General features: G+C 36.9%; 1 protein-coding gene and 2 non-coding genes across 17 annotated transcripts; 1 reads left to right on the top strand and 2 right to left on the bottom strand.

Annotated features, from left to right (window-relative positions):
- Window positions 1-18110: 18110 nt before the first annotated feature.
- LOC141662414 (small nucleolar RNA R71) lies at window positions 18111-18216 on the bottom strand. Its single transcript, XR_012550532.1, has one exon. It is a non-coding gene; the product is annotated as a small nucleolar RNA R71 (small nucleolar RNA).
- A 16661-nt stretch (window positions 18217-34877) lies between these two features.
- Window positions 34878-34984, top strand: LOC141662488 (small nucleolar RNA R71). Its single transcript, XR_012550603.1, has one exon. It is a non-coding gene; the product is annotated as a small nucleolar RNA R71 (small nucleolar RNA).
- A 19625-nt stretch (window positions 34985-54609) lies between these two features.
- LOC141661491 (delta-1-pyrroline-5-carboxylate synthase-like) lies at window positions 54610-56197 on the bottom strand. 15 transcript variants are annotated; one of them, XM_074468512.1, is made up of 5 exons: window positions 55732-56197; window positions 55570-55663; window positions 55363-55506; window positions 55142-55217; window positions 54610-54862 (listed from the first exon to the last, which is right to left on the bottom strand). In XM_074468512.1, exons 2-5 carry the CDS (start codon window positions 55573-55575, stop codon window positions 54738-54740), a joined length of 351 nt encoding a protein of 116 aa, XP_074324613.1. In that variant the 5' UTR covers window positions 55576-55663; window positions 55732-56197; the 3' UTR covers window positions 54610-54737. The 15 variants fall into 15 exon arrangements, 10 of the variants coding, with proteins under 10 accessions (XP_074324613.1, XP_074324609.1, XP_074324612.1 ...); XM_074468508.1 differs by having other exon boundaries at window positions 55363-55466; XM_074468511.1 differs by having other exon boundaries at window positions 55570-55649.
- Between the last annotated feature and the right edge of the window lie 12435 nt (window positions 56198-68632).

The raw sequence follows: 68632 nt of genomic DNA, 5'->3' as shown, positions 1-68632 counted from the left end.
TGCCTTATTGATCCTTACAGGATTGAAACCCTTTCATTGTTAACATTATTTTTTTAATGAATTTCGGTTATTGTTTATTATTGCATATTCTGTTTATTATGGTTAGAATTGGATTGTTTTTTATAAAATTGTGGACCAGATTCGTGGTCAGACCATAATGGTCAGTTAGGCCAATGTGTGCCTTGGATCCAGTAGAGAGCATGCTGTGTGCCTTGCTCAGGGTTAGTGCGTGACTGATCACCGCCTAACCTTGGTTTTTAATTAAAAGTATAAGTATAATATCCAGTTTCAAATCATAATCCATTGTTCACTTGATATCATAATCATTTCACCTGATTGATGATCATTATTCGTTTTGTCATTTGACGTACTGAGCTAGTTAGCTCATTTGTGCGATGTTGTTTATATTCTTTCCAGTTAAAAAGGAACCATTGGTAAAGAGGATCCCCATCCCGAGAGCTAGGGTTCAGGTTGAGAAAGCTGAGCTAGTAGGCTTCTTTTGGGATAAGTTAAATTTGTAAGTTGTATAATGTTTTATACTCAGTTTGAGTTTGAAATAGTTGGGATTTGAACGGTTTGTAATATTAGTGTGTTGGGCTTGTGCGCATACTTTAACCTGTTGCGGTCTGTGGTGGTTGGTAAGTAGGGTCACTGCATATATTATTTATTATCTTTATTATTGTTATAAGCATGTTATATTAAGGTGTGTGTGTGGACCCCAAACTTCTGACCCGGGTTTGGAGGGCGCCACAGTTTGGTATCAAGCTACAGTTTATAAGTCACTGACACAAGCCTAGGTTGACGGGAATGGGTAGGGGATAGGATTATAAGTAAGGTTAGGATGATAGAACGTCGAGAGGTTGAGTGTTATGGTATAACCGTATTATATAGTTTGCGTCGTGGTACAAGATTCTTATATTGCGATATGATTTTAGATAGTAGAGATGGCCGACTCTTTTATTCCCGTATCAGCTGATCACTCAGCCTTCAGTTGGAGCACCACATCGGATCCACGTCTGTTATTCCACCAGCATTGGCTATTCTACCTCCCCCGGTGTTGCATGCAGCCCGTACCATTGCAGGCCATTCCACCTCCAGGCATGAGGCCACCTGTCGAAGGACCCCCATCAGCTGATTCAGATTCCACTGGGCATTCATAGTGAGTGCCCCATTCCAGTCTACATTGCCCCTAGTTCCTTATTACCGGTATGAGCTCTCTATTGGAGCGTGATTCCTTGTTAGCTCAGATTAGAGAGTTACAGCATATCATCAGGACTATATTGTGATCGTGGTGTGAGGGAGCTTCGAGAGGAGATTCATGTGACACGGAGGGTTCTTGAGGCTAGGCTACATGGAGCTACACTACCTGGCAGAGGCCCTGATGCACTGCTGGCTGGGCTACGGAGGTGATGGAGGACTTTGAGAGGCGGCAGGACCAGAGTTTCTTTGGAGCTGAGTTAGAGATCTGAGATGAGGATGCTGAGTAGTGTTGTTTATGATTAGTAGTATGTACGTAGTGTGTAGTGTGTCTCAGTAGACTTTTGAGTTGTCTTTATAGACTACGATACTGACTAGTGAGTAGGTTGTTGTACCCTTTTGCTTTTACTTCCGAAGCGTCTTTACGCTTGTACTACCTAAAACTTTTGATCTATATATACAAGATAGCCTTTTTTCCTTTCCAATACTGTCATTTACTTTATCACACCTGTTTTATACTTTACCGTATTGATTGCACCAGTATACCCTGTGATACCATGTACCCTATTTTCCCTAACTGTTTATATTCTGTAAAGAAGCATGCAATTTACTTAGTTACAACTGTTTTCAAAAGAGATATTCCTATTTTATAAAACTTTTCTTTTATACAAAGATTTGATTCAAAAGCTAAATAAATTGATTGATTCTTTACAGAAAATGCCTCCCAGAAGAAATACCCGCACCAACACCCAGAATGAAGAAACCAACAACACAACAATAACAACCAAGATGATACAAACCAGAATGTGAACCCAGGACCCATGGACCCAGCAATAGCCCAGATTCTTCAAATCTTGGCTCAACAAACAGTTCACCTGGCACAACAACAGCAGAGACAGACCAATCCCCAGGTAACTTTCAAAACTTTTCAGGCAGTAAACCCACCAGAATTCAAGGGTTCCTTAGAGCCAATTGAAGCAAATGTGTGGTTAAAGTAAATAGAGAAGGCATTTGCCTTGGTAAAAGTGAAAGAGGAGCAGAAGGTTGAATTTGTAAGTTACTATCTGAAGAATGAGGCCACCTATTGGTGGGAGATGGTGAAGACATTGGAAAGCACAGATGTTATTACTTGGGAAAGGTTTAAGGAATTGTTTTTAGAAAAGTATTTTCCTCAGTTTGTTCAGGATCAAATGGAGTTGAAATTTTTAGAATTAAAGCAACGGAACATGTCGGTAACAGATTATGAGGGGAAATTTGAGTAATTGTCAAGTTATGTGTCGTCATATGTTGATACTGATAGAAAGAAAGCTAAGAGATTCCAGCAAGGCTTGAAGCCATGGATCAGAGGGAAGGTAGCTATTTTTGAATTGGATACCTATGTCGGAGTTGTGCAGAAAGCTATGATCGCAGAGACAAAGAGTGAGATGTTCCAGAAAGATAGGGAAAGTAAGAAAAGGAAAGTTGAGGGAAGTGAGGGTCAATCACAAACAGGGAAGTTTCCAAATTTTAAGAAGGGAAAGTTTCAGCCAGGGAGAAATTTTAATTTCAGGAGACAAAATGCAGGAGACAGAGGCCAGGGCAATCGTCCAGCTAATGTGAATCAGCCGAATCAGTTAAGATTAACTTTTCCAGATTGTCAAGTTTGTGGAAAGAAGCATGGAGGAGTTTGTAACAAGTTGAATGTAGTATGTTTTAAATGCAACCAAAAAGGGCACTACTCGAGGGAGTGCCGAAATCAGCCAGCAAGAGAGCCAGCAAATAAGGATCAGCCTATCTGGAATCCAGCAGTGAAGGTTCCAGCCATTGGATTTATATGCTTTAAATGTGGGAAGCCAGGACATATGGCCAGGGATTGCAAGTCACCAGCCCCAGTTAGTAATGCATTAAGGATTATGGGATCTACCCCAACAGTGAATGAGACTCCGAGGGCTAGAGTTTTGACATGTCGGTGAAGGATGCGATCCAGGATGCGGATGTCATGGCAGGTACGCTTAATGTGAATTCTTTATGTGCCAAAGTGTTAATAGATTCGGGAGCAACTCGATCGTTTGTTTCACAAGATTTTGTTAGTAAGTTAAATTGTCCAGTTGGGTATTTAAATGAAATAATGACTGTGGAATTAGCAAATCAAGAACGTGTAACTGTTAACCAAGTTTGTGGGAATTGTGAGATTGAGATTTCTGGTAGTAAGTTTTGTGTAGATTTGATACCATTTAAGTTAGGAGAATTTGACGTTATATTAGGGATGGATTGGTTATCTAAGCACGATGCCCAGATAGATTGTCGAAATAAGAAAGTAATGGTGAAAATGCCAGACGAAAGAATAGTAACGTTCAAGGGACAGAAGCAGGTAAAGAAGTTCTTAACGATGATTCAAGCCAAGAAGTTACTACGACAAGGATGTGAGCATTTCGTAGCATATGTGATCGATAGAAGTCAGGAGCCAGCAAAACTTGAAGATATTCCAGTAGTGAATGAATTTCCAGACGTATTTCCCGACGAGTTACCAGGACTTCCTCCAGATAGAGAAATTGAATTTGCAATCGACTTAGCACCTGGAACCGAACCAGTATCCAAGCCCCCGTACAGAATGGCGCCTGTTGAGATGAAAGAGCTAGCAAAGCAATTGCAGGAATTGTTAGAGAAAGGAGTAATCAAACCCAGCGTATCCCCGTGGGGAGCCCCGGTATTATTTGTCAAGAAGAAAGATGGAAGCATGAGACTGTTCATCGACTATAGGGAGCTCAACAAGTTGACAATCAAGAATAAGTATTCGTTACCTAGAATTGATGATTAGTTGACCAATTGAAGGGAGCCAAGTACTTCTCCAAAATTGATTTAAGATCGGGATATCATCAACTGAAGATCAAACCAGAAGATATACCAAAGACAGCTTTCAGAACAAGGTATGGACATTACGAGTTTTTAGTGATGTCTTTTGGATTGACCAACGCCCCAGCAGCGTTTATGGACCTGATGAACAGAATTTTTAAGGAGTATTTGGATAAGTTTGTTATTGTGTTTATAGACGATATTTTGATCTATTCAGAGACGGAGGAGGATCATGCGGAACATTTAAGGACAGCTTTGGAGATTTTAAGGAAAAAGAAGTTATATGCTAAATTGTCGAAGTGTGAGTTTTGGCTACAGGAAGTTCAGTTCTTAGGACATATAGTCAGTAATGAAGGGATCAAAGTGGACCCGGCAAAGATCGAGGCAATTACGAATTGGGAAAGACCGAGAACACCCACTGAGGTAAGAAGTTTCTTGGGATTGGCAGGATATTATCGATGATTCGTTCAGAATTTCTCAAGAATTGCAACACCATTGACAAAGCTTACATGAAAGAATGAAAAGTTTATATGGAATGACAAGTGCGAAGAAAGTTTTCAGGAATTAAAGCGGAGATTAATCACAGCACCTGTTTTGTCACTTCCAGACGATCAAGGGAATTTCGTAATTTATAGCGATGCTTCTTACAAAGGATTAGGATGTGTTCTTATGGAGCACGACAAGGTGATTGCGTATGCGTCAAGGCAATTAAAATCACACGAACAGAAGTACCCTACTCATGATTTGGAGTTAGCAGCCATAGTATTTGCTTTGAAGATTTGGAGACATTATTTGTATGGAGAAAAATGTGAGATTTTCACGGATCACAAAAGTTTGAAATATATATTTACCCATAAGGAACTTAATATGAGACAAAGGAGATGGTTAGAATTGATCAAGGATTATGATTGCTCAATTAATTATCATCCCGGTAAGGCGAACGTTGTAGCAGATGCGTTAAGTCGGAAGGAAAGGTTAAATGTGTTATCCATACCTGAAGAGATATATAAAGAATTTCAAAAAAAATAGGAATTGGAGATTAGAATTTGCAAGCCAGAGGAAGCAAAAGTGTACGGTATGATTTTCCAACCGGAGTTATTGGAGAAAATAAAGAAATGCCAGAAAGAGGTAATGGATCAAGATATAAATAGTTTGGTAGGTGAGGAATTATGCACGCAACAAGATGATCAAGGTATTCTTAAGTTTTCTTCAAGAATTTGGATTCCACCAGTGACGGAGCTGAAAAATGAAATTTTACAAGAGGCACATAGTTCAAGATATTCCATCCATCCAGGGAGTACCAAAATGTACAGAGATTTAAAGAAGAATTATTGGTGGCCAGATATGAAGAGGGAAATTGCGGAATGGGTTAGTAAATGCTATACATGTCAGAGAGTTAAAGTAGAGCATCAGAGACCAAGCGGATTGCTACAGCCATTGGAGATTCCAGTGTGGAAGTGGGAACATATTACCATGGATTTCATAGTTGGATTACCAAGGACAAAGGCTAATCATGATGCCATTTGGGTTATAGTAGATAGACTTACCAAGTCAGCTCATTTTCTGCCTATAAATGAATAATTTTCGCTCGACAAGTTAGTTCATATGTACTTGAAAGAGATCGTAGTTCGTCATGGAGTTCCAGTGTCTATTGTATCTGATCGAGATCCAAGATTTAATTCAAGATTCTGGAAGAGTTTTCAAGAATGTTTGGGAACAAGATTGAATATGAGTACGACCTATCACCCCCAAACGGATGGCCAAAGTGAAAGAACGATCCAGATAATCGAGGACATGCTACGTGTTTGTGCTATTGATTTCAAAGGAAGTTGGGACGAGCATTTACTCCTGGTAGAGTTTGCTTATAACAACAGTTATCATGCCAGCATTGGGATGCCACCTTATGAAGCCCTTTATGGACGCAAATGTAGATCTCCAGTATATTGGGACGAAGTAGGAGAACGCAAAATACTCGGACCCGAATTGGTACAGCAGACAAAGGAAGTTGTTGAAATTATCTAGAAAAGGTTAATAGCCGTACAAGATCGTCAAAGGAAATATGCAGACCAGTCAAGAAAAGACATAGAATTTGAAGAAGGAAGCTTGGTATTATTGAAAGTATCACCGTGGAAAGGACTAACAAGGTTTGGGAAGAAAGGGAAGCTAAACCCAAGATATGTCGGACCTTTTGAAATCCTAAAGCGTATTGGCAAAGTAGCTTACGAGTTGGCATTACCTCCGCACATGGAGCACATTCACAATGTTTTTCACATATCAATGCTTAAGAAATATAATCCAGACTCCAGGCATGTAATAGAATATGAGCCAATAGAACTTCAAGCAGATTTATCATATGTAGAGAGCCCGGTAGAAGTTCTAGAAGAGAGAGAAAAAGTATTGATAAATAAAGTGGTAAAGTTAGTAAGAGTATTATGGAGAAACCCAAAGGTTGAAGAGTCAACCTGGGAGTTAGAAAATGATATGAGAGAAAAGTACCCTCATTTGTTTTCTTAGAGATTCTGAGGATAGAATCCTTTTAAGGGGGGGAGGATGTAATATCTGGGATATATCGTGTAATTATTTTTGCTATTATATATTTATTATGTGTGTTCAGTATCTATTCTGTGAGCTAATTGTTAAGTGTTATATGTACTTGAATATTCAAAAATAATATTAATTGAGTATTTTAAATTTAATATGTCCAAAATAAAATATAGATAATTGTCATATCTTCCTAATTATTTTTATGTTGGTTTATGGATTTATAAGAATCATATGAAATTTCTAAAATCTTTTTCCGGGTAATTAAAATCTATTTTATAAAAACGGGAACCAACCGACGTCAACCGTTGTTACGTTTTTGGAACCCGAAACTCTTTCGAGAACTCCTTCCTAACCTAATTGTAATATTCCGAGCATTTTCCATGTTTCGACTTTTTCGATTCGGCGTACGGTTTGTCCAGTGCGGGTCCCGGCACAACATTTTCGATACAATATTCGTTTCGGTAAAGCAATAAAACCCGTATTTTCGATAAACGGGAGCTTTTTATTAAACTATCACAATTATCACTTCGTAATACGTGTAACCAGGCGCTGAGACCAAGACCGCAGTACAAATTGTACTGATTTGGATAATTATCCCGAAAACCGATACCGTTTGGATCAGTTTTTACAAATAAACGTACCGTTTTATATCCGGAATGATCCAACGGGATACTAATTTTCCGTAATTATAAATAGCCTTTTACCGTATATTTATTTCGTATCAAAATCATTTGCAGACAGATAATTATATAATTTTCAGAGAAAAACCCTAATTTCCTAAAACTGTTCTAAGAATCAAACAGCAAAACGAAGGCGTTACCGATCTCTGTTTTCAAAGCTTGAGTAACCAAAACGAAGGATTTGAAGTGTTCTATCAGATTCTGAGCTTTGTTTCACTGCAGAATCAAAGGTTTATTTTCTGAAAATTTATTTATTTTCGAATTTATTTTATTAAAAATATGAATTTTGTTTGGATGATTGTTTGTATGATTTGATGATTGCATGTTGTAGAGCTTGTTTTCCTGATGATTTTCATATGTCATACGTCTGATTTGGAGTTCAATAACATGCTCAAAAGTGGGTTTAATTTTCGAATTTCAAAATTAGGGTTTATAACCCGTATGAATGTTCTTAATTGAAATTTGGGGGATTCTTATTCTGTGATAGATTGATGTTGTGTTATAGTGGGTTGTGTTCTCTGTGAAATTTGCAATCTAGTCGTATAAGTTTCATGAACCAACGAGGTCTGTAGAGAAGGGAGTTGTGTTTTGAAGTTTTCCGATGTTCGCCGGAAACTGGAAAATTTCACGGCCAAATTCCGGCCAACTCAGGGATTGTTAGGATGAATTGATTGCATGGTTGTGTTCCTGGTGTTGTGTAGATGTGATCTGGAGGTGTTGGTGGGGTGAGGACGCCGGGAACGTATTCTCCGGCCACTTCTGTGTTTTCCGGCGACGGGATGTAAAAATTGCAGTTTGGTCCCTGGACTTTTGGGGATGATACAGTTAGGTCCCTGAAGTTTCCAGACTTTGCAAAAATTGGATTTCTGTTTTAAAAATATTTAAAAATCATATTTTCTATTTATTTTTATTATAAAAATTCATTTTTAATTTCTGAAAATTCTAAAAATTAGTATTTTAATTCCGAAAATTATTTTTAATTCCAAAATAAATCTAAATTAATTAGTTAATTAATTTCAGTTAATTTTTAATTGATTAATTGGTCAATTAATTCGAAAATTAATTGATTAATTGATTTAATTAATTATTAATTGATTTTAATTAATGATTTAATTAGATTTAATTATTTAAAAATGATTTAAAAATTCCGAAAAATAGTTTCGAGCTTTAAAATATTATTCTAAATTATTTCCAAGGCTCGATAATTATTCTAAAATTATTTCAGAGCCAGAATTGGCCAACCGAACCCTGTTTATTAACCCGAAATTGATCCAACGACCCGTTTTAATTCCGAAAAATGTTTTAAAAATCATTTTAAATACCAGAGAGCCTATTTATGACCCGAGACTTCTTTATAAACAATATATCATTGATTACGTGATGTATTATGTGCTATATGTGACTTGTTAATTGACTATCGGTCTATATATTCGGTGTTTACTTGATTATCGCATAGCTTTTAATCCGTTAATCGGATTTGGGTAAAACGAAGGGTAGATAGAAGTATGTGTTGAATAGAATTCCATGAGTAAATTATTGATAGATGCTTATGATATGTGAGCAGAAGAGGCAAGACGTAGGAAAGGGAAACAGATAGTTGAGGAGTAAGACGCTTGTGATTGGAAGCGAGTGCAGTGTAGTAAGCTAATATCAGGCAAGTGTTCTGAACTTTCTCGAGATATTGTAGTATTTGATAGTCATATTGATATTGCAAGTGCTTTGAAGCACTGAAACCTAAACTCTGATTCTAGTTATTATTCTTGAGCCGTAAACCTTATTCTTTCTAAACCATTGATTGTTGTATACCTAAACACAAATCTCAAGTATACGATACTACTCCACAAATACATGCAAACAAAATCCCAAACACTGAACTGAATTACTTGTACATTCAATCATTGTATCCTATGCATTGAAAGCCCAAATCTTTGAAACCCTGAAATATTGATTTCTTTGTTATCCAATTCTTTCATTACTCGGCATCCAAGCTTTTAAATTGCCTTATTGATCCTTACAAGGATTGAAACCCTTTCATTGTTAAACATTTATTGTTGTTAATGATTTCGGTTATTGTTTATTATTGCATATTCTGTTATTATGTTAGAATTGGATTGTTTTTATAAAATTGTGGACCAGATTCGTGGTCAGACCATATAATGGTCAAGTTAGGCCAATGTGTGCCTTGGATCCAGTAGTTAGAGCAATGATGTGTGCCTTGCTCGGGGTTAGTGCGTGACTGATCAGCAGCCTAACCTTGGTTTTTAAATTAAAAGTATAATATCCAATTCTAAATCATAATCCATTATTCACTTGATATCATAATCATATTCACCTGATGATCATTATTCTCAGTTTTGTCATTGAGACTTGTTGAGCTAGTTAGCTCATTTGTGCGATGTTGTTTATATTCTTTCCAGTTAAAAAGGAACCAGTTGGTAAAGAGGATCCCCAGTCCAGCGCGAGAGCTAGGGGTTCAGGTTAAGAAAGCTGAGCTAGTAGGCTTCTTTTGGGATAAGTTAAATTTGTAAAAGTTTGTAATAATGTTTAATACTCAGTTTGAGTTTGAAATAGTTGGGATTTGAACGGTTTGTAATATATTAGTGTGTTGGGCTTGTGCGCATACTTTAACCTGTTGCGGTCTGTGGTGGTTAGTAAGTAGGGTCACTGCATATATTATTATTATCTTTATTACTGTTATAAGCAGGTTATATTTAAGGTGTGTGTGTGGACCCCGAACTTCTGACCCGGGTTTGGAGGGCGCCACAATGTTGACTACTAGTGGATATGCAGAATAGGTTGATTAATTATAAATTTAAGGTGTCTTGTGTAATATCCCATATTTTCAAATATTATTAATTTAATTACCTGGAATTGTTTATGTGATTTTATGTGAATTTTGGTGAATTATCTGGTAATTAGAATTGATGTTTGGGTGTTTATATGTGATATTATTTGAGAATTTGAATTTTATATGTGCAGAATAAAATATAGATAATTGTGATATTTTTATGGTAATTTTTGGACTGTTAGATTATTTTATAATAATTTATGGATTTATTAATTATTTTTTGTTGAATTACAAAATTATTTTATAAAGCCGGGAATCGTCCAACTTCAACTGTTTTTGCGTTTTTACAACTCGAAACTCTTCTGAAAACTCCTTCCTAATCTAATCTAGTAATTCCGGACATTTTCTGTGTTTTGACTTTTTCGATCCGAATTACGGTTTGACCCGTGCACGGCCCGGCGCAAGATTTTCGATACTATAACCATTTTGATAAATTAACAAAACCCGTATTCTCGAGAGACGGGATATTTTTACATTATTTTCGTATATGGTGTTTTATGAAAAGCCTGGTTTTGATGATTATCCAATTCTGGTATTAATTATATCATTTTTATAGTTACTTAGCGGCTAAGTAATCTATTTTTGGATCATTTTGTAGTTACTTAGGGGCTAAGCAACTAATTTAACGATCCAAAACGATCCAGAACGAACCAATATTCCGTAAATATAAATAGCCTATTTCTTATTTCATTTATTTCGTTTATTCATTTGCAACCAGTTAAAATACCGTAAATACAGAGAAAATCCTAGAAAACCGATACGTTCCTGAGAATCAATCATACAAACGAAGGCGTTATCGAACTCCGACTCGGGCGTGCAGCATATCAAAACAAAGCTCTCGAAATCTTCTTTCTGAATCAATCAACCATTTTAGTGCAGTAATTAAGGTAATTTTCTTATTTATTTATTTATATTCGAATTATTTGATAATTAAATTATGAAAATTTGTTCTTGATGTTGTTGATGTGATTTGATGCTTCCATCGTGTAGATAATATTTTTCTGGTCAATTTGGTATATTATACTTCAAAAATAGAGTTCAGTATCATATAGAAATTAAGGTTTGATTTTCTGAAAATTATTTGAATATGTGTTCTTGGTGTTCTTGAAGAGTTCTGAGAATCAAACCCAAATTTGAGGGTGATGCAGATCTCAGTTTTTGAAGTATGAGTAACCAAAATGCTCAGGTTTTCATGCTCTTTCTGTTTATGTCATCAAATCTTTCAAACGATTAATAATTATTAAATTCATAATTTAGGGTTTATTCCCCAAATTAGGGGTTTATTATTGAGTGATTTTTGGATTATTTTGATGATATGAATACATTATACAGAATCCCAGCATCGTTTTGACATATTAACTGATCAATTTGGTATAGAAACGTGTAGGATTCTGGCAAATTGTTGCTGGTGTTCTTGATTGGGTGGATGACCCGTTTTCTGACCACAGACCCGGTTTCAACCCGATTGAAATCCGGGTTTAATCCGAAAATCCCTAAATTTTGATTTCAACAAAATGTTTCTGCATTTTCAGTTTTATTTTAATTCAAAAATCCTATTTTTAATTTCTAAAAATTCATTTTTATTTTGAAAATTATTATTTTTAATTCTGAAAATTTATTTTAATTCAAAAATAAATCCAAATTATTTAGTTAATTAATTTTAGTTGATAAGTAATTATTTAATTAGTCAATTAATTTAAATAATTATTGATTAATTAATTTAATTAGTTATTAATTAATTTTTAATAGATTATATAATTAGATTTAATTATTTATTTTTGATTTAAAAATTCTGAAAAACAGTTTCGAGCTTTAAAATATTATTTTAAATTGTTTTCCAGGGTCGATAATTCTTATAAAATTATTTTCGGGTGTTCGAGCCCTATTATTTAATTATTAAATGATTCGGAGACCCGTTTTAATTCCGAAAAATATTCAAAAATTCATAATAAATCAACCGTTCGTCCGTTTAATACGAAACGAACGCCTCCAGACTCAGAAAAATATTCTGCTTTCAATAAAAATACTTTTGAGACCCAAATCATTTTGTTTCAAAAATTTGCTTGTTTTACAAGTCATTCTGAGTCAATTATTGATGGATAAAATCATATTTTTGACCCGATTTGAATTTTTAACACACCGAGTCGACCCTTTTGACGAACCGAGGCATGTGTTATATGAATTATGTGATACGTGAATTATGTGTTTACATGCTATGTGAACTATGTGCATATGTGAGTCAAGAGTCCTGTGTTTGTCTGTTATAGTTATGTGTGGGTTATCGTATGGGTAGACGATAGGGTGTTGACGCGTAGTTCGTTGAGTAATTATCGATTAGATGATTAAAGTGTGATCTTTTAATTATAGATGCGAATCTTTCAAGACGATCAGGACCAGATGGAATGGATGTAGGCTAGAGTTGAATTGTATGGAATAATGGGTTGCAGCACTACATGAGCAGCAGATCAGAGATTTAGCGAAGTAAAAGCGGTGATGCATTGAGATGCCAGACTGAGATAATTGCGTTTATACGAGTGTGACTAACTGCTAAAAAGCCAAAGGCAAGTATTTCTATCATCACTTATTGTTCAAGTGATATTTATCTTCAATCCTATTATGCAAGTATTGATTTCCCTATTCTCAGCTCAAAATAGATAAATGTTTTACATATCGCTGAATTAAATAATTATGTTTATGCAAATACTCATCTGCTATTCTATATTCAGAATAGTCAAGTGATTTTACTTATCCAATTATCGATATTATAAATGTTTTGGATTTTGAGAAAGATGATTTGGTTGCGAATATTCCTACCCAAGTAAATGGGGGAATAAAATTATTTTGGGTGTCAATTATTATGATCCCTTTTCAATAAAAGGTTTTAAGATTGGATCATAATTACATAAGTGACCGGGATGGACGGTACAGCGGAGGGCTATTTCTAAGTGTCATATGAAATATTATGACACAATTTTTGCCACAGGCGGGTATATTGCCTTATGTTTGAGTACTCGTGTTTTTGGGGTCATGTTTCTACGAATCATGACTCATTGTTATTACACGGGCTGATCAGCATATGATAGTACATCCGTCGGAGAATGATCCCAATCAAAATTATCATATCATTTTTATATCCATAGAATCAATGATTTATCAACTATTTCTATTTTGGAATAATGGTAAAATGCAGTTTTGATTCAGATTCTGATTTATGCTGATACTTACGTTGTTGTTAAATATCAAAGGTGGTATTAGTATAGATGATTGATGTTGACTTCAATATGGGATGTTGTGAGCATCAAAGTTCGTATTGATATCTAATTTGATATGACATCAAAATAACTATTAATTTCAAGAGTTCGATTTTGAGTAAAGTTTATGATTCAATCCATAATCATTGTTTCTTGTTATTGTGGTTTACGATATTTTTGTAACCACTATTTTAAGAGTTTTATTCTCGTCAAGATTCAAAGTATTGCTAAGCATTTCGCTCAAAAATATCAAAATAGTTTTGAATACAATTAAGGAATCAATTCTGGGGTTCCTCGACTAAATTATATGATTCAGCAATTATGATTTTAAATGTTCTGCTCTATTGCAGATGTCGGTTTTATATCAAAACGACCCTATATTCGCTATAATGATCGTGCTGAGCATTTCTTCCGCTCATACTTGCATATTTTTAAATTTAACCTACAGTGAGGATTAGCTTGCGTTGTTTAACTGTGTAATTCAAGGAAGCAAAGAAGAAGCTTTTGGAAGGTGGTTGGTCCAGGGTTTGCGAACTAGTGTAAGTTCTTTTGTGTAAAGTTGTTTATATTATATTATAGTGGTGTATTTTATAATTGGGCCTAGTATACTTCTTTTCGAAGTTATACTAGTGGGTTAAGTTTTGAGATTGAGAATTGTTGAAAAGAGTTTTAAAAGAAAGTGAAAAATTTATTTGTGGAATTTGGATATCTTGTTTCTAGAATTGTAACCTTAAAAGATCTTGGATTAGTTTGGGGTCATTTATGCTAAATATCTTCCGCTGGCATTTGTTTATTGATTAAACAGGTTAATTTGGATTGAGGTTTTATAGTGACGACCAAATCCTCTGACCCCGAATTTGGGGGCGTTACATCTTGTAATTATGTATAAGTGAAATGGAGTCAAGTGACAAAGCTACCCGACAGATGATCAATAAAGCTCTTCGACGGATGACAAGCAGGTACCCGATGGATGATCAAATTCAAATATCTGTTGATAGTGACAACACAGTCACATGCGTTGGGTGTTTGCAAAAGGAATGTTGCAGTCTGTTAAGCAGGAATTTGAGAACAAAGAAGCATTACCATTTCCATGCAATTATGAAGATATTCAAAGATGCTGGAATAGAGTAGTGAAGCAGCATGGAGTTAGACTAGATATGTTTTATTTTATTATCTTGTCTTATTAACATGTAAACTTGGTAATATATAAACCAAGTGTAGCTAGTAGAACAATCAACTAAGCAAACACATTTCAAAGAGAGATAGAAAAAGTTGTACTTGTCAAGAATTTCTCTGTAGTTTGTTTGTTTAACTTGTAAGAAGCTGGATACTTTCAAATCCACCCAAAAGTTTTAAAAGCTTGTGTTTTTATTACTTAGTGTCTTGATTTATATAACTACTTCATTCTGCAATCTGCAAATCAAACACTTATATATTTTTCGAGTTAGAATTGTTTTAAAATCTTGAAAAAATAGCCAAAATTACATTCAACCCCCCCATGTAATTCTTGTTGTATTGTTAGGGAATAACAGTAGCCGAATTTGAATCGACTGTGGTCAATTTGGGGGAAATTCCATAAAACCCTAGAAACATTCAGTCAGGATTCAAAGAAGCAAAATTGGGGGTTTATTATATATATATACACGTATACATATACAGGGAAATTGAGGACAGTTCATGAAGAAAAAGAAGTATACGATTAGTCTTTTACTTATTGTGACCGATTTACTTGATGAAAAGAAGAAATGAAAGAAGATTCGTGTACCTTGGAACTTGGGGGTTCGATCGACGGTAAAAACTCAGGAAATGGCCGGTTGAATCGTCGGATTTTTGAACTTAAAACTCTTGTTTAAATGGCGGCGACGGTGGTTGTTGAGAGAAAATAAAAGGATGATGTAGGTCATTTTTGGGGTATTTATAGAAAAGAGGAGGGCTGACGTGTACACCAGCTATCACGCAACGATCAATTTTTGGAATATAAAGCTTTGACGCGTCCAGGGGTCAGGACGCATCCTGATGTTTAATAAAGGGGCAATCCAAAATTTTACTTGTGGTTTTTAAGTAAAAGTTCCAGTTTTGTTTTCAACTGTAAATGGAATTTGGGGGGTAGTTGTTATACCCAAATTTTGGTATTGGAACTATGCGAGTCAAATGCGGGTTAATTAGAGTCAAACTCGGCGTTGTATTACAAAAGAAGAAGGACGCGTCCATGTCTTTAGGACACATCCACCACGGTGAGAATGCTTACAAAGGATGGTCCTGCAGCAGAGAAGTTTGAGGCACGCGCCCAGGAGGTAGGATGCGTCCTGATTGTGTGGAATGTCATGAAAGGTGGCTGTTAGAGGAAAAATATGAATTTCATGACGGACAAGACGCGTCTAGTGATGTGGGACGTGTCCTGTGCTTGGGGAATGTATTTTCAGGAGTGAGCTTAGGACAATGCATGCAAGCATGGAATGAGGAATGAAGATTATTTTCAATAACATATTTGTTGTAGGTATTCCTTAAAGAATTCCCTCCTTGAGATGGTCAAGGAGTGTTGAGTGGCATTTATGACACTTTATTACGCTCCATAAAGCTTTAAATTGGTGTATCTGTACTCAAGTTGTTGGTATTTTACGTGTTTTTGTAGTGTTTTTGCATTATAGGCATTTTCCAGGTAATCAGATAAATTAGCATGGTTGTAGTGCTAATTTGGTGTTTGGATGGTGTTGGAATAAAGGCTCATGAAAAGACCGGATCAAATCAGCAAGGATAAAGAAGAAGTCAGAATTTTATGCAGAAGGACGGCGCGCCCATGCGGGCCAGGTGCGCCCGCGCTGGCAGGCGCGCCCGTGCTGGGCAGGCGCGCCCGCGCTGGTTAAGCGCGCGGCCGCGCCCAAAGAGCAGAAAACTCAACGCGCCCACGCTGGTCAAGCGCGCGGTCGCGCCGTGTCGGGGGTAGCAGAATTCTGTTTCTATTAGGATTTTGAGAGTTTGAAGCCCTGGTCAATTCTACAGCATATATATACATAAATAAAGATGTTTTTCATAAGGAGAGACGTAGCAAAAGCTAAGGAAAAGGAGTAAAGAAGACCGGAGAGCACAATTCAACCAAGGCAAAGAAGATCTAGTTTATTCTTGTGATTCTTTATTTTAAGTTGTAACTTTGGATAATAGTTTCCTTATTCTTTAACCTTTACTTGTGTTTCGTACTTGGTTTTATTAAGTATAAATACTACATTATTATACCATGCTTTAATCGGAACCCACATTGATGATGAGTCTGATTATGGGCTAATCATTATCGTGGGGTTCTAGCGGATTTATTTATGGATTTCTTAAGTTAATTTGTTTCGATGCCTTAGTGTGTGGTGATTGTATGGTAACCTAGTATTGGTTGTTCTTATTCGTCTTATGAGCGTCGCGAACTTACAAGATAGTATGTTATTTCTTAATGAAGCGAAAGTGAATTTAAGGATTTAGAACTTGCCATGCTAGCATAGGTTCATGTGTTATTGTTATGCATGATTCCTAGGTAATTTTAACCATCTTACTTGCCTTATGTAATCACGATAAATAACTTGTGCATTAAACCGTTATGTTGTAAAATTCTATAGACATATATGGTCTCAATATAATTGGTGTCTATTCAGCTTCTATCTCGTTTGTTGATGTCTAGTAGTATGGTACTCGTACAACGAAAGTTGGCGTTTATCAGTTTCGTGTTATTTGATTAATGTCATCACCATTACATGCTAAGGTTAAGAATGAAAAGGCTATTGAATGAAGTACTTTTTAAAGTTTTAATCCCTTGTTTATGTCATATATTATTCAACTATATTTACTCTCTTTAGTTAATGTTCTCTAGTATAATACTCAATAGTTACTCGTAGTATAAACAAAGCCAAATTTGTTATTCGTCTTAGCATTAAATAATAGCCATATCATTGTTGAATAAGTGTATAAATCTCATAGTTAATCTAAGCTTGTCCCTGTGGGAACGAACTAAAAATAATTCTGTATTACTTGTGAACGCGTGTATTTGCGTGAATTTTAGCGCGTGTTTAGCGACTAAAAGTTTTTGGTGCCGCGGCGGGGACACGGTGTTAACTTTTAGTTACGTGCTTGTCATCAGTGATCGTTAAATTTCATTGACTCGGACATTGTTACTTACCTATTATTTTACTTATCGTATTTCAGTTACCCTAGCGAGCGTGTATGCATACACGTTCGCAGGCTCGTATGAGAACTCTGGATCAAACCGAGGAAAAAGCTGTAGTGATTCGAAGGGTAGTTTTTGAGGATGAAGAGAAAGTAGAAGAAGAAGAAGAAGAAGAGGAAAGTAGAAGAAGAAGAAGAGAAAGTCGAGGAACTAGCTTTAGTAGTGATGGGAGATCAAGCAGAAAATCCTAAGGCTCTGATGGACTATTCTCAGCCTAAGATCAATGATATTTAGTCGAGCATCATCATACCAGCCATCGCGGATAACACCTTTGAAATCAAGTCAAGCACGATTCAGATGATACAAACTCAGTTCAGTTTGGGGGTTCTCCTACGGAAGACCCCAACATGCACATCAGGGATTTTATCGAGATCTGTGACACTTTCAAGTTTAATGGGGTGACTGAAGATGCTATCAAGTTGCGACTCTTCCCATTTTCTCTTAGGGATAAGGCAAAGTTCTGGTTACATTCTCTACCACCAGGGCATATCACCACATGGGAGGATCTTGCTCAAAAGTTTCTCACTAAATTCTTTCCTATGGTGAAGACTGCTGCAATCAGGAATGTTCTTACTCAGTTTGCACAGCAAACTGGAGAATCTCTGTGTGAGGCTTGAGATTGATATAAGGAGATAATAAGGAAGTTCCCACACACGGCATGCCTGACTGGATGATTATAAATTGTTTCTACAATGGATTGGGTGCCACTTTTAGACCCATGCTCGATTGCAGCATCAAAAGGAGCATTGTGGGCTAAGAGCTACAATGAAGCTTATGAATTGATCGAATTGATGGCTGCTAATGAATACCAGAATCCTTCTCAGAGGCTAACTCGGGGTAAAGTAGCTGGAATTTTGGAGTTGGATGCAGCAACTGCTATAGCTTCCCAACTTAAGGCTTTGACGATGAAGGTGGACACTTTGGCTAATTATGGAGTTAATCAAATCACTAGTATTTGTGAGCTTTGTGCGGGGACGCATGAAACTGAGCAGTGCGCTATTTCTAACGAATCAGCTCAATTTTTCAGCAACTTTCAGAGATCACAACAACAAGCTCCAGCCACTTATCATCTAACTAACTGCAATCATCCTAACTTCAGCTGGAGTAATAATCAGAATGTGGTTCAACAATCTTATCAGCCGTACACAGTAAAGCAATATAACCATCCTGGTTTTCAGCAACCGCAATATGCCCCTAAGCAGCAACTTCAACTTCAGCAGCTATCGCAAGCTAATGAAAAATCTGAATTGGAGGAGTTGAGGCTCATGTGCAAGAGCCAAACTGTGTTTATCAAGACTTTAGAGAATCATATTGGGCAAATTTCTAATGCATTACTGAATCATCAACCTGGCAAGCTTCCAAGCCATACTAAAGTGCCAGGCAAGAAGGAAGCTAAGGAGCATGTTAAGGCAATTACATTGAGGTCTGGTAAGGTTGCGAATCCTGAAAAATCAAAGACTCTAGAATCTGAAGTTGTGGCTGAAGAAGAAGAAGTGCAGAAGGAAGTATAAGTGGAACCAAGGAAGACTACTATTGAGCACACTCCTCCTGAGGATAATACAGGGGAGAAACATATCTATCCTCCACCTCATTTTTCTAAGAGGGTACAGAAGAAAAAGCTGGATAAGCAGTTTGAGAAGTTCTCAAGGTGTTCAAGAAACTTCACATCAACATACCTTCACTGAAGCTCTTGAACAAATGCCTAGTTACGCGAAGTTCATGAAAGGTATTCTCTCTAGGAAGGTAAAGCTTGATGACTTAGAGACCGTTGCTCTCACGAAGGAATGCAGTACTGTGCTGCAATAAAAGTTGCCTATAAAGCTTAAAGATCCTGGAAGCTTCACTATTCCATGCACCATTGGAAAAGTGTCATTTGACCAATGCTTATGTGACTTGGGAGCTAGCATTAATCTAATGCCCTTGTCAATCTTCAAGAAGTTGGACTTGCCTGATCCAAAGCCTACTTATATGACTTTGCAGTTGGCCACCCATTCTATTACATATCCACGAGGTATTGTGGATGATGTCTTGGTCAAGGTGGATAAACTCATATTCCCTGCTGATTTTGTAATTCTTGATTTTGAGGAGGATAAGAAGATTCCCATAGTCTTGGGAAGACCTTTCTTGGCTACTGGCCGAACTTTGATAGATGTGCAGAAGGGTGAGCTCACCATGCGAGTGATGGATCAGGATGTAACTTTTAATGTGTTCAATGCCATGAAGTTCCCTACGAAAAATGAGGAGTGCTTAAAAGTGGAGTTGGTTGATTATGTGGTTACTTCAGAACTTTATCAATTGCTAAGGTCTAATGCCTTAGAGAAGGCCTTGTTGGGAAATTTGGATAGTGAAGATGATGAAGGGGATGAACAGTTACAATTTCTGAATGCTTCTCCCTGGAAGAGGAAGATTGATATTTCTTTTGAATCTCTGGGAATAGAGGAGTTGAAAAAAGCTCATAAGCGCCTCAAGCCATCTATTGGGGAAGCTCCTACTCTTGAGCTTAAGCCTTTACCTGAACATTTGAGGTATGAATTTTTAAGTGATGCATCTACATTGCCTGTTAATATTGCATCTGACCATTCAGGTAGCGACAAGGAGAAGCTTTTGAGAATTCTTAGAGAATTCAAATCAGCAATTAGCTGGACTATAGCAGATATTAAGGGAATCAGCCCTTCATATTGCATGCACAAAATTCTGCTAGAGGAAGGAAGCAAGCCTACTGTTGAGCAATAGAGAAGGCTAAATTCGATCATGAATGAGGTTGTGAAGAAGGAAATCCTTAAGTGCCTGGATGCAAGGATCATCTATCCTATTTCTGACAGTTCATGGGTGAGCCTAGTTCAGTGTGTGCCTAAGAAAGGAGGTATCGCTGTGGTTGCTAATGAGAAGAATGAGCTTATTCCTACACGAACAGTCACGGGGTGGAGAGTTTGCATGGATTACAGGAAGCTGAACAAGGCCACAAGAAAAGATCACTTTCCTCTACCATTTTTTGATCAGATGCTTGACAGATTGGCTGGGCATGAGTACTACTGTCTTCTGGATGGTAGTTCTGGTTATAATCAAATCTGCATTACTCTAGAAGATCAGGAGAAGACTACTTTTACTTGTCCATTTGGTACTTTCGCCTTTCGGAGAGTTTCTTTTGGACTATGTGGAGGTGTTCATGGACGATTTCTCTGTGTTTAGTGATTCATTTGATGAGTGCTTGCAGAATCTGGGCGACGTTCTCAAGAGGTGTGTTGAGACTAATTTGGTTCTCAATTGGGAGAAATGTCCCTTCATAGTGCGACAGGGCATTATTCTTGGGCACAAGGTCTCTAATAAGGGTCTTGAGGTGGACAAAGCCAAAGTGGGGGTCATCGAAAATCTTCCCCCACCAATTTCTGTTAAGGGAGTTCGTAGTTTTCTTGGTCATGCGGGCTTTTACAGGCGTTTCTTCAAGGACTTCTCAAAAATTTCTAAACCTTTGTGCAATCTTCTGGAGAATGATGTCTCGTTTAAGTTTGATGATGAGTGCGTAGCTACTTTTGATTCTTAAAGAAGAGTTTAATCACGGCACCTGTCATAACTGCACCCGATTGGAGTGAACCTTTTGAGATGATATGCGATGCAAGTGACTATGTAGTTGGAGCAGTTCTTGGGCAGAGAAAGAACAACATATTTCATGTAGTCTGCTATGCTACTAAGACTCTTAATGGTGCTCAACTGAACTATACTACTTCGGAGAAGGAACTTTTGTCTATCGACTACAGTTTTGAGAAATTTCAATCTTATCTGCTTGGGACGAAGGTGACAGTTTTCACTGATCACGCTTCTGTTCGATATCTCGTCTCGAAGAAGGACTCGAAGCCTAAATTGATCATATGGGTTCTTTTGCTTCAAGAATTTGAATTAGAGATCAAGGACAGAAAAGGGACTAAAAATCAAGTCGCTGATCATCTCTCGCGTTTGGAGGATCCAAGTGCAACTTCACTAGATAAAACATTAATCAATTAGTCTTTTTCCGATGAGCAACTGTTTGGAGTGCTAGAGGAAGAACCGTGGTTTGTAGACATTGTGAACTACCTTGTGAGTAATATCATGCCTCCCGACTTATCATATGCTCAAAGGAAGAAGTTTATGCATGAAGTGAAGTGGTATATATGTGATAAGCCGTTTCTTTTTTGACAAGGAGCTGACCAAATCATCAGGAAATGTATTTCTTACAGTGAAATGGGAGGGATCTTGTGAAATTGCCACTCAACGTCTTATGGAGGATACTATGGTGGAGAAAAGACAACAGCTCGTATTCTTCAAGCAGGTTTCTTTTGGCCGACTTGTTTAAAGATGCTCATCAGTTCGTTTTGAAATGTGATCGATGTCAACGTGTGGGTAATATGTCCAAGAGGGATGAGATGCCCCTTAATGTGCTTCTCGAGGTTGAAGTCTTCGATGTTTGGGGAATTGACTTCATCGGGCCATTTGTCTCATCTTGTAACAATCAGTATATCTTGTTGGCAGTTGATTATGCGTCGAAATGGGTTGAAGTTAAGGGTTGCCAACGAACGATGCGAAAAGTAGTGCTTAATTTTCTTCACAAGCAGTTATTCACAAGATTTGGAACTCCAAGAGTCATAATCAGTGATGAGAGGTCGCATTTGTGCAATCGCAAGTTCACTGCTATTATGCAAAGGTATAATGTGAATCATCGCATTGCTACGACTTATCATCCTCAGACGAATGGTCAAGGTGAGGTATCTAACAGAGATATCAAATGCATTTTAAAGAAGGTTGTATGTCCATCAAGGAAATATGGTCTTTGAAGCTTGACCAAGTTGTTTGGGCGTATAGAACAGCATACAAGAATCCATTGGGTCGTCATTTTAGTTGGTTTATGGTAAGGGTGTCATTTACTGGTGGAGCTAGAGCATAAAGCGTATTGGGCTTTGAAGAAGTTGAATCTGGACTTGGATGTAGCTGGAAAGAAGAGGATGCTTCAATTGAATGAACTCGACGAGTCCTGACTTCAAGCTTATGAAAATAACAAAATATATTAGGATAAAGTCAAAAGGTGGCACGATAGGGGTCTAGTGCTCAAATCATTTGTGTCGGGGCAACAAGTTCTTTTGTTTAACTCTCGTCTTCGTCTTTTTCCTAAGAAGTTGAAGTCAAGGTGGTCAGGGCCGTTTGATGTCAAACTATATTTCTACATGGAGCGGTGCAGATTTTTGAGAATGATTCCGGCCAAGCATTCAAGGTAATTGGTCAGAGGTTGAAGCATTACTATGGTGACACGGCAAACCGCGAGGTGGCTAGTGCCATTTTATTGTCCATTTGATCTCACATTTCTACGTCGAGCTAACAACGTAAAACAAGCACTTCTTGGGAGGCAAACCAAGTTTGTTGTACATTAGTAGGTAGAGGAAGCAAGAAGAAAAGAGAAAAATACAAACAAAATCAGAAAAACAGAAAATTTCAGGGATAACTTTAGAAGTTGAGCGCGCCCTCGCTGATCAAGCGCGCGGCTGCGCTGGAATTCCAGAAACCAAGCGTGCCCGCGCTGGTCTAGCGCATGGCCGTGCTGGGGTCCCAATTCAGAAAAAAAAATAAACAGCAATTTGTGAAGAGAAAATCGGGGTTTTTAATAGAAAATCAATTTCCACATCCCTAATTTCCCTCTCCAAATCAAACCCATTATTCCCACTATTCCCATAATCAATTCTCACTTCTATTCCATATCTAATTCTCTTCTCACCTCCTATATATACATACACTTATACACAAACTTCTCCACCACTTCTCAAATTCTCAAACACAATTCTCTCTCAAACACTTATCTTTTATTCTCTCTTATTCAATCACAATGGCACCCAAAAGAAAAAGAACTCAAGTCAGCAGCAGCACCGATTCTTCGAGTGCATGTGGTATGAGACCAAGGTTTTCAACTCCCAAGGCTGAAGCGGAGTATACGAGGCTTCTCTCGAAGCCTATAGCAAAGGAGCGAGGTTTTCTACCATCAGGGAAAGATGGTAAGTTGTTGGAGATGATCTTGGAGATGGGCTGGGTTCCTTTTGCGAGGCACCCGTTGCTGTGCCCATGAGTGTCATTCGTGAGTTCTATGTTAATGCAAGGACGGAGAAGAATGGTTTCACTGTGGTTCGGCGGATGACGGTGAAGTACAGTGCGGATGCGATAAGAAGGGTGATTGAGCAGCCCGCGAGGAAGCCCAGTCAGGACACCTGGAACGATAAGACTCTAGAGGACTTTGATTTGGATTTGATAGTTTCTACTCTTTGTGTGCCTAAGACTCATTGTTAGTTCAAGAGGGGCACGAGTGATTATTCCACATTTCCTGCTTCGTGCATGAACAGGTTTACACGTTCTTGGAATTCATTTATTTGTGCTAACATCATGTCATCTTCTCATGTGAATGAGATTACTGAGGACCGTGCTCGTCTGTTATGGGATATTCTTCAGGGGGACTATGTGGATTTGGGGATGGTTATTTACCAGGGTATTTTGAGGTTCTTGAGAGGAGGTATTACGGGTTCTATACCTTATACGTCCGTTGTGACAAAGTTGTGTGGCAGTTGGTGTTCATTGGCCCGTACATAAATAGCTGCATCTTCCCAGTGCTCCTATCAACAGTTTGACGTTGTTGAACATGACATAATGGTATGGTGGGAAGCCCGATCCTAAGGGGCTTGGCTATTTTTATGACCATCTTCCAGGTGGAAGACCAGGGGGATCAGACGTTTGCTAGTGGGACTTCGAAGGCTCGTCGAGCAGCATGGAGAGCTCAGTTGGGAGAGGAGGATGATCCTTCGGGATCGCTAGCAGCAGCAGCAGGAGGCAGGAGCAGATGTTGGAGCTGGTTTGAGCACGACGCAGTATAGGCGTCTAGCGAGGAGGATGGATGTGATGCATGACATCCATAGTCGGTTTGCACGTGATCTCACCCAGGCACTAGGGACTGCATTCAGAGCCACAGGTGTTGACATCCAGTGGCCAGTATTTGGTGAGGACTCCGTGTATCCACCTCTAAACACGCCTGACACTCCACCCACTGAGGGTGATGATCCCGATTCTGAGTAGGTTTGCCTGATTCCTTACTATTACCTTCACCGAGGACAGTGAAAATTTTAAGTTTGGGGGTAGTAGTTGAAGGAATATGTTTTGTGTGCGTCGCATATAATTTGCATATTCATGATAGTTTAGTGCATATAGTTGTATATTTTTCCATGTAGTTTTTTTTTAAATTTTATTTTGGTAGTTTTATGATAGTTTATTCATATAGTTTCATGCATTTGCATTATAATATGATCCCTTAGATGATTTTTCCAATTGACTTGTGATATTGATGCTAGTGTAGTGATGTCGTATTTAGTGATGTTAAGTCTTGTCAAATTGATTTGCATGCTAGAGACAATTGTATTTCACTAAGTCTTATAGGTTGCTTGAGTGCTAGATCATAATCATGGTTTGTTTGTTTGTCAAGGTTTAATAGCTTGTTTATATTTAAAATTTAGGATATTCTCTTAATAATAAAATAACATGGATTTTTAAAAATTGGAGAAAATTGGATTTCATTACTAGTTGTTGTGGCTAGGTGTCAATTGGCTAGTAGCCAGCTCAATTTATATGAGTAGTCTAGGGTTGAACGAGATAGAGCGAAACGCACTCGTTCAGAAATTTGTGAAAAAAAAGAAAAAAAAAAGAAAAAATAATAAAAATAAAAATAAGTGTTATGTATAATTGATCACGAGTGGGCTCTTTAGTACTCGAGTTATTAAGTTCTTAGGGGACTTTGTGCCTAGTGACCTATGGCTTTTATAGTCTGGGATCCGCTAACCTAACGCTCGTTACATGGGTACTATTGTATAAGTCTTTTGTGGACCTCACTCATTGCACGGTCAAATAAGCATACTTGTTGTTTTGTTGTGAATAAAAGCATGAATCCATATAAAACTCCAAAATAAGAATTGAAGTGTTATAAGTTATTTTGAGTCTAGCTTTTATTATATTTATAACCTTGCAATTGCTTTGATAAGTAGTGAGTCATGATTATTGATCTAGTTGCGACAGTATATTTGTAAGCAGTTGCACACACGCACGTCTCTGGTTTATAGGTTGATTTGTGGGGTTTGATTGATTTTTATGTGAATAACTGTATTTGTTGAGATGTTGCTTGTTGATTGGTTTAGTTATTCTACTGGGGATCGTTGCATTCATTTAGTTGCATTCATGTATTTTTATTTCTTGTTCTTTAAGTTTGTTTATGCTTGAGGACAAGCATTGATTCAAGTTTGGGGGTATGTTGAGTGGCATTTATGAAACTTTATTACACTCCGCAAAGCTTTGAATTGGTATATTTGTACTCAAGTTGTTGGTGTTTGTTAGGGCGAAAACGCGCGCTAATATTCACGCAAGTATACGCGTTCGCAAGTAATATAGAATATTTTCTAGTTCGTTCCCTCAGAGACTCAGACTAAATTATTGTCTAATTAAACTCACTCACCAATGTATGATTACTTCTCAATGTTAAGATAATTACACTTAAAATTGTTGATTAAATATTAACTATAATTAACTACTTAATTAATCACTTAACTAACACTTCAATTTATCAATAATAAAACACTCATGAGATCACAACTTCATTATTACTTCCTTCTATAGCCATTGTTATTACCTTTAGCATGTGACAGTGATGATATTAATCGAATAACATGAAACTGATAAAAGCCAACTTTCATTGTACTAATACCATTCTACCAAGCATCCACAATTAAGATAGAAGTTGAATAGTCATCAATTATGTTGAGTTCCTATATGTCTACAGAAATTGACAACACAACGATTTAAGCTCAAGTTATTCCTTTTGATTACATAGGGCAAATAAAACTATTAGAGTTACCCACTAATCATGCACAACGTACATGAACCTATGCTAGCATGGCAAGTTCTAAATCTCAAGATCCACCGTCGCTTCACAAGAGATTAACACCCTATCTTATATGTTCACGACGCACATAAGACGAATACGCACAACCAATACTAGATATCATGCAATCATCACACACTAAAGTATTAAACAATTAACTAAAGAATTCCATAATAAATCCGTTGCAACCCCATGATCACGATTAGCCCATAATAGAACTTATCGCCATCATGGGTTCATATGAAATCATGTCAAACAAACACAAGAAAATAATAACTAAACTAATTATATTAAAACAGAGTACGTCACAAGAGTAAATAAGTCAAAGCAAGAAAACTAGCATCCAACGTTACAACGAAACAAGAATCACAAGAAAATATGCTCCCTCTTCGTTGCGGTGTGCTAAATCGGTCTTCTTCCTTATCTCCTTCGCTTCTTGCGTAAAACACAATCTAAAACATAATCCCCTTAATACTCTCTGTGAAAACGTCTCAAATCTACCTATATAATAGTCCCATAAAACTCAGATTACATAGAAGTTGGAAGCCAAACAGAAGTAGAAGTCTAAAATAATTTATCTTTTTCCCCGACCCTGCGCGGCCGCTCAGCATAGCTGCGCGGGCGCGCAGGTTGCTGCGCGGCCGCTCAGCATTGCTGCGCGGGCGCGCAGGCCTCTACTGGAAAAAATCCAGGTTTGCTCCGTTTCTTCACCGTAATCTGCCCATTCCTTTCCTCTCGCAATGGTGAACACATGCCAAGGCTTATTCTTGATGATTCCTCCCCCGAAATGCAACTAATACCCTGAAATGCATAAACACTAGAAAAACGCATCAAATACACAAAATACTTGATTTCAAGACACCAATTTAAGCCATTTCAAGACGTTCTAAGTGTTATAAAATGCCACTAATCACACCCCCAAACTTAAATCGATGCTTATCCTCAAGCGTCACAGACTCAAAAAAATAAAAATATGCATGAATGCAATCTATATGAAAATGCAACGATCCCCCTTACTACAATTAACCAACCAAATTGTCACATCTCAACGAATGCAGTTAGACAACTAAAGATCAATAAACTCATGCAAACGGACATACAGCCAGAAACGTGGTGTGTGCAAATGCTTAACAGATATGCTTCGGAACTAGACCAATTACTATGACTAGACTATCCTCAAGGCAATCCTACGCTTATACAAAGAATAAAAATTCTAGGCACAAAGTGATATACAACACTACAAGAACTCTGGAGCTTACTACGGAATCGTGCTTTTTATTTACAACTCAAATGCTTATTTGACCGTGCAATGAGTGAGGTCCAAAAAAGACTTATACAATGGTATCCATGTAACGAGCGTTAGGTTAGCGGATCCCAGACTCTAAAAGCCTTAGGTCACTAGGCACAAAGTCCCCTAAGAACTTAATAACTCGAATACCAAAGAGCCCATTCTTGATCAATTATGCAAAATTTTTTTTTTTTTTTAATAACTTCTGAGCAAGTGCGTTTCGCTCCATCTTGCTCAACCCTAGACTACTCGCAACATATGCGAGCCGGCTACCAGCCATTTGACGCCTAGCCACAACTAGCAACAACTTCCATATTTTTTTCTCCAAAATTTTTTCTTTTTTCATGTCTTTATCACTAAGAACCTATAATCGAATTCTAAGCATAATAAGTAGATTGACCTTGAAAACAACCAAATCATAACAACAATCTAGCCCTTACGCATTCTTTAAGACTTAGTGGACTTACAATTGTTTCTAGCATGCATATCAACCTACACAACTTAATATCACTTTAATGTTATCACTACACTCACATCAATATCACAATTCAGTCGATAACTTATTGCAAAAGGGATCATGGTAAATGCATGAGCTACATGACATTCATAAAAAAAACTAAATGGCATAAATTATGCAACTATATGAACTAAACTATCATGAATATGCAACTAAATGACACACACACAATATTCCTTAACTACCACCCTCAAACTAAAAATCTTCACTGTCCTCAGTGAAAGTAGTAGAAAGGAACACAGGGTATACCTACTCGGAGTCATCATCATCATCACCCTCAGTGGGTGGAGTATCAGGCGGTGGGTATGCAGAGTCCTCACCAAAAACTGGCCACTGGATATCAGCTCCAAGGCCTCGAAAAGCAGTCCCTAACGCAAGGGTGAGCTCCTGAGCAAACCTGCTCTGCGTCTCATACATGGCATCCATCCGCCGTGAAAGCCTCCTATACTGGGCATCACCCATCCCAGCACCCTCCTGAGCTCTCGAAGAACCAGCCTCACCACGCCCTGGCCTAGCCATAGTAGTACCTCGTGCTGGACGCCCTCCTGGAAGACGATAACCCAGCCCATGCTCCTCAGGCTCACTACTGGTCCACTCCTGCATCCCATTCAGAGTGCCAGAATCAATCGGAGCTGCTGGCAACTGCAACTGCTCATGAGCCGGCCAGTTCACTCCCACTGCTCGACATAGCTTCGTAACCGTGGATGCATAAGGGATGTTCATATGCTTTGCTCCCCTCAAAAACTTCAGAATTCCTTGGTAGATAAACTCACCAAGGTCCACATAGTACTCATCATGCAGAATTCCCCACAACAACTGTGCTCTCTCAACTGTGACCTCGTGTGCATGTGAAGAAGGCAAAATATTAGCACATATAAATGCATTCCATGCACGGGCATACCTGTTCATGGCGATCGCCGGAAAGTGACGATACTCATTATTGCCTGGACTGCGGGTCCAAACTGTGCCCGGTCGACAGAGAGTCGCATAAATCAAATCCAAGTCAAAATCCTCAGCAGTCTTTTCATTCCAGTTCTCCTCCTCGGGCTTCCTCTCTCGCTGTCCAATCACACGGTGAATCGCCGCAGGATGATAATCAACTGTCAGCCCACGGACTACAGAAAACCCATTCTTTTCAGCCTTCGCGTTCGCGTAGAACTCGCGAACAACGCTCATCGGTACTGCTTCGGGTGACTCACAAAAAGCTATCCACCCCTTCTCTGCAATCATGGGCAACAACTCACCATCCCTCCCTGATGGTAAAAACCCCCTCTCCTTCAGAATCGGCTTCCCCAACAGCCTAGTGTACTCCTCCTCCACAGCTCTGTCAGTTAACCGAGGCCTTGCAGCAGTACCCCTCGATGAATCAGCAGTAGGAACTGTGCTGCTGCTGTCAATAGTGCGTGCTCTCTTGGGTGCCATTGATTCGTGAATAAAAGTGTGTAAGAACTGATTTTTGATGTTTGTGAGAGGGTTTAAGTGTAGGAAGTTTTATGGGAGATATGTAGGATAGGTGTATGTATATATAGGGTGTGGATTAGATTAGGGTTTGGGAATTAAGGGATAAAATGATGGGGTAGTGGGAACAATTCGTGGGTTTATGGGCTAAAACTGTTTTTATGTTTTTGTTTGTTTTTTTTTTCTGAACTGTAAAAAATTTTCTGGAACTCGACCCCTGCGCGGCCGCTCAGCATAGCTGCGCGGGCGCGCAGAGGGTCTCTGGAAAAAAAAAATTTCAGCCCCTGTTTTCTGATTTTTTTGTGTTTTTGGATAGGTTATTAACTTCTAAGGGTTCCTGTAACAACAATTCATGGGTTGCCTCCCACGCAGCGCTTCTTTTTCGTCATTAGCTTGACGTTCCGTACCTTTCTCAAGTAGTCAACAAAATGGCACTAACCACCTCTCGGTTTGCTATGTCCCCATAGTAGTGCTTCAACCGCTGACCGTTAACCTTGAATGCTTGGTCCGGATCATTCTCAAAAATTTCCACCGCTCCATGTGGAAACACAGTTTTGACAATAAAAGGTCCAGACCACCTTGATTTCAACTTCCCAGGAAAAAGTCGGAGCCGAGAGTTGAATAAGAGAACTTGTTGCCCTGGCACAAATAACTTTGGATGTAGCTTCCTATCGTGCCACCTCTTCACCTTTTCCTTATACATTTTGTTATTCTCGTACGCTTGAAGTCGAAATTCATCAAGTTCATTAAGCTGAAGCATTCTTTTCTTACCAGCTGCATCTAAATCCAGGTTCAATTTCTTCAATGCCCAGTAGGCCTTATGCTCAAGCTCCGCCGGTAGATGACATCCCTTACCGTACACCAACTGAAACGGTGACATCCCAAGTGGAGTTTTGTATGTTGTTCTGTAAGCCCAAACAGCTTCATCGAGCTTTAAAGACCAATCCTTCCTTGACGGACAAACAACCTTCTCTAGAATGCGCTTTATCTCTCTGTTAGACACTTCCGCTTGACCATTTGTTTGCGGATGATAGGCAGTAGCTACTCGATGATTCACATTATAACGCTGCATCATAGAAGTGAACTTACGGTTGCAAAAATGCGATCCTTCATCACTTATGATTACCCGAGGTGTTCCAAACCTTGTGAAAATTTGCTTATGAAGAAAATTTAGCACTGCCTTTGCATCATTTGTCGGTAAAGCTTTAACTTCGACCCATTTTGAGACATAATCGACTGCCAGCAAGATGTACTGATTATTGCAAGACGCGATAAAAGGCCCCATGAAATCGATTCCCCACACATCAAAGACCTCGACTTCAAGCATCACATTTAATGGCATCTCATCCTTCCTTGACAAATTTCCCACTCTTTGGCAACGATCACACCTTAAAACAAACTGATGAGCATCCTTGAACAAAGTAGGCCAGAAAAAACCTGCTTGCAGAATATGAGCTGCCGTCTTCTCACCTCTATAGTGTCAACCATAAACCGTGGAATGGCAGTCTCGTAATATCACCTCCGTCTCACAGAACGGGATACATCTCCTGATGATCTGGTCAGCTCCCTGTCTAAACAAATATGGTTCATCCCACATATACCACTTCACCTCATGCAGAAACTTCTTCTTTTGAGCGGATGTCAAATTAAGAGGCATTATATTGCTGACGAGATAGTTTACAATATCTGCAAACCATGGTTCTTCCTCCTGAATTGCAAACAACTGCTCATCCGGAAAAGATTCATTGATTAACGTCCTATCTTGTGAAGTAGAATCGGGATTCTCCAACCTAGAGAGATGGTCAGCTACTTGATTCTCAGTACCTTTTCTATCTTTGATCTCTAACTCAAATTCCTGAAGTAAAAGCACCCAACGAATGAGTCTCGGCTTCGAATCCTTCTTAGAAACCAGATAGCGAATAGCTGCATGATCAGTGAATACTGTTACTTTCGTACCAAGCAGATAAGATCGAAATTTCTCAAAGCCAAAGACTATAGCCAAAAGCTCCTTCTCAGTAGTGGTGTAGTTCAATTGGGCACCATTTAAAGTCTTACTCGCATAGTAGACCACATGGAAGAGATTTTTCTTGCGCTGTCCCAGAACTGCACCTACCGCATAATCACTCGCATCACACATCATCTCAAACGGTTCTGTCCAATCTGGTGCAGTGATCAAACTCTTCTTGAGAGTCTCGAATGCTGCCAAACATTCATCATCAAATTTGAACGGCACATCTTTCTCAAGCAAATTGCACAACGGCTTAGATATCTTTGAAAAGTCCTTGATGAATCGCCGATAAAAACCCGCATGACCAAGAAAACTACGGATTCCTTTCACAGAATTAGGTGGGGGAAGATTTTCAATGACTCCCACCTTGGCCTTGTCCACCTCCAGACCCTTGCTAGAGACCTTATGCCCAAGGATAATGCCTTCACGCACCATAAAATGACATTTCTCCCAATTAAGCACCAAATTAGTTTCCGCGCATCTTTTGAGTACGGCGCGCAGATTATTCAAACATTCATCATATGAGTGTCCAAAGACGGAGAAGTCATCCATGAACACTTTGACGTTATTTCCAATCATGTCAGAGAATATAGCCATCATACATCTCTGAAAAGTGGCCGGGGCGCCACATAACCCAAACGAAACTCTGCGAAAAGCAAATGTGCCAAATGGACAAGTGAAGGTAGTCTTTTCCTGATCCTCTGGTGCAATACAAATCTGATTATACCCGGAATACCCATCTAGAAGACAAAAATACTCATGACCCGCCAATATGTCAAGCATTTGATCAATAAATGGAAGGGGGAAGTGATCCTTCCTTGTGGCTTTGTTCAATTTTCTATAATCCATGCATACTCTCCATCTTGTAACTGTTTGAGTAGGGATGAGCTCATTCTTTTCATTTACGACCACAGTGATACCTCCCTTCTTAGGTACACATTGTACGGGGCTCACCCACGAGCTGTCAGAAATAGGATAAATGATGCCTGCATCTAGCCATTTCAGAATTTCTTTCTTCACCACCTCCTTCATGATGGGATTCAGTCTTCGCTGTTGTTCCACAGTTGGCTTACTACCTTCCTCTAGCAGAATTTTATGCATATAATATGAAGGACTTATCCCCTTGATGTCTGCTATGGTCCATCCTATAGCCGATTTGAATTCTCTCAAAATCCTTAAGAGCTTGTCTTCCTCACTACCTGAAAGGTCAGATGAAATAATAACAGGTAACGTAGATGAATCACCTAAAAAAGCATACCTCAAGTGTTCAGGTAATGGTTTGAGCTCCAAGGTAGGTGCTTCCTCTATTGATGGTTTGAGCTTCCCTTCAGCATTCTTAAGGTCAGAAGTACCAAGAGATTCAAATGGTATGTCCAGCTTTCGCTTCCAGGGAGAAGCGTTCAGATATTGTAATTGCTCGTTGCTATCTTCATCATCGCTGTCAAAATCCCCCACTAAGGCCTTTTCCAATGCATCAGACATTAGCATGTGATCGAGTTTCGAAGTAACCGCAGAATCAATCACATCCACTTTTAAGCACTCCTCATCTTCTGTAGGGAATTTCATTGCGTTGAATACATTGAAGGTCACATCCTGATCTTGGACCCGCATAGTAAGTTCACCTTTTTGTACATCTATCAAGGTACGGCCAGTAGCCAAGAAAGGTCTTCCCAAGATTATGGGAATCTTCTTATCTTCCTCAAAATCCAGAATAACAAAATCTGCTGGAAAGAAGAGCTTATCCACCTTGACGAGCACATCCTCAACTATACCCCTTGGGTAAGTAATGGAACGGTCAGCCAATTGTAGCGACATGTATGTGGGTTTTGGATCAGGCAGATCCAGCTTTTTAAAGATCGACAACGGTATCAGATTAATGCTTGCTCCCAAATCACAAAGGCACTTGTCAAAAGTTAGATTGCCAATGGTGCAAGGAATGGTGAAGCTTCCTGGATCTTTCAGTTTTGGTGGTAACTTTTGCTGCAGAATAGCGTTGCATTCTTCCGTGAGAGCAACGGTTTCAAGGTCATCCAGTTTCACCTTCCTTGCCATAATAGTCTTCATAAACTTCGCATAACTAGGCATTTGTTCCAGAGCCTCAGCGAAAGGTATATTGATGTGAAGTTTCTTGAACACCTCCAGAAACTTCCCGAACTGTCTATCCAGCTTTTGTTGCTGCAATCTCTTAGGAAAAGGTGGTGGAGGATAGAGCTGTTTCTCCCCTATATTAGCCTCAGGCAGAGTGTGTTCAACAGTAGTCTTCCTTGGTTCCGCCGCTTTCTCCTTTTGCTTAGATTCTTCATCTCTAACTTCAGCTTCGACTTCCTTTGCCTTTTCAGCATCAGCCACTTTTCCAGACCTTAAGGTAATAGCCTTGACTTGCTCTTTAGCTTCCTTCCTTCCTGGTACTTCCGTGTCACTGGGAAGAGTGTCAGGTTGACGATTGAGCACTGCATTGGCTAATTGACCGATTTGATTTTCCAAGGTCTTGATAGAAACCGCCTGACTCTTGCACAACAGCTTAAGTTCCTCAAAATCAGCACTAGTGGGTGCAGCTGTACTTCCCTGTTGAGGATATGATTGCCTTGTAGCATACTGCTGTGGTTGCTGGAATCCAGGTGGGTTAAACTGTTTACTCACTCCTTGCTGATATGGTGGCTGAATAGCATTCTGATTATTCCCCCAGCTGAAATTTGGATGATTTCTGTTATTAGGATGATAGGTCGCTGGCACAGGCTGCTGTTGTCGCTGATAATTATTCACATACTGAACAGATTCGTTTACAAAAGAACACTGATCCGTAGCATGAGAACCTGCATAAAGCTCACAAACCATAGCTATTTGATTAATTCCATACATAGCCAGAGAATCAACCTTCATTGATAGCGCTTGGAGCTGGGCTGCAATAGCGGTGGCTGCATCAACTTCCAGAATACCTGCTACCTTGCCGGACGTCATCCTCTGAGTGGGGTTTTGATGCTCATTTGCAGCCATCGTCTCTATAAGATTATACGCCTCAGTATAGCTTTTAGCCCATAAGGCTCCTCCAGCTGCTGCATCGAGCATGGGCCGAGATTGGGCCCCCAAACTATTATAGAAACCAGTGATCACCATCCAATCCGGCATTCCATGATGTGGACATTTTCTCAACATTTCCTTGTAGCGTTCCCAAGCCTCGCACATAGATTCTGTAGGTTGCTGCACAAACTGAGTAAGAGCACTCCTCATAGCAGCAGTCTTTGCCATTGGATAAAACTTCACCAGAAACTTTTGCGCAAGATCTTGCCACGTAGTGATGGACCCAGCTGGTTCAGAATGTAACCAGTCTTTAGCCTTGTCCCTTAGTGAGAATGGGAAAAGCCTCAACTTGATAGCCTCATCAGTCACGCCATTATACTTAAAAGTGCTGCAGATCTCGACAAAATTCCTTATGTGCATGTTGGGGTCTTCAGTTGCCGCTCCTCCAAAAGAAACAGAATTCTGCACCATCTGAATAGTGCCCGGCTTGATTTCAAAGGTGTTAGCTTGAATAGCCGGATGAAGGATGCTTGACTGAATGTCATCAATTTTAGGCCGAGAAAAATCCATAAGAGCTGGATCAGCTTGAACAATACGATCTCCCATGTTTACTGGTTCTTTCTGCTCAGTTCCTGAATCCGAATCCTCAAAATCTAACTTCTCCGGAATATCAAGAACTTCGTCTGTCTCCTCAGCTGTATCTAAAGTCCTCTTGAAAGCACGAGAACGAGTTTGCATAAACGCTTGCTAAAGTACCTGAAACACAACCGAAAAGAGTAAGTAACTACTACGTCCTAATCACTGAGTCCTAATGACCAATGATGGTAAGTACATAAACTAAACAAATACGCCGAGTCCCCGGCAGCGGCGCCAAAAACTTGTTAGGGCGAAAACACGCACTAATATTCACGCAAGTATACGCGTTCGCAAGTAATATAGAATATTTTCTAGTTCGTTCCCTCAGAGACTCAGACTAAATTATTGTCTAATTAAACTCACTCACCAATGTATGATTACTTCTCAATGTTAAGATAATAACACTTAAAATTGTTGATTAAATATTAACTATAATTAATTACTTAATTAACCACTTAACTAACACTTCAATTTATCAATAATAAAACACTCATGAGATCACAACTTCATTATTACTTCCTTCTATAGCCATTGTTATTACCTTTAGCATGTGACAGTGATGATATTAATCGAATAACACGAAACTGATAAAAGCCAACTTTCATTGTACTAATACCATTCTACCAAGCATCCACAATTAAGATAGAAGTTGAATAGTCATCAATTATGTTGAGTTCCTATATGTCTACAGAAATTGACAACACAACGATTTAAGCTCAAGTTATTCCTTTTGATTACATAGGGCAAATAAAACTGTTAGAGTTATCCACTAATCATGCACAATGTACATGAACCTATGCTAGCATGGCAAGTTCTAAATCTCAAGATCCACCGTCGCTTCACAAGAGATTAACACCATATCTTATATGTTCGCGACGCACATAAGACGAATACGCACAACCAATACTAGATATCATGCAATCATCACACACTAAAGTATTAAACAATTAACTAAAGAATTCCATAATAAATCCATTGCAACCCCATGATCACGATTAGCCCATAATAGAACTTATCGCCATCATGGGTTCATATGAAATCATGTCAAACAAACACAAGAAAATAATAACTAAACTAATTATATTAAAACAGAGTACGTCACAAGAGTAAATAAGTCAAAGCAAGAAAACTAGCATCCAACGTTACAACGAAACAAGAATCACAAGAAAATATGCTCCCTCTTCGTTGCGGTGTGCTAAATCGGTCTTCTTCCTTATCTCCTTCGCTTCTTGCGTAAAACACAATCTAAAACATAATCCCCTTAATACTCTCTGTGAAAACGTCTCAAATCTACCTATATAATAGTCCCATAAAACTCAGATTACATAGAAGTTGGAAGCCAAAAAGAAGTAGAAGTCTAAAATAATTTATCTTTTTCCCCGACCCTGCGCGGCCGCTCAGCATAGCTGCGCGGGCGCGCAGGTTGCTGCGCGGCCGCTCAGCATTGCTGCGCGGGCGCGCAGGCCTCTACTGGAAAAAATCCAGGTTTGCTCCGTTTCTTCGTCGTAATCTGCCCATTCCTTTCCTCTCGCAATGGTGAACACATGTCAAGGCTTATTCTTGATGATTCCTCCCCCGAAATGCAACTAATACCCTGAAATGCATAAACACTAGAAAAACGCATCAAATACACAAAATACTTGATTTCAAGACACCAATTTAAGCCATTTCAAGACATTCTAAGTGGTATAAAATGCCACTTATCATGTTTTTACGTGTTTTTGTAGTGTTTTTGCAATGCAGGCATTTTCCAGGTAATCCGATAAATTAGCATGGTTGTAGTGCTATTTTGGTGTTTGGATGGTGTTGGAATAAAGGCTCGTGAAAAGACCAGCTCAAATCAGCAAGGAGAAAGAAGAAGTCAGAATTTTATGCTGAAGGATGGTGCGCCCGCGCCCAAAGAGCAGAAACTCAGCGCGGCCGCGCTGGTCAAGCGCGTGGCCGCGCCAGGTCGGGGTAGGAGAATTCTGTTTCTATTAGGATTTTGAGAGTTTGAAGCCCTGGTCAATTCTACAGCATATATATATACATAAATAAAGACATTTTTCATAAGGAGAGATGTAACAAAAGCTAAGGAAAAGGAGTAAAGAAGACCGGAGAACATAATTCAACCAAGGCGAAGAAGATCTAGTTTATTCTTGTGATTCTTTGTTTTAAGTTGTAACTTTGGATGCTAGTTTTCTTATTCTTGAACCTTTACTTGTGTTTCGTACTTGGTTTTATTAAGTATAAAGACTACGTTTATTATACCATACTTTCATCGGAACCCATGTTGATGATGAGTCTGATTATGGGCTAATCGTTATCGTGGGGTTCTAGTGGATTTATTTATGGATTTCTTTAGTTAATTTGTTTCGATGCCTTAGTGTGTGGTGATTGTATGATAACCTAGTTTTGGTTGTGCTTATTCGTCTTATTAGTGTTGCGAACTTATAAGATAGTGTGTTAATTCTTAATGAAGCGAAAGTGAATTTAAGGATTTAGAACTTGCCATGCTAGCATAGGTTCATGTATTATTGTTATGCATGATTCGTAGGTAATTTTAACCATCTTACTTGCCCTATGTAATCACGATAGATAAATTGTGCATTAAACCGTTATGTTTTCAAATTCTATAGACATATAGGGTCTCAATATAATTGGTGTCTATTCAGCTTCTATCTCTTTTGTGGATGTCTGGTAGTATGGTACTCGTACAATGAAAGTTGGCGTTTATCAGTTTCGTGTTATCTGATTAGTGTCATCACCATTACATGCTAAGGTTAAGAACGAAAAGGCTATTGAACGAAGTACTTAATGAAGCTAGAATCCTATGTTTGTGTCATATACTATTCAACTTTATTTACTCTCTCTAGTTAATATTCTCTAGTATAATCCTCAATAGTTACTCGTAGTATAAACAAACCCAAATTTGTTATTCGTCTTAGCATTGAATAATAGCCATATCATTGTTGTAATATCCCATATTTTCAATATTATTATTATTATTTGAAATTATTTATGTGAATTTTGGTGAATTATCTGATAATTGAAATTGATGTTTGGGTGTTTATATGTGACATTACTTGAATATTTGAATTTTTATACGTCCAAAATAAAATATAGATCATTGTGATATTTTTCTGGTAATTTTTGGACTGTTAGATGATTTTATAATGATTTATGTATTTATTAATTATTTTCTGAATAATTATAAAATTATTTTATAAAGCCGGGAATCGTTCAACTTCAACCGTTTTTGCGTTTTTACAACCCGAAACTCTTCCGAAAACTCCTTTCCAACCTAATCTGGTAATTCCGGACATTTTCCGTGTTTTGACTTTTTCGATCCGGATTACGGTTTGACCCGTGCGCGGCCCGGCGCAATATTTTCGATACGACAATCATTTCGGTAATCAATAAAACTCGTATTCTAGAGAGACAGGATATTTTTACATTATTTTCATATACGGTATTTTATGAAAAGCTCGGTTTTGATAATTATTCAATTCTGGTATTGAATTGTATCGTTTTTATAGTTACTTAGCGGTTAAGCAACTAATTTAACGATCCAAAACGATCCAGAACGATCCAATATTCCATAAATATAAATAGCCTATTTCTTATTTCATTTATTCGGTTTATTCATTTGCAACCAGTTAAAATACCGTAAATACATAGAAAACCCTAGAAAATCGATACATTCCTGAGAATCAAACACACGGACGAAGGCGTTATCGAACTCCGATTCGGGCGTGCAGCATATCAAAACGAAGCTCTCGAAATCTTCTTTCTGAATCAATCATCAGTTTTTGCTCAGAAATCAAGGTAATTTTCTTATTTATTTATATTCGAATTCTTTGAAAATTAAATTATGAAAATTTGTTCTTGATGTTGTTGATATGATTTGATGATTCCATATTGTAGAGCATGTTTTTCTGGTCAATTTTATATATTATACTTCAAAAATAGAGTTCAGTATCATATAGAAATTAAGGTTTGATTTTCTGAAAATTATTTGAATATGTGTTCTTGGTATTCTTGAAGAGTTCTGAAAATCAAAGTAAATTTTGAAGGTGTTATTGAACACCCAATCACAAGTATGAATATCCGTTGTGAAGCCCTCAATCTGTTCTATCTGATTTTAGCATCAAAATCAATTGAGATTTGGTAATTTTTAAATTCGTAATTTTAGGGTTTATACCCGAATTTGGGGGTTTTTGATTAAGCAATATTTGGCTTGTTTTGATCATGTATATAGATTGTATATTGCTCAAGCTTTATTTTGGTATATAGTACGTTAAATTTGGTTAAGATTTGAGCAAAATCGCTGCTCGTCGGAAAACTTCGTGAATCGCCGGTATCCATGGTCGTTTCGGCCGGAATCTGTGTCTGATCGATAAAAAACTGGTGATTGTTGCATAATCAGACTTCGAGGGACGTTGTTGTCATTGTTTGAGATGCAAGGGAGCTTGATTGTTGTTTTTAAACCAAGAACTAATTAGGCCGGAAAAAAAGTCTGGTGGCCGGGTTCTGGGAAGTTCCGGCCGACCCGGCTGTGTTCTTCCCCGACCCGTTCTTGACCCGTTTTCCAGAATTCCCAACCCGGTTTTGATCTTAATTCCCCCAAATTTCTATTCTGAAAGTGTTTCTGCATTTTCTGTTTTATTTTAATTCAAAAATCCTATTTTTAATTTCTAAAAATTCATTTTTATTTCAAAAATCATTATTTTAATTCTGAAAATTTATTTTAATTTAAAAATAAATCCAAAATATTTAATTAATTAATTTTAGTTGATAATTAAGTATTTAATTAGTAAATTAATTTAAATTTTAATTGATTAATTAATTTAATTAGTTAATAATTAATTTTAATTGATTATTTAATTATTTATTTTTGATTTAAAAATTCCGAAAAATAGTTTCGAGCTTTAAAATATTATTTTAAATTATTTTCCAGGCTCGATAATTCTTATAAAATTATTTTCGGGTGTTCGAGCCCTATTATTTAATTATTAAATGATTCGGAGACCGTTTTAATTCCGAAATATGTTCAAAAATTCATAATAAATTAACCGTTCGTCCGTTTAATACGTAACGAACGCCCACAGACGCAGAAAAATATTCCGCTTTCATCAAAAATACTTTCGAGACCAAAATCCTTTTGTTTCGAAAGGTCATTTGTTTTACGAATTATTCTGAGTCGATTTTTGATCGTTAAATTATGTTTTTGACTCGATTTGAGTTTTAAACGTACCTAGTCGAACCTTTTGACGAACCGAGTCATATGTGATATGAATTATGTGATACGTGAGTTATGTGCTTATGTGATATATGAATTATGTGTGTATATGGACCAAGAGTCCTGTGTTTGTCTATTTTAATTACATGTGGGCTATCGTATGGGTAGACGATAGGCTTTTGACGCGTAATACGTCGAGTGATTATCGATTAGACGATTAAATTTATATATTTTATTTATAGATACGGATCTCTCGAGTTGTTTGGGACAAGACGTTGGATAAAGAATGAGATGGAATGGTATTGGGTATCTGGCTTCTAGCAATCGCAAGAGCAGCATATCAGTAAAGTTTTGAAAATAAAGACGGTGATATTTTGAGGTAGAGTGTTAGAATAGATGCGTCTTTGCGAGCGTGACTAACTACTAAAACCCAAAGGCAAGTACCCCTGACTTCACTTATCGTTCAAGTGATGTTTAGTTCAATTCATATTATGCAAGTATCCCTATCATCACTTATCATTCAAGTGATATTTATTTTGAAGCTTATTATGCAAGTATTGTTTTCCCTATTCTCAGCTCAAAATAGATAAATGTTTTACATATCGCTGAATTAAATAATTCTGTTTATGCAAGTATTCTTCTGTTGTTATTCTATGTTCAGAATAGTCAAGTGATTTTACTTATCCAATTATCGGATTTATAAATGTTTTGGATTTTGAGAAAAGTGATTTGGTTGCGAATATTCCTACCCAAGAATTGGGAGAATAAAATTATTTCGGGTGTCGAGTATTATGACCCCATTTCAATAAAAGGTTTTGAGATTGGATGGTTACTGGTTGCGTAAGAGGCGGAGGCACCGGTCCAGCGTTAGCTATTATACGGAAGTGTAATATCTTTCAAGGCTAGTTATGCCTTTTCTGGCGCCCTATAGGTACCGTATGGCTGCGGAATACGGGTAGTACCTATATTTACGGTATGGCTGCGGGATACTGGTGCTGTTTCGTGACTGATCATCAGGAACAACATAGTGCATAATTGGTTCCAATCTAAATAGATATCTAAAATTCTTTATTATTTTGATAATCATAGCATAAATGATTTATCAACTGTTTTGGTTTTGAATAAAGGTGGAATACAGTTTTAATTCGGTTGCTGATTGATATTGATATTTAAGTTGTTGTTAAATATCAAAGGTGGTATTAATGCAGATGATTGATGCTGACTTCCCTATTTTAGCGCGGGTAGGTTGTGAGCATCAAAGTTCATATTAATATCTAATTTGATATGACAACAAAATAAGTATTAATTTCAAGAGTTCAATTTTGAATAAAGTTTGTTATTCAATCCATAATCATTGTTTCATGTTATTGTTGTTTACGATATTTCCGTAAACACTGTTTTACGAGTTTTATTCTCATTAAGATTCAAAGTATTGCTGAAGTATTTCGCTCAAAAATATCAAAATGGTTTTGAATACAATTAAGGAATCAATTCTGGGGTTCTTCAACTAAAATTTTATGATTCAGCAATTATGATTTTAAATGTTCTGCTCTAATGCAGATGTCGGTTTTATATCAAAACGACCCTATATATGTCATAATGATCTTGCTGAGCATTTCTTTCGCTCATACTTGCCTGTTTTCAAATTTAACCTCCAGTGAGGATTAGCTTGCGCTGTTTAGCCGCGTAATTCGAGGAAGCAAAGAAGAAGCTTTTGAAAGATGGTTAGTCCAGGGTTTGCGGACTAGTGTAAGTTTTATTGTATAAAGTTGTTTATATTATATTATATTATAGTTGTATATTTTATTTGGGCCTAGTATACTTCATTTCGAAGTTATGCTAGTGGGTTAAGTTTTAAGGTTGAGAATTGTTGAAAAGAGTTTTAAAAGAAAGTGAAAATTTTATTTGGGGAATTTGGATTTTTTGTTTCTAGAACCGTAACCTTAAAAGATCTTGGATTAGTTTGGGGTCATAAATGATAAATATCTTCTGCTGGCATTTGTTTATTGATTAAACAGGTTAATTTGGATTGAGGTTTCATAGTGACGACCAAATCCTCTGACCCCAGATTTGGGGGCGTTACAATTGTTGCATAAGTGCATAAATCTCATAGTTAATCTAAGCTTGTCCCTGTGGGAACGAACTAGAAATAATTCTATATTACTTGCGAACGCGTATACTTGCGTGAATTTTAGCATGTGTTTAGCGACTAACAAGGAGGGGGATGTCCGTGAAAAGCTTGAAGACCTCCAGGGGTATGCCTGATGTGTAATATCCCATATTTTCAAATATTATTATTATTATTATTTGGAATTATTTATGTGATTTTATGTGAATTTTGGTGAATTATCTGATAAGTGGAATTGATGTTTGGATGTTTATATGTGATATTATTTGAGTATTTGAATTATTATATGTCCAGAATAAAATATAGATAATTGTGATATTTTTCTGGTAATTTTTGGACTGTTAGATGATTTTATATTAATTTATGAATTATTAATTATTTTCTGAATAATTACCAAAATTATTTTATAAAGCCGGGAATCGTCAAACTTCAATCGTTTTTGCGTTTTTATAACCCGAAACTCTTCGGAAAACTCCTTTCTAACCTAATCTGGTAATTCCGGACATTTTCCGTGTTTTGACTTTTTCAATCCGGATTACGGTTTGACCCGTGCGCGGTCTGGCGTAAGATTTTCGATACGATAGTTATTTCGGTAATCAATAAAACCCGTATTCTCGAGAGACGGGATATTTTTACATTATTTTCGTATATGATATTTTATAAAAAGCTCGGTTTTGATAATTATCCAATTTTGGTATTGAATCGGATCGTTATTGCAGTTACTTAGCGGCTAAGCAACTAATTTAATGATCCAAAACGATCCAAAACGATCCAGAACGATCTAATATTCCATAAATATAAATAGCCTATTTCTTATTTCGTTTATTCCGTTTATTCATTTGCAACCAGTTAAAACACCGTAAATACAGAGAAAAACCCGAGAAACCGATACGTTCCCGAGAATCAAACACACGAACGAAGGCGTTATCGAACTTCGATTCGGGCGTGCAGCATATCAAAACGAAGCTCTCGAAATCTTCTTTCTGAATCAATCATCAGTTTCTTTCCAGAAATCACAGTAATTTTCTTATTTAATTATTTATATTCGAATTATTTGATAATTAAATTACGAATTTTTGTTCTTGATGTTGTTGATGTGATTTGATGCTTCCATGTTGTAGAGCATGTTTTTCTGGTCAATTTGGTATATTATACTTCAAAAATAGAGTTCAATATCATATAGAAATTAAGGTTTGAATTTTCTGGAAATTATTTGAATATGTGTTCTTGGTGTTCTTGAAGATTTCTGAGAATCAAACCCAAATTCGAGGGTGATGCAGACTTCAGAATTTGAAGTATGAGTAACCAAAACGTTCATATTTTCATGTTCTTTCTGTTTAAGCCATCAAATCATTCAAACGATTAGTAATTTTCAAAATTCGATTTTAGGGTTTTTATTCGAAAATTAGGGGTTTCTTATTGAGTGATTTTTGGATTATTTTGATGATATGAACTGATTATACATGTCTTAAGCTTCATTTTAAGATGTTAATTGTTGAATTTGGATTACGAATTGTTGTGTTCGATCTTCGCCGGACTTGCTCGCCGGTTTGTTGCATTATGATCGGAATCGAAGCTCTGCAGAATGTTTGAATGTTTTCTAGTTGATTGAGAGTTTCTGGAATAATAAGGAACGATTTGAGCATTAAACCTGATTGATTCCTGTTGACTTGTTGGCTGTTGAGCCTTGGCCGGAACTCGGCCGGAAATCGCAGATCACCGGATTCTGCAGATTTCCCGGTCGGTTCTAGGGTTCTTCGTGACCCGGTTACGACCCGCCTGGGTTGAAAAATATACCCGGTTTTGATCCCCATTTTCCCTAATTGGATTTCTAAAAAGTGTTTTTGGGTTTTATTTTTTATTAATAATTCAAAATCCATTATTTAATCTCTAAATTCATTTTAATTCCTAAAATTATTATTTTAATTCCAAAATTCATTTTAATTCAAAAATAAATCTGATTTATTTTATTAATTAATTTTAATTAGTTTTTAATTATTTTAGTTAATCGATTAATTTAATATTAATTGATTAATTAACTTAATTAATTATTAATTGATTTAAATTGATTTAATAATTAGATTTAATTATTTACTTTGATTTAAAAATTGTGAAAAATAGTTCGAGCTTTAAAATATTATTTTAAATTATTTTCCAAGCTCGATAATTTTTATAAAATTATTTTTGAGTGTTCGAGCCCTATTATTTAATTATAAAATGATTCGGAAGCCCGTTTTAATTCCGAAAAATGTTTAAAAATTCATAATAAATCAACCGTTCATCCGTTTAATACGAAACGAACGCGTACAGACTCAGAAAAATATTCCGCTTTCAATAAAAATACTTTCAAAACCCAAATCCTTTTGTTTTGAAAGGTCGCTTGTTTTACGAATGATTCTGAGTCGATTATTCATCGATAAATCATATTTTTGACCCGATTTCAGTTTTAAACGTATCGAGTCGACCCTTTTTACGAACTGAGTCATATGTGATATGAATTATGTGATACGTGGATTATGTGCTTACGTGCTATGTGAATTATGTGCATATGTGGGTCAAGATTCCTGTGTTTGGCTGATATAATTATGTGTGGGCTATCATATGGGTAGACGATAGGCTTTTGACGTGCAATTCGTCGAGTGGTTATCGATTAGACAATTAAAGTTCTATATTTTAATTATAGATGCGGATCTCTCGAGTTGATCAGGACAAGACGTTGGATAAAGAGTGAGATGGAATGGAAGTGGATATCTGGCTTCTAGCAATCGCAGGAGCAGCATATCAGTAAGGTGTTGAAAAGCAAGACGGTGATACTTTAATACAGAATGTCAGAATAGATGCGTCATTGCGAGTGTGACTAACTGCTAAAATCCAAAGGCAAGTACATTAACCTCACTTATCATTCAAGTGACGTTTAATTCGATTCATATTATGCAAGTACCCCTGATTTCACTTATTGTTCAAGTGATATTTATTTTAAATCTTTTGATGCAAGTATTGCTTTCCCTATTCTCAGTTTAGAATCGATAAATGTTTTACATATCGCTGAATTAAATAATTCTGTTTATGCAAGTATTCTTCCGTTATTCTATATTCAGAGTAGCTAAGTGATTTTACTTATCCAATTATCGGATTTACAAATATTTTGGATTTTGAGAAAAGTGATTTGGTTGCGAATATTCCTACCCAAGAATTGGGGGAATAAAATTATTTCGGGTGTCGAGTATCATGACCCCATTTCAATAAAAGGTTTTAAGATTCGATCATAATTGCGTAAGTGACCGGGACGGACGGTCCAGCGGAGGGCTATTTCTAAGTGCCATATGAATATTATGACACCATTTTGCCACAGGCTAGTTATGCCTTTTTGTTTGAGTACTCGTGTTTTTGGGGTCACGTTTCTATGAATCATGACCTTGTGCTATCACACGGGCTAATCAGCATGTGATAGTACGTCCGTCGGAGAATGATCCTAATCTAAATTATCATATCATTTTTGATATTCATAGAATAAATAATTTATCAACTGATTCTTTTTGGATTAAAAGTACTGATTCTGTTTTGGATTAAAAGTGAATTGTGGCTTTGATTCAGTTTCTGATTTTGTGGATACTTACGTTGTTGTTAAATATCAAAGGTGGTATTAGTATAGATGATTGATGTTGACTTCAGTATGGGTGTTGTGAGCATCAAAGTTCGTATTGATATCTAATTTGATATGACAACAAAATAAGTATTAATATTAAGAGTTGAGTTTTGAGTAAAGTTTATGATTCAATCCATAATCATTGTTTCATGTTATTGTGTTTCATGTTATTGTGATTACGATATTTCCGTAAACACTGTTTTTACGAGTTTTATTCTCGTCAAGATTCAAAGTATTGCTGAAGCATGTCGCTCAAGAATATCAAAATGGTATTGAATACAATTAAGGAATCAATTCTGGGGTTCCTCAACTAAAATTTTATGATTCAGCAACTATGATTTTTAAAAATGTTCTGCTCTAATGCAGATGTCGGTTTTATATCAAACGACCCTATATTTACTATAATGATCTTGCTGAGCATTTCTTCCGCTCATACTTGCCTGTTTTTAAATTTAACCTCCAGTGAGGATTAGCTTGTGCTGTTTAGCTGCGTAATTCGAGGAAGCAAAGAAGAAGCTTTTGGAAGGTGGTTGATCCAGGGTTTGCGGGCTAGTGTAAGTTTTATTGTATAAAGTTGTTTATATTATATTATATTATAGTTGTGTATTTTATTTGGGCCTAGTATACTTCATTTCGAAGTTATACTAGTGGGTTTAGTTTTGAGATTGAGAATTGTTGTAAAGAAATGTAAAAGAAAGTGAAAAATTTATTGTGGAATTTGGATATCTTGTTTCTAGAACTGTAACCTTAAAAGATCTTGGATTAGTTTGGGGTCATAAATGATAAATATCTTCCGCTGGCATTTATTTATTGATTTAACAGGTTATTTTGGATTGAGATTTCATCGTGACGACCAAATCCCTTGACCCCGGATTTGGGGGCGTTACAGGTTGGTATCAGAGCTGAGGTTATAGTAAACTAGAAACGAGAGTGTGTAGGAGTGTGTATAGCTATGTGAGGACGTTTGAGCTCATATCGAGTTCCTGTTGGACTATCGGATATAGTGCCAACGAGTAAGTTAAGATAAGGCATATTCATTCGAGATGGCTGTGTTGAGCTGGATGGAACTCCGGGAAACTGCAAACTTCTATTGTGGAATCTTCCGAGGCTACTACGATTCGACGACGATGAAGATTATCGATATCCTTGGAACATGAAGAAGCGTCTAGAATCAGATGGTGAGTCAACTGGAGAGTTCAAATTGAAGATAAATATTAAGACTTTGGCAATACCTTTTCTTTCTATAATTTATTTTGACATCTCTCAAAAGAAGTGATTGTTGGAGGATATATTCCCTAACACTCATTTTCAATCCTATCTGTGTTTTAAATGTGTCAGAGGCTGTCATGAAGCCTATTTTTCAGGTTTTGATAGCTCTGTCAAGTTATTATAATTTAACTTCCACTTTTCTTATTTGGTGGATAGCTCCTTGGTAATGTGACACCACTTGCTCATTTGGTGTCAGAATTTTGTTCTCTGGATTTCATTTCCTTCAGAAATATCAGCTTTGAAATCTTGTCAGCTTTATTCATTTGATTTTCAATTTCTTTCATATTCTTTTATTCTGACTGTGATGAACAACCCTAATTATAGGGGACACAAGGTATACCTGTCTGTGTGATAGGAGTTGGATGGGACGCCATCACTTGTGTGTATTATGAATACATGAAGGTTAACAACCTTTAGTAGTGTCTTAATTTGGACACGCAATACCAAGTTCGTTTGATCATATTGATCTCTCAGTTATTCTCTTATTTCAACAATATTTTTCTCCAATTCAGATTCTATCCTGTTATGATATGAAATTCTTTTCTTTTCTATGATTTTATCATTCCAAATATTCGAAGATATGCCAATCAAGTTAAGTTGAGTATCCTGGTCAAGTCAAAGTAAGGCGGTGTGATGGAAAGTTGGTTAGAAAACCCTTAGTGCTTTCTTCTGCTGATTCCGAGGACGGAATCCTTATAAGGTGGGTAGATTGTAATATCCCATATTTTCAAATATTATTATTATTATTATTTGGAATTATTTATGTGATTTTATGTGAATTTTGGTGAATTATCTGATAAGTGGAATTGATGTTTGGATGTTTATATGTGATTATTTGAGTATTTGAATTATTATATGTCCAGAATAAAATATAGATAATTATGATATTTTTCTGGTAATTTTTGGACTGTTAGATGATTTTATATTAATTTATGAATTATTAATTATTTTCTGAATAATTACCAAAATTATTTTATAAAGCCGGGAATCGTCAAACTTCAATCGTTTTTACGTTTTTATAACCCGAAACTCTTCGGAAAACTCCTTTCTAACCTAATCTGGTAATTCCGGACATTTTCCGTGTTTTGACTTTTTCAATCCGGATTACGGTTTGACCCGTGCGCGGTCTGGCGTAAGATTTTCGATACGATAGTTATTTCGGTAATCAATAAAACCCGTATTCTCGAGAGACGGGATATTTTTACATTATTTTCGTATATGATATTTTATAAAAAGCTCGGTTTTGATAATTATCCAATTTTGGTATTGAATCGGATCGTTATTGCAGTTACTTAGCGGCTAAGCAACTAATTTAATGATCCAAAACGATCCAAAACGATCCAGAACGATCTAATATTCCATAAATATAAATAGCCTATTTCTTATTTCGTTTATTCCGTTTATTCATTTGCAACCAGTTAAAACACCGTAAATACAGAGAAAAACCCGAGAAACCGATACGTTCCCGAGAATCAAACACACGAACGAAGGCGTTATCGAACTCCGATTCGGGCGTGCAGCATATCAAAACGAAGCTCTCGAAATCTTCTTTCTGAATCAATCATCAGTTTCTTTCCAGAAATCACAGTAATTTTCTTATTTAATTATTTATATTCGAATTATTTGATAATTAAATTACGAATTTTTGTTCTTGATGTTGTTGATGTGATTTGATGCTTCCATGTTGTAGAGCATGTTTTTCTGGTCAATTTGGTATATTATACTTCAAAAATAGAGTTCAATATCATATAGAAATTAAGGTTTGAATTTTCTGGAAATTATTTGAATATGTGTTCTTGGTGTTCTTGAAGATTTCTGAGAATCAAACCCAAATTCGAGGGTGATGCAGACTTCAGAATTTGAAGTATGAGTAACCAAAACGTTCATATTTTCATGTTCTTTCTGTTTAAGCCATCAAATCATTCAAACGATTAGTAATTTTCAAAATTCGATTTTAGGGTTTTTATTCGAAAATTAGGGGTTTCTTATTGAGTGATTTTTGGATTATTTTGATGATATGAACTGATTATACATGTCTTAAGCTTCATTTTAAGATGTTAATTGTTGAATTTGGATTACGAATTGTTGTGTTCGATCTTCGCCGGACTTGCTCGCCGGTTTGTTGCATTATGATCGGAATCGAAGCTCTGCAGAATGTTTGAATGTTTTCTAGTTGATTGAGAGTTTCTGGAATAATAAGGAACGATTTGAGCATTAAACCTGATTGATTCCTGTTGACTTGTTGGCTGTTGAGCCTTGGCCGGAACTCGGCCGGAAATCGCAGATCACCGGATTCTGCAGATTTCCCGGTCGGTTCTAGGGTTCTTCGTGACCCGGTTACGACCCGCCTGGGTTGAAAAATATACCCGGTTTTGATCCCCATTTTCCCTAATTGGATTTCTAAAAAGTGTTTTTGGGTTTTATTTTTTATTAATAATTCAAAATCCATTATTTAATCTCTAAATTCATTTTAATTCCTAAAATTATTATTTTAATTCCAAAATTCATTTTAATTCAAAAATAAATCTGATTTATTTTATTAATTAATTTTAATTAGTTTTTAATTATTTTAGTTAATCGATTAATTTAATATTAATTGATTAATTAACTTAATTAATTATTAATTGATTTAAATTGATTTAATAATTAGATTTAATTATTTACTTTGATTTAAAAATTGTGAAAAATAGTTCGAGCTTTAAAATATTATTTTAAATTATTTTCCAAGCTCGATAATTTTTATAAAATTATTTTTGAGTGTTCGAGCCCTATTATTTAATTATAAAATGATTCGGAAGCCCGTTTTAATTCCGAAAAATGTTTAAAAATTCATAATAAATCAACCGTTCATCCGTTTAATACGAAACGAACGCGTACAGACTCAGAAAAATATTCCGCTTTCAATAAAAATACTTTCAAAACCCAAATCCTTTTGTTTTGAAAGGTCGCTTGTTTTACGAATGATTCTGAGTCGATTATTCATCGATAAATCATATTTTTGACCCGATTTCAGTTTTAAACGTATCGAGTCGACCCTTTTTACGAACTGAGTCATATGTGATATGAATTATGTGATACGTGGATTATGTGCTTACGTGCTATGTGAATTATGTGCATATGTGGGTCAAGATTCCTGTGTTTGGCTGATATAATTATGTGTTGGCTATCATATGGGTAGACGATAGGCTTTTGACGTGCAGTTCGTCGAGTGGTTATCGATTAGACAATTAAAGTTCTATATTTTAATTATAGATGCGGATCTCTCGAGTTGATCAGGACAAGACATTGGATAAAGAGTGAGATGGAATGGAAGTGGATATCTGGCTTCTAGCAATCGCAGGAGCAGCATATCAGTAAGGTGTTGAAAAGCAAGACGGTGATACTTTAATACAGAATGTCAGAATAGATGCGTCATTGCGAGTGTGACTAACTGCTAAAATCCAAAGGCAAGTACATTAACCTCACTTATCATTCAAGTGACGTTTAATTCGATTCATATTATGCAAGTACCCCTGATTTCACTTATTGTTCAAGTGATATTTATTTTAAATCTTTTGATGCAAGTATTGCTTTCCCTATTCTCAGTTTAGAATCGATAAATGTTTTACATATCGCTGAATTAAATAATTCTGTTTATGCAAGTATTCTTCTGTTATTCTATATTCAGAGTAGCTAAGTGATTTTACTTATCCAATTATCGGATTTACAAATATTTTGGATTTTGAGAAAAGTGATTTGGTTGCGAATATTCCTACCCAAGAATTGGGGGAATAAAATTATTTCGGGTGTCGAGTATCATGACCCCATTTCAATAAAAGGTTTTAAGATTGGATCATAATTGCGTAAGTGACCGGGACGGACGGTCCAGCGGAGGGCTATTTCTAAGTGCCATATGAATATTATGACACCATTTTGCCACAGGCTAGTTATGCCTTTTTGTTTGAGTACTCGTGTTTTTGGGGTCACGTTTCTATGAATCATGACCTTGTGCTATCACACGGGCTGATCAGCATGTGATAGTACGTCCGTCGGAGAATGATCCTAATCTAAATTATCATATCATTTTTGATATTCATAGAATAAATAATTTATCAACTGATTCTTTTTGGATTAAAAGTACTGATTCTGTTTTGGATTAAAAGTGAATTGTGGCTTTGATTCAGTTTCTGATTTTGTGGATACTTACGTTGTTGTTAAATATCAAAGGTGGTATTAGTATAGATGATTGATGTTGACTTCAGTATGGGTGTTGTGAGCATCAAAGTTCGTATTGATATCTAATTTGATATGACAACAAAATAAGTATTAATATTAAGAGTTGAGTTTTGAGTAAAGTTTATGATTCAATCCATAATCATTGTTTCATGTTATTGTGATTACGATATTTCCGTAAACACTGTTTTTACGAGTTTTATTCTCGTCAAGATTCAAAGTATTGCTGAAGCATGTCGCTCAAGAATATCAAAATGGTATTGAATACAATTAAGGAATCAATTCTGGGGTTCCTCAACTAAAATTTTATGATTCAGCAACTATGATTTTTAAAAATGTTCTGCTCTAATGCAGATGTCGGTTTTATATCAAACGACCCTATATTTACTATAATGATCTTGCTGAGCATTTCTTCCGCTCATACTTGCCTGTTTTTAAATTTAACCTCCAGTGAGGATTAGCTTGTGCTGTTTAGCTGCGTAATTCGAGGAAGCAAAGAAGAAGCTTTTGGAAGGTGGTTGATCCAGGGTTTGCGGGCTAGTGTAAGTTTTATTGTATAAAGTTGTTTATATTATATTATATTATAGTTGTGTATTTTATTTGGGCCTAGTATACTTCATTTCGAAGTTATACTAGTGGGTTTAGTTTTGAGATTGAGAATTGTTGTAAAGAAATGTAAAAGAAAGTGAAAAATTTATTGTGGAATTTGGATATCTTGTTCTAGAACTGTAACCTTAAAAGATCTTGGATTAGTTTGGGGTCATAAATGATAAATATCTTCCGCTGGCATTTATTTATTGATTTAACAGGTTATTTTGGATTGAGATTTCATCGTGACGACCAAATCCCTTGACCCCGGATTTGGGGGCGTTACATGATGATTGAAAGCCTCCTCCTGTATTCAACAGGTGTCCTCGTTGGGGATGCGAGGTTACCATTGGTGTGTGCTTTGGGAGCTCTGTTCTTGTATTCAACGGGTGTCCTCGTTGGAGAACTTTGGAGTCATCCTGCACTTTGCACCCAAGAGCTTGGGATCACATGTCCTATTATCTTGTGGGTTATCCTCATTCGAGGGACAGGGACGCGTGCGGTATTTGGGGTGAACCGTGGCTATACCTGCATCCGTAAATCAAGGGAGATGGTTGTAGCGGATTATTATCCTTGCGTAAGGAGATGCATTATCCGTGAAGTCCTATAAATACGGACGAGTCTTGGGTCTTCGCGGTTGGGCCTCATAGTTGGAAATTCCTAAAGCTAGCGGATGATGGATTCTAGATGAGCTTTTATCGGGCCTAGGAATAAGAAGTCTAAGCCCATTAGATTTCTTGTTCCCCAAGAACTACGTCAGGATTGATCCCTATATAAAGGGTACGTATGCACATTGAGAGGGGGAGTTGAGAGCTGAAAAGGAGCCACCACTTGTCCTAATCAATATCAGCCACCAATTAACACACAACCACCACACACCGCTTGATTTTTTGACGAAGAATCACCATCATAGATCTTAATTCCGGTGAGAAACTTCAAACTTTGTTGTTACCAGATTCCTCCGTCAACACTATCCATTTATGAAGTTAAAAGGTAGCAGCTTGAGCATTTCTAATTTCAAAATTTAGCAAATTGAATATACAACTCAATTAGATACATTGAGATCTGGAAATCATGAACACTTGGATTGTCAATAACATTAACGTTCCTCAGTTCAGTAAAGACAACTATAAATTGTGGAAGAAAAAGATCACTTTGTTCATGAGAGCAATAAGTCTAGATAATATGGGTATCTTAAAGAGTGGTCCGTTTGTACCAAGAAATGATGATCTTGTACCTAAAAATGAATCTGAATACACTGAAAGGGACAAGATATTAATTTATTTGGATACAAGTCTTCAATCGATTTTAGTTGAGTCAATGGATTCCAACATGCGCCATAGGATTAAAGATTATGTTAGTGCTAAGCACATGTGGGAAACTATTGCATCTACAGTGGAAGGAACTGAAGATAAAAATAGACTGAATTTTCTGATGTATGAATACAAGGAGTTTAAATCTCTTCCAAGTGAAAGATTTAGTCAGTTGTTTGGAAGGTACTCTCAACTTCTGGAAGAGATGAGTACCCTTGTGAAGAAATACTCACAGAAGCAGATAAACAGGAAGTTTATTCTTACTTTACCCAACCAGTTGAAAAATAAAGTGTCATCCAATAGAAAAGGACTGGACTTCAATACAATGTCATTGGATGAACTTTATGAACAATTACTACACCATATTTGACCTATAGCAACACCAAAAAAAGTGTTAAAATGGCCAAAAAGTGTTACCTAAAGCAAAAAAATGGGCTATGGTTACATTTTTTCAAAATTTCGGGGTGTTGGATTTGCCCCTGTTACAATAGGTGTCTACGGTTATACTTTTTGAAATTTTGGTAATACCTCTTAATGTGTTGCAATAGAGTACCTATAGTTACATTTTATAGTTCTATGGTAACAAGTTGAAGGTTTAACCACAGTTCTGTTGCAACACACCTTATCCTTTAGCAACACCAAAAATATGTCGGAATAGACTCTTTTGTAACACCATATTTGCTATTATAACAATCAATTCAATCTTTTGGTAACACTTTTATATCTTATTGTAACATTTTTTTAACACTCTGGTATTTATTGTAACACTTTTTCCAATTTTTACTAACATAAATATATCAATCATATATCAATCGTCACACTTGGAACACTAAAAAATTAAATACATTTAAATTAAAAACTCAAATTTAAGTTCAGATTCAACACAATACAAAAGTCCAAGTCACATATGTGGGAGGAGTTTTATACACACCCTTAATTTTTATGAAATACAATCAATTCCAATGCAAATAATACATTTTCCAGCAGCAACTAGTATGACGATGTCCATAGATACACCTGGCCGCCACTCGTAGCCCCTGCAAGCATCCCAAAAGCTGGATCTTCATGTCACAGGTGCCTGTATATGCATCAAATCAAGTTTTTAATTTTAGTGCTCTCGCCTAGTTTAGAGACAACAAGCATGAATTAAAGTTAGCTGGTTGTAGATCTAGATGAAACATAAACTATAGTCATAATAAGTGGAATGCATCATTAAAATTTGAATTACATTTTTAAGAATTATATGCACTGGAATGAGTAGCTAACTGGAGCCCATGATGTAGTGCCCGGAACAGCTTGATTTAAATCTATTCTTGTATTTTTTTCCCTTTTGGTTCCCAATTAAAAGAAACCATACCTTTAATTTGAAGCTCCGTGATAAGCTCATTAAAAGCACCCCTCTGCATCAAATCCTTGTGAACAATAAGTGTTTCCTGCCGACATAGAAAAGGACAACAGTGAGTGACTCACTCTTACTGCAGAATTAGAGCATGACTAAAGAGGGCGCAAACTTTAAAATTTGTTATTGGTGTTCTTACAAACCAATTTACAGGGAAATGACGTCAAGAATTAAAATACCATTACATTACAGGCTGCCGGATAATCCATTTTAGCATCCAAAACAATTTGCTTTGCCATTTCGATATTGGTAGATTTATCAACATAAACATAACAAATTCCATCTAGAAGCAAGGAAAGAAGCTTTACAACATCACCCTGTGTCTGCATACATGCTCTTCATTAAGCATGTAGTATAGATGGGAAATTAATTAAAATATAACTTACCAGCATGGCCCAGGACCGGAAGTTTAGTTGAAGCCTTGATTTGATATACAGAGATTTCCAGAATTTGAAGAGAATTCAACCTATAAAGAGAAAACTGAAAAAAGTTCATTCAGAGGATCAACAGAATGGCAACAAGTGATGGGCTGTAAACAAGTTGTGTACCATAAGAAATAAATTAAATTGCCTCAGATTTATCTCTTCGTTTGAGGACGGGTTTGGAATCCCAAGGCATGTCCAGCTTCACACTCTTTACTTTTCTAGCCACCAAATCGAACAGTGACTTGTGACTTGTGAGTCATCCAAATATACTACATAGCTGAAGTATCAGTATTGTATCAACCAATGACTTGTTAATAAGCTAAGCAGAGAACTGAGAAACTGAAGTACTAGTATTGTATGGTTTATTTAACTGAAAAAATAATGAAATAGAAGAAGAAAATTTTAGATAGAAGGTATATACTAAAAACTTAGATCAAGGTACATCTTCTAGTTGGACTCCAACTTTGTGAAACTAAAGCTTAATCTCAATTTCAAGCATAAAGATTAAAAACCCTAATTTATTTCTGTACTAGGAGCACAATATCCAGGTAGGCTTGTTTATTGCACAGATGTATAGTAAGGTAGGTAATTAGAAAAATACAGATGAATAGTAAGCGTGTTAAGTTATGATGTCCGTTTAAACACATAGTTGATATACTGTTTCTAGCTCTATATTATAAATTGTTACAGGTTTATCAACTAAATCTTGCTTATGTATAAGAAAACATGTAATAATAGACAATTATAAAGTGATCTAGTAGAGCAAGGATATTAGCCATTTCAGCAGTTCCACCATTCTTCATTTCACACAGATCATTGTCTATCCATTTTACGAGTTGAGGCTGCATGTATGAAAAAAATTAGCATTTGTCAATCAAGTTCTGTGTACCGTGTGGTATAATGATATGCATTTGTCAATCGTTATAAGATGGTACAACCACAAATTCTTTGAATTTACAGATTAACAGCAGCCACAAAGGTTTTCAAATAAAGATTAATAGAAATTGCACCATATGAATGAAAAAAGGGAACATTTCTCTTCATTCAGGTTTGCATAAAAAAGAGTCTTATCTCTTTGCAGACAAAAATAATACTTCTGATTAAACATTTAAGAAATTTTTGTCCCTCGTCTAGTTCTCATTATAGCATTGCCACAAACCTGTAACCGGAGTTTAGAAACTAACCATTTCAAAACTAAGACCTTCAAAACAATATCCAAAAGATTAACCGATAACAATAAAAAAGTCGATTAAACACACACCTCTTTAAAAGCAAGAAATACAAGAACATAAGGAACACTGAGCCTAACAACACAAGATTCTTGAAAAATTTTGACAGAACTGTTAGAAAATTAGGATTTTAGAGCTTAATTTAATTATATTCTTGATATAATCCTAAAATCTAATGATTGGAAATTGTTCAATGATATTTGAACTTAAATTTTCATGTATGGTTTTAAGAATTTTCTTAATGAAATCCATATGAAATTAGAGTTGAAAGTAGCTTGGAAAAGCTTGGAAAAATTTGAGAATGTTTGTCCCACATTGAAATAAATAAAGGAGGGTGTGTGCTTTATATGGTATTACCCACATGAGTAGTATACAACTACTAAGGTGTGTTATGGTCCATTGTGTTGTTGTGTGCTTCACGCGCACACACGCGCGCCGCCGCCCCGCCACGCACCGGGTCGGGTCGAAGGGCGATTTGGGCGAATGTCTCGGCGTACGCAAGGCGACCTGCGCGAGGATTTTATTTATTTGAGAATTATTTTAATTCGAATTTATTTATCGGTGACTGGATTATTGGGCTGGGTACTGAAATAGGCTAAGTCACTTTGTTAGTGGGTTTAGTCTAAATACATTGAACCTGCAAATAATCTGATATGTAACAAGTTCTGATATCAGAATCAGAACTTAAGAACTGATGAATAAAATCAGAACTTAACAAGTTCTGATATCAGAATCAAAACTTAAGTACTGATGAATCAAATCAGAACTTAACTTAAGTTCTGATAATAATGTGGGTGTTAATGTGAAAAGCTGTTACAAATAATTCAAAATCTGATCAGTTTTGATTTTTTCATTAATGAAGCAGTTTAATTCAGACATTAAGTGTGTTGACAGTTTCATTTTTCCTCTCCTATAAATAGAGGCTAAACTGAATGTATAAGATATATACACACTACATTCTCTTCTCTTCTCTTCAACCTCTCTGCATTTCTCTCCCACAAGTCCTGAAGTGCTGATATTTTCCGGCGACTGAGGTGCTGGTCGAAGTGGAGCTTTTGTTGCTGCTGTTAACATAAACTCCGAGCTGTTTTATCCTGGTGGAGATATTGTGCGCATCCCAAATGCAGCAGGTAGGGGCAATATTCTCTTCAAGAGCAGCCAGGACTTCGAGCAAGGCCTGGTGACTCAGCTGTGATCATTTTTCTTGGCATTTTGTATCTGTGAACCTTTATTTCAGTCACTGTTAAAAGCTATGGTTTCGGGTACATCTTTCTTTCTCTCCTCATTATTTCAGTTACTGATTTTGTTTACCTGCATGTTTTGTTTTGTTAACTGTGGTCTTCGCCTAAACTTGCTAAATTCTTTATACACTTGCTTCTATGTTGCTATATTTGTTAGTGAGATTTACAACATTCTTGAAGAGAATATTAGTTATATAGAATTTAGCATAATGGTTAACGAAAGTGAGGTTATCGTTGGTGGTGGTAGCAGTTCGGGTGCAACTGCTGGGGCCATTGATTGGACCACCTATAGTTTTCCACAGGCTGTTGAACTAACCGGTTTACCGGAGAAATTCAACGGTGGCATTGGCTTTTCTCGCTGGCAGAAAAGGATGAAGTTGTGGCTGACTATAAAGGGTCTGTGGCCGGTTGTGGAATATGAGAAACCAGTAGTGGATCAAGAGAAGGCTGACACAGTTAAGGCTTTTGCGAAGTGGGCTGAGAAGGATGGAGTGGCTAGGGCGGCCATTCTGGCGGCACTAACAAACACTTTGTTTGATGTCTATTCTTCTGATGCCTACTCTGCAAAACTCTTATGGGAGAAGCTGGACCAGACACATAATACTGACTCACAAGGTCTAGAAAAGTATTCTGTGGCAAGGTTCCTCGAGTTCAAGCTGGTGGACAATAAGTCCATGACTGAGCAGGTGCATGAGTTCGAGATGATAGTGCATGCTTTGAAGGAGTCTGGAATGAATCTCCCGGAGAAGTTCAAGGTGATGAGTGTGATTGAAAAACTCCCGAAGTCTTGGGAAGAGTTCTCTCTCTCCCTGAAAAGACAGAAAGGAGAGATCACCTGGACCAACCTTATGCTGGACATCTCGGTGCAAGAACAATACAAGTCCAAACAGGGACATGTGATGCCAACTGAACACGGTACCTCAAAGGTAAACATAGCAACTGTAGGACAAAAGAGGAAGGCTTTTGCTAAGAAAGCTAATAGTAATAAACCTAAGAGTGACAAGGACAAGGCCAAGAAACCCAAGGCAAACAAACCATGCTGGTCTTGTGGGCAGGTTGGGCACTGGAGTAAGGACTGCCCTACGAAGAAAGCGAAGAAAACCGAGGTAGCGCAAGCAAATGTTGTGCTTGGAACCGCAAGTGGGCCTGTAGTGAACATGGTTGTTGGTGAGGCTACGGCTTCTGAAACCGACGTTGACCGGTATGTATCCTACAACCCTGTGATATTTTCTACCTATCTGTCAAATGAATGGTTGATAGATACTGGAGCTAATGTACATATTTGTGTTGATATTAGTTTATTTGTATCTTATCAACAGAGTCATAGCCTGACTGTGAAGATGGGGAATGCTAGTGTTGCTCAAGTACATGGAGTTGGAAACGTAGATCTGAAGTTCCCTTCAGGACGTATTCTATCTCTGATGAGAGTGCATCATGTTCCCAACATGCGTAGAAATATAATAAGTGGAAGCTGTTTAGTTTCTAGTGGTTTTGAAATTTCGTTCAAGTGTAATAAAGTAGTTCTTATTCACACTGGTACATTCTTTGGCAAGGGTTACTTGTCAAATGGTTTATTTGTTATTAATGCGGATCCCGTTTTGGGAAATTTGAATAATAATGTTATTCCTACTATTAACTGTATTGAATCCTCAAATATATGGCATGCTAGACTAGGTCATTTAAACTTTGGTGCTCTTAAGAACATGATGAACTTAGAGTTGATTCCAAAATATACCATAGAAAAGAATTCTAAATGTCAAGTATGTGTGTCTGCTAAACAGATAAGGAAACCTTTTCATAACGTTGTTAGGGATTCAGACTTGTTAGATTTAGTACACACTGATATTTGTGAATTTGGTGGTGTGTTGACCAAGGACCAGTTTAGATACTTCATTACTTTTATAGATGATAGTAGTAGATACTGTTATGTTTATTTACTTAGACATAAGGATGAAGCACTTAGTAAATTCATTATATATAAAACTGAAGTAGAAAAACAAACTAGTAAGCTACTTAAAAGATTGAGATCTGATAGAGGTGGTGAGTATACGAGTAATGCTTTTAATGAATTTTGTGTAAACAATGGTATAGTTCATGAAGTTACTCCACCATACACATCAGAGTCTAATGGGGTTGCTGAGCGAAAGAACAGAACATTTAAAGATATGATTAATAGTATGCTTATTAACTCTGGGTTGCCTAAATACATGTGGGGGGAGGCTCTAAATACGGCTTGCCATATTTTGAATAGAGTCCCTCTGAAACACATGGATAAAACACCCTTGGAGTTATGGAAAGGCAGGATGACTAGTCTTAAGTATCTTCGTGTGTGGGGGTGCCTTGCTAAGGTGCTTGTTCCTGAACACAAGAGAAAGAAACTAGGTCCAAAGACTGTTGACTGTATCTTTCTGGGCTATCTTGAAACCACTACAGCTATGAGATTTTTAGTGTTAAAATCTGACATAGATGGTATAGTGGCAAACATGATAGTTGAATTTTGAGATGCGACATTCTTTGAGGATGTCTACCCTATGAAGACTGGAATACCTAAAATGACTTCTGAGGAAGATCCTACTCACACATCAAGTTCTATTCCTGATCATGTGGAAAAGATGACAAATGTGGGGGCGGAACCTAGTAGTAGCTCTAGTCCTAAGGAACTAGAGGAACCAAGGAGAAGTAAGCGTGCAAAGGTAGTCAAGGATTTTGGAGGTGATTTCATCACTTACAATATCGAGGATGAACCTTTAACTTTCCGGCAAGCTATGGATTCTTCTGAGTCAAGGCACTGGAAGGGCGCTGTCAAGAGTGAAATTGACTCTATTGTTTCTAATGGAACATGGGAGTTGGTTGATCTCCCTCCTGGGTGTTCTACTATTGGGTGCAAATGGGTCTTTAAAAGGAAGTTGAACCCTGACGGCTCAATAGATAAGTACAAAGCTAGATTGGTAGCTAAGGGTTTTAAGCAAAAGGAAGGAATTGATTATTTTGATACATACTCTCCGGTTGCAAGAATGGTAACAATCCGAATGCTTATAGCATTGGCTTCAGTCCATGGTCTTATCATCCATCAGATGGATGTAAAGACGGCTTTTCTTCATGGTGAACTTGAAGAAGAGATTTATATGGATCAGCCTGATGGATTTGTTGCATCAGGCAATGAAAGGAAAGTATGTAAGTTGATCAAGTCCATCTATGGCTTGAAACAAGCTCCCAGAGATTGGCATAAGAAGTTTGATGAAACTATATTGCCTTTCAGTTATAAGATTAATGAAAGTGATAAGTGTGTCTACACTAAAGTTAAAGGTAATGAGTGTGCTATTTTGTGCCTATATGTGGATGACATTTTATTGTTTGGAACCAATATTGAGATTATTAACGAGACTAAAGAATTTTTGAAAAGGCATTTTGAAATGAAGGATATGGGTGAGGCAAGTGTGATTCTTGGAATCAAACTGATTCAGTCCACTGAAGGAATAACCTTGACTCAATCTCATTATATAGAGAAATCTATACTTGAGAAATATGGTTATTCACAATGTAGAATCGCTAGTACACCTTATGATTCGAAAGTTGCCCTTGTCAAGAATACTTCAGGAGTGCCTGTGTCTCAGTTAAGGTATTCTCAGATTATTGGGAGCTTGCAGTATCTTGCTAACTGTACTAGACCAGATATTTCATATTCTGTGTCTAAATTGGCTAGATATACAAGCTATCCAAACAGAACTCATTGGGATGCTCTTGATAGAGTACTTAGATATCTAAAAGGCACAATGTACCTTAGTTTACACTACAGGAGATTTCCTGGTGTGCTTGAAGGGTACAGTGATGCAAGTTGGATAGCTAAGAAGTCTGGTTCCAATGGAGTGACTGGATACGTGTTCACCTTGGCTGGTGGAGCAATATCCTGGAAGTCAAGCAGACAGACTATAATTACTCGGTCTACTTTTGAGGCTGAGTTGTGTGCACTTGACGCCACAGGGACGGAGGCTGAATGGTTACACGGACTTATGTCTGCAATACCTATAGTAAGCAGACCGCTTCCTGCTATTGCTATTCACTGTGATAGTCAAACAACTATCGACAAGATTAGCAGTAAAAAGCATAATGCTAAAACTAAGAGACACATCCAAGTTAGACTCAAGTCTATAAGGGGTTTAGTGACTGATAGGATCATAGCTATAGAGTTCATAGGAACTCAGAATTATATAGTTGATCCTCTTACTAAAGGACTGGAACCTGCAGTGGTCCTTAAGTCAAGGTTGGGGATGGGATTGTCAACCCATCATAATTCATCAACAATGGGAACCCAATACACATGAGAGGAGATCCCTCGAAGTGTATTCAATGGGTAATAACAAGCTGTAAGGATGAGTTGGTAGTACCTTTGCTACATAGATGATACTATAGTATTTGAGTCTATCCCCTGTAAACCTAGAAGGTACTGACACTGCCAGAAAAGCAAGAGTGGTAAAATTCTGAATGGGATCAAGTCATTTGACGAGATAGAGGCAGTATATCTCTGGAGATGCCCAGCTAAGCGAATGTAATTGTGTGGTCGCAATTAGAGGATAGGGTTAATCTTTGAAGCATTCGACGAACAGGATCGAGACATGACCATTAATGTCTCAAAGCCGTAGATTGGCACCATAACCTTTGACTTGTCGTCGTCTATGGAATATGGTTATACTAAACGGATTAAGATTCAAGGTGAAACATTCCATCTGAGTCTGATAGCCATTGAAGTAGAGGAATTAGGAGGGTTCAAACCCGGAAGGGTACCGACTCTGAAAAACAAGTCATGATGGGAAATTGATCGCATTTCTGTATGGATTTGAGGGGGATTGTTAGAAAATTAGGATTTTAGAGCTTAATTTAATTATGTTCTTGATGTTAATCCTAAAATCTAATGATTGGAAATTGTTCAATGATATTTGAACTTAAATTTTCATGTATGGTTTTAAGAATTTTCTTAATGAAATCCATATGAAATGAGAGTTGAAAGTAGCTTGGAAAAGCTTGGAAAAATTTGAGAATGTTTGTCCCACATTGAAATAAATAAAGGAGGGTGTGTGCTTTATATGGTATTACCCACATGAGTAGTATACAACTACTAAGGTGTGTTATGGTCTATTGTGTTGTTGTGTGCTTCACGCGCACACATACACACACGCGCGCGCCGCCGCCCCGCCACAACACGCACCGCACCGGACCGGACCGGGTCGGGTCGAAGGGCGATTTGGGCGAATGTCTCGGCGTCTCGCGTACGCGAGGCGACCTGGGCGAGGATTTTATTTATTTGAGAATTATTTTAATTCGAATTTATTTATCGGTGACTGGATTATTGGGCTGGGTACTGAAATAGGCTAAGTCACTTTGTTAGTGGGCTTAGTCTAAATACATTGAACCTGCAAATAATCTGATATGTAACAAGTTCTGATATCAGAATCAGAACTTAAGAACTGATGAATAAAATCAGAACTTAACAAGTTCTGATATCAGAATCAAAACTTAAGTACTGATGAATCAAATCAGAACTTAACTTAAGTTATGATAATAATGTGGGTGTTAATGTGAAAAGCTGTTACAAATAATTCAAAATCTGATCAGTTTTGATTTTTTCATTAATGAAGCAGTTTAATTCAGATATTAAGTGTGTTGACAGTTTCATTTTTCCTCTCCTATAAATAGAGGCTAAACTGAATGTATAAGATATATACACACTACATTCTCTTCTCTTCTCTTCAACCTCTTTGCATTTCTCTCCCACAAGTCCTGAAGTGCTGATATTTTCCGGCGACTGAGGTGCTGGTCGAAGTGGAGCTTTTGTTGCTGCTGTTAACATAAACTCCGAGCTGTTTTATCCTGGTGGAGATATTGTGCGCATCCCAAATGCAGCAGGGAGGGGCAATATTCTCTTCAAGAGCAGCCAGGACTTCGAGCAAGGCCTGGTGACTCAGCTGTGATCATTTTTCTTGGCATTTTGTATCTGTGAACCTTTATTTCAGTCACTGTTAAAAGCTATGGTTTCGGGTACATCTTTCTTTCTCTCCTCGTTATTTCAGTTACTGATTTTGTTTACCTGCATGTTTTGTTTTGTTAACTGTGGTCTTCGCCTAAACTTGCTAAATTCTTTATACACTTGCTTCTATGTTGCTATATTTGTTAGTGAGATTTACAACAAGAACAATGGTGATGCTAACTGGTCAACAGTTACCATGACACGAGAATGCTAAAATGATACATGAACCCCTCAATGGTAGCTCAGGTAGAAATATATGGAAGTTATCAGATTTTGTTTATCTCAACTAACTGTATCAAGCTAAATGCAGGCAAAAAGTGCTTGAAGAAAAAACTAAGATAAACAAAAATAAGTCTACATCAAGTTGTCCTTACGACAATGCCACGAGGATGCATACTGCCGTGTGCTCCACAATGGCACTTTCATTGGAAAAATATAAAACTTAAAATTAGAGGTATAAGAAGCTATAAATAAAATTAAAGAGATGTAAAAAGTTACAAACAGAAAAAACCATCCCCTGCATGATGATTTTAGTGCCCTGGGGAAACACATATTGATTTGGCCCAAGAAAGAAATTTTCAGTGTGGCGTGTTTAGTTCATTATAGTAGAAAATTAACTCAAAGTGGATTTGCTTCTATTCCACCATTTTTTTCCGCTAGAACAGTTAAAACAGACTTAATGTTTGAAAACTTACTCTATTGAAATCATCAAGGAGCTCAACTGAAAGGAAAACATACCCATCTACTTTAAGAATTATGATACTATATTTTTCATCAAATTGTACATTCTTCATCAATTTGCACGGTAATTTGCACATCATCAGATGGGATTTTTTTGACATAATTCCAAATTTACAAAAAGAAAAGCACTAGAACTAGAGACTTGTGGTCTTCTGTTAGATATATTTGATAATGTCATGACTAATATGATTTATGTTTAGTTTTCATATCTTACTTAAACAGGATAAATCAGTACTTACTGGAAGTTAGGACTTAAGGATATCAGTACTTATATTATCAGGAGATAATCATCAGAAGATGGATATCAGAACTTAAGTATTGAAGGACGTTCAGATAAGGACAGCAGCTGATTAAAGGAAAAAAGATCGAGATAAACATAAGAAGAGATATGCATGAAGAAGGAATTCTATGAAGAATAGAATACCTGGAAGAAAAGATATCTGATTGATATATTTTAGAAAGCAGAATTATATTCCATATCAATTAGCGATTATCTTGTAACTGTGTAGTATATAAACACAGACATAGGGTTTACACTATAAGTGTTATCATATTCGAGAAGATTATTCATTGTAACCCTAGCAGCTCTCGTGATATTTGTTCATCACTGAGAGGTAACAATTCCATATTAGAGTTTATTGTTTCAATAAAATTTGTTTTTTGTTACTTGAGTTATTAAAGTTCGATTTGATTGTACTTTACACTGTATTCACCCCCTCTACAGTGTGTGTGACCTAACAAGTGGTATCAGAGCCAATCTGTTAGCGTAGAAACAGTTTAAGATCCATATACAATCATGTCTGAAACAGAAACTCCAACTAAGCCCACCAAAACTGAAGAACCTCCAAAGACACAAATTCAAAGTCGATATGAGACCATCAGAGTTCCCATATTGAGACCATCTGAATATCCCATATGGAAGGTGAGGATGACCATGTTTCTGGAAGCAACAGATCCAGAATATCTTGATAGAATCAAGGAAGGACCTCACAAACCAACCTAGCTCGCGGTTGCAGTCGCAGGTGAAGCAGCAAAGACGGTACCAAAGGAGAAGAGTGATTATACTGCTGAAGATATCGCATCAATTGCTAAGGATGCTAAGGTATGACACTTACTGCATAGTGCCATTGATAATGTAATGTCAAACAGGGTAATAAGAAGAACAGAAGGACAATACTCACTCAAGAGTATGAACACTTTGACTCAAAGGCTAATGAGTCATTGACTGATTTATATGATAGATTTGTCAAACTCTTGAATGATCTGTCACTGGTTGATAAGGAGTATGATCTTGAAGATTCAAACCTTAAATTCCTGTTAGCTCTTCCTGAATGCTGAGATTTAAAGGCTACAACAATAAGAAACAACTACAATCTTGATGAAACAACTCTTGATGAAATTTATGGAATGCTCAAGACTCATGAACTTGAGATGGAACAAAGAAGCAAGAGGAAATGAGGAAAGTCTAGGACAGTTGCTCTTAAGGCTGAAGAAGAATCCCCCAAGGCAACTACCTCAAGGAAAGACAAGGATAAAGCTCTTTTCACAAAGTCTGATACTGAGTCATCAAGTTTTGAAAGTGATGATGACTCAGATTCTGAAAGCTTTCCTGAGACTGATGATGAAGCTGTGTGCTCTTATGGTGAAAGGGATCACAAAGATTGCATACAGGAAGTTCAGGAAGGGAAAGAAGTTTTCCAGGAAAGGCACAAGTTCTGATAAGAAGAATTTCAGAAGATCTGAGGGCAGAGGAGGAAAGTCTGACAGAGGAGATTATACCAATGTCAAATGCTATAACTGTGGTGAGAAAGGCCACATATCTCCTGATTGCAAGAAAGTGAAGGGTGACAAAGGCAAGGCTCTTGTCACAAAGAAGAAAAGCTGGACAGATACCTCAGACTCTGAAAGTGAGGAGAATTATGCTTTGATGGCAAATACTGATAAAGCAAGTGTTGAAAGCAGTTCTAAAGCTGCTGAATCAAAGGTACCTCAGACTACTTATACTTTTCATACTGATGATATTAATGAGTTGAGAAGATATCTTAAAACCATGTTTGTTAGTTATATAGATCAAACTTTAACATGTGAAAGATTAACTTCTGAAAATCTTGTTTTTAAGAAAAGAAATGATTTCTTAGAAAAAGAGTTAGTTATGTTCCATCAAACTCAGAAGGATAGAGATGATGCTTTTTATGTTAGGGATGAAGTGCTAAAAATGAATGAATCTCTAAAAACTGAGTTAGAAAAGGAAAGAGAGATTATCAGGACTTGGACTAACTCTGGCAGAACAACTCAAAATTTGCTAAGTAGTGAAAACTGGAAAGAGGGCTTAGGTTATGGAGAGGATAAGAGTGATAAAGGAACTGTAGAAATTAAGCCTGTTGTTGTTCAGCAAAAGCCAAAGTTAAAACCTGTTAAGTTTGTAGCTGTAAAGTCTGATAATGAGAAATCAGAAGTTAAAGAGGGATTAACTTCTGACAAACTAAAACAGGAAAAGACAGCTGAAGTAAACATAGGTTTAATGACTAAGAAGCAGCTTAAGCATAAGCTGAAAGATGTTAAGAATGCAAACAAGGTAAAATCACCTAGGAAAAATAGGAATGGAAAAGAAGGTGTGAATAAAAGCAATGATTATAAACCTGTTCCTAAAGCTCCTAGGAAAACGTGTCATAACTATGGAAGTTCTAACCATCTGGCTTCTTTTTGCAGGAAGAATAAGAACATAAACTCCTTACCTTCAAAGTCATGAGTTAAGAGTCAGTCTGTTAGATATAAGCCACAAAATCCTTGTTTTCATTGTGGTAGTTTATGGCATTCCATTTATACTTGTAAGAAATATCATAGTTTGTACTATGATTATTATCAAATAAACCCTTCTTTAAAGAAAGTTTCCATTGTTCCTTCTAGTGTAAATTCTGATTCAAAGTCTGATAGTGTAAATTCTGATAAGAAAAATGTTAACATAAACTCTGATGCTAAATCTGCTGCAAATGTTAACAAACTTGATAAGGCCAAAGGATCCAAGCAAGTATGGGTCCTTAAAACTAATCATTAGTGGTCTTTGTGAGCAGGGCAACAGGAAAAACATCCTAGTTTTGGACAGTGGATATTCAGGACATATGACTGGAAATAAAGCCCTGCTATCAGACTTCATGGAGAAAGCTGGCCCAAGTGTTTCTTATGGAGATGTCAACATTGGAAAAACATTGGGATATGGCAATATCAATCTTGGGAATGTCATCATTAAAGAAGTAGCTCTGGTCTCAGGACTTAAACACAATCTACCGAGTATAAGTCAAATCTGTGACAGAGGTTATCATGTTGGTTTCTTTGAAGAACACTGTGAAGTTGTAAGTAAATCTGCAGGCAAAGTTGTTCTGAAAGGATACAGGCGTGGTAACATTTATGAAGCCAAGCTTTCAACAAGTACTGATGGTTCTGCAATCTGTCTGATGAGTAGAGCATCAATTGAAGAAAGCTGGGATTGGCACAAGAAACTCTCTCATTTAAATTTCAATAATATAAATGAGTTGGTCAAGAAAGATCTTGTGAGAGGAATGCCAAAGTCAGTATTTGCTCCTGATGGCCTTTGTGATTCCTGTCAGAAGGCAAAACAAAGAAAATCCTCATTCAAGAGCAAGACTGAATCATCAATTCTTGAGCCTTATCACCTACTACATGTTGATCTATTTGGTCCAGTGAATGTCATGTATATTGCAAAGAAGAAATATGCCTTGGTCATAGTAGATGAGTTCACCAGATACACATGGGTGTATTTCTTGCACACAAAA

Source organism: Apium graveolens, chromosome 5, assembly GCF_009905375.1.
Source record: "Apium graveolens cultivar Ventura chromosome 5, ASM990537v1, whole genome shotgun sequence".
NCBI classification, from domain to species: Eukaryota; Viridiplantae; Streptophyta; class Magnoliopsida; order Apiales; family Apiaceae; genus Apium; species Apium graveolens.
This window is presented reverse-complemented; position numbering and strand designations above follow the sequence as displayed.

Excerpts from the sequence above, each read along its gene's own strand:
- LOC141661491 (XM_074468506.1), bottom strand. The coding sequence starts at position 55,678 with ATGAACTTTTTTCAGTTTTCTCTTTATAGGTTGAATTCTCTTCAAATT. Across the intron at positions 55,467-55,569 it reads TCCGGTCCTGGGCCATGCTG|ATGGAATTTGTTATGTTTAT; the intron begins GTAAGTTATATT and ends CCTTGCTTCTAG. Across the intron at positions 55,218-55,362 it reads CGGCAGCCTGTAATGTAATG|GAAACACTTATTGTTCACAA; the intron begins GTATTTTAATTC and ends CTATGTCGGCAG.